General features: G+C 37.8%; 1 protein-coding gene and 2 non-coding genes across 5 annotated transcripts; 2 read left to right on the forward strand and 1 right to left on the reverse strand.

Moving 5' to 3' along the window:
• Positions 1-4752: 4752 nt before the first annotated feature.
• LOC148630294 (guanylate-binding protein 5-like) lies at positions 4753-32654 on the forward strand. 3 transcript variants are annotated; one of them, XM_088624060.1, is made up of 9 exons: positions 4753-4911; positions 7236-7320; positions 14118-14540; positions 15888-16136; positions 16777-16907; positions 18699-18991; positions 20018-20189; positions 24552-24631; positions 30787-32654. In XM_088624060.1, exons 3-9 carry the CDS (start codon positions 14131-14133, stop codon positions 31540-31542), a joined length of 2091 nt encoding a protein of 696 aa, XP_088480186.1. In that variant the 5' UTR covers positions 4753-4911; positions 7236-7320; positions 14118-14130; the 3' UTR covers positions 31543-32654. The 3 variants fall into 3 exon arrangements, with proteins under 3 accessions (XP_088480186.1, XP_088480187.1, XP_088480188.1); XM_088624061.1 differs by lacking the exon at positions 4753-4911 and adding an exon at positions 5207-5342; XM_088624062.1 differs by lacking the exons at positions 4753-4911; positions 7236-7320 and having other exon boundaries at positions 14408-16136.
• A 17315-nt stretch (positions 32655-49969) lies between these two features.
• trnal-aag (transfer RNA leucine (anticodon AAG)) lies at positions 49970-50051 on the forward strand. The gene has a single exon. It is a non-coding gene; the product is annotated as a tRNA-Leu (tRNA).
• A 6025-nt stretch (positions 50052-56076) lies between these two features.
• trnal-caa (transfer RNA leucine (anticodon CAA)) lies at positions 56077-56189 on the reverse strand. The gene is made up of 2 exons: positions 56152-56189; positions 56077-56122 (listed from the first exon to the last, which is right to left on the reverse strand). It is a non-coding gene; the product is annotated as a tRNA-Leu (tRNA).
• Between the last annotated feature and the right edge of the window lie 4759 nt (positions 56190-60948).

Below are 60948 nucleotides of genomic sequence, written 5' to 3' on the forward strand. Positions count from 1 at the left end.
TAGTAGCATGGTGAATCGGAGATTCTCAACCCCTACTTTGTGCGACTGGAAAATAATTCGTGATCGGATCAACGAAATGCTTCGTAGAAGGAGGTGCTCTTTTCCTCTCGTCTAACAGTCTGTCCACAAACACAACATTCCTGTTAGACAAGAGGAATGTAAAAAAACAATTACTTTTGTCAATGGAAACCTGTGTGTGTGTGTCTCTCTCTGCTGGATGTCCCTTTCACTCTCTGCTGAATGAATAAAAGCATTTTTATTAAAAACGCGTTTGCGTTTGTCTGGTATTTACTTTTGTCCCTTTTAACTGTTTTTCCCATCTACGTTTTTGCTTTGAGATGCCACTTTTAAAGGTGATATGTAAAATAATGTTTTTTATTATTGTTATAGAGAAACATGATCAGATTTTCCCTGGTTCAGAAAAAAAAGATCTAAAGTGCTACATCTAACTTTCTTAATTCAATGTATTTAAAGCAGTGAACTACTGTAGATGTAACATAACACTCAGAAATACAATCGAGAATAGTTTTGTGGTGTTTGTTTAGATGAAATGTTCCTAAAACGTATAACGTAACAAAATTAAAGACGATTAAAATCTGTAATCTTTCCACTTGTACTGTATGTCATCGGAAAGTTTCTGCTTTGTGTAAGGATGGTATCAAAAAGTAATCTTAAGTGGTGAGAAAGCTGTGCTCAATGTATTTAAGGGACTTAAAAGTAAAAGGAGATGCTTCATATTGCTTGACTAATTTTAAAAACTAAGTTATAAATGCAGACGCTCCCTCGGTGCCACGCCGGGTGTAAAGATCAAAATATACATTCGTCCCGGGCAGAGGCCGAAGAGCCCGGCTGGGGTGCGCGGGGAAGAGCAGGACAGGAGTGAAAGTGGTCAGGGTGGAGTTTAGGAAGGCGTACAGTCTGGGCAGGTATAGATTACACTTTTCTAAAACGTATTTGAAAAATAAAAATGATTACAATCTAATCCTTCCACGTTTGATCCCAAAATCCCAAGAAAAATAAATCTAAACGGGTAGAAAGCTATGCTGAAAGTTTATTAAGATACTTAGAAGACAAAGATACTGTATCAATTTATGTTGCATTAGTCTGATTATGATTAAAAAAACACATAATAAAAAATGAGTTTGCGATTTATATCAAAACACGATTTAAATCAATATAAATGTTTATATTGTAACGCATACTGTCCAGCCTCCATTTCTCTATAAAAATTTACTCTATTACACACACACACACACAATAGAAGCAGGAAGCAGAAGCAGGGACCGTTATCAGAAGGGAAGAAGGTGACTATTCATCATTATCAAAAATGACTTGGAATCGATCATGTTGTGATATTTTGAAATATAAAAGTCAATTGATTGTCCATAATATTGCTATTCTATTTTTTCGAAGAAATGTTTGTTAAAAGAGAAGTCCAGCACCAGCTGGATTTGAACACACAGCCCGTGAGTTGGTAATCGAGCACGTAGACCAGTGGGCTACAAGGGAATTCACATGAAGAGAGAGGCGAAACAGCCCTACGCAGCCCTGTCGCAGTACACGAATATAATCATATTGTTATTAATTTCTTTAGATACGCGATTCCATATTATATTCCCTTTTAATTAAATTCTAAAAGTATGCTTGTTGACTCCGGTATCACGTTAGTTAAAGACTTCGATGCTTAAAATGTTTAGGGAGAAATGGAATACTGGTGTGTATGTTTTCTTACCGAAGAAGTACCGAGACCAGCCATATACTGTATGTTTAAGTTCCAAAATGAATATCGTTTATGGCCTTCACACGCTTTGCAGTATGCTCCTATTCTTTTTATGCTCAGGCACTAAGATTTCCCTTCAGTGGTAAAATTCCATATAAATATTCAATACTTAAACGGGCACAGTTAAGACATTAAATATACATATACATACTGTATACAGTACAGTTTGCATACGGTGATATGTTTATGCTCCTAAATCAATCTCTTTTATGAGCATGTGAAAGGCATGGTGAATCGATTCTCATAAATTACTGTACTTTGCATGATTGGAAACAAATGCGTGATTGCGAAATGCTGTGGTGTTACTTTTACAAAGACGGTCAATGAAAAAATGAATGTGGACCAGGGCAATACTTTTGAGTTTACACTTACAGCTTGTCCAAGGTCATTCATTATTAATACTATTAGTAATATCTTCGTTAAAGACTTTGATGGCGACAGCTCAAACACGAGAGGTTGAGCTTTATTAGCTCCACCTTGCGGAAATTCCGGATACTATTATTTTGCTTGCCGTATTATAGGAGAATTTACGGTAACTAGCGGTATTTACCGGTAACTCGCGGTAGACTGCATACAGCGCACCGGAAAATAATGCGGTATCGCCCTCGCATTTTGAATGGCTGCATCTGTATGTGTAGCAATCTCTCTCTCTCCTTCTCTTCCTGGTGATCTGAAGGGCAGGACTTTGTCCTCTTAGTGGCTCTTGATAAAATATTTACTGGGTTCAGTTAATGATTAGGATGGTTTTGACCATCATGGCCTCAGAGATGTTCTTGATTTTGCCTGTAACAGATGAGGAAAGGAATTCTAGTTCGCACAAGCAACAGGAACATTATTAAAGTGTAGCTCGGGGTGAGGAGTGTCAGACTGTACTTAGACCTTGATCTAGCAGTGGTTTAGCACTGTGAAATATTTTGCAGGGCCTTTTCCATTCAGAGAAACAGACTGTTTTGTCTCAGCTAGTATCCTCCCTGAGTGCTGCTGTGAACGATGTGTTAAGGGACTTTTGGGAGTCAGGGCTCTGATGGGACTGAGCTGTTTCTATTTTTAATTTTTCTGTGTGTAGGGCAGTATGCTGCACTGGGTTAAAACAACTGCATCATGTCATGTTGTTGATATAGTATGTCTCCAGCTATAGATAAAGACTTGAGACACGCCATTCCCGGTACTGAGCAGTCAGGCTCTGTCCTCACTGGTATTTACAGAACACTGCATGGTCAGTTTCTGGGAATGAGATAATCTTGTCTATATGGCCAGGTTAACACCCCACTGGTTGACTGGATAAGGCCAAAGTAAACAGCTGTTATTGAAATACTGTATATTACTACAGGGCCTGTATCTATCGCCATTTAAAAAAACTTCAGCATCATAGTTTCTGAAGCTGGTTTAAAAAGCAGGTAAGTTTCCACACCACTGGGTGGACTTATATGACAGTTTACTACATTCAATATTACAGTACTACAGTAAAATGTACAGTCTATTCTATACAGGGATCTGTACGAACACCATCCCTGGCCATTAGACTGACCACAGCATCCAGATTCTACAGCTGAGATAACAGCACTAACTATTCCTCCATAGTGGGTTTTTATCACTTCAGTTAGCAGTGACCATGACAATAAGGCTGAGCTTCACCTCTGAAATTATTACAGTAGTACTGAGGTGTTAACTATTTTAATTAGCAGTCCAGGACAGCTTAAACTTTCACTTTATCCTGTCTGTCCGTTATTTCTAACGGCCCAGGTCTCAGCTCAGATAGCTTAGCTTACCCAGCACCTGAGACCCCAGAGTCTCCTTTCCATTACAGATGAGTCAGAGCGGTTCTCAGGCGAGACTCATTACAGCACCAACACCCACCTGAACAATCCAGTCACACTGAAAACCTGCAGGCATTAATATGTGGACCTACACAATTCACAGGAATAGGAGACTCACTTGCTGAAAGAAAACTCCATACTGTTATGCCACGGCCCCGGAGGACTCATCATTCCACCTCACATTCCAACACAGTTCCTGTTCCCTGTCCGCCGGTTCCGACCCGGCCTTCGTGGTTTTAACTTCGTGTTTTGATGGATCTCCTGGTTTTGGACTTTCTCGTGTGTTTTGGATACTCTAAGGATTACTCTTTGGGATTGTTCGCCTCGGCCACACCTCCCCCGTGCACCAGCGCACCTTGGACACGCCCCCTTGTCTTCAGCCCCGTATTCCTGCATGACGTTTCCCCAGTGTTTCCCCACTCCGTCGGACTGTGTCGTCCGCATAGGGTCCGGAAAGAACTGTTTGTTACATAGGAGTCAGGACTCTGACGGGAGTTAGCTGATTGCAATTGTAATTTAAGTATTTTTCTGTGTAAAGAAATGTACGCTACACAGGGTTAAAAAAATTACATCATGTCAGACAGGAGGTATGCTAGAGGTAACAGAAGAGACGAGACTGGCTGTTGGTGATACAGTATGTCTCCAGGTACAGATAAAGATTTGAGACACACCTTTCCCTGTATAGAGCAGTCAGACATTGCCCTCATTGGTGGTTATAGAGCACTGTGTGGTTGGTTTCTGAGAATAAGATAATCTTGTCTGTATGGACAGGATAAAGTCAAAGTAAACTGACATATTTTGTGTACTGCACATTTCTACGGGGCCTATCTCTATAGACATTTCCACAGTATCTCCAAACTTCCTCCTCATCACTGGGCAAGGGCGCTACACTAGTTTAACCCATCAATCCCAATCCAACAATATTTAGACAGGTTTATGAGCTGCACCTCAGACCCTTTAATATAACCAGATTATGTGAGTTGTCTCAATTGCAGGTGTTTTATGGAAACAATTCAATTAACATACAAAGTAGTCTAAAACCTGTTCTGATTAACTGTTTAGTGCTTATATTTCAAAGTTTTATATTAGAAAAATGTAGTAGTCTCTATAGGAAGTTTTCTTTCTTTGGGATTTCCGCGAATAGTTTATCAGTATGAAAAGTTGAAAGTGAAAGGAAGGATAGTTACTTACTCCCTGTTCTAGTCATGATAAAACTCGAAAGTGAAAGGAAATGTGTGTTTATAAAACTCCAGCGCGGTAATCCCCTTCACCACCTTACCGATTCGCACCACAGAGGAGGACCGGAGGATACAGGTGAGATGATCATTTGTTTCGATCAGTCACAATCTCAAACTCAGCACAGCCTTCGGACAAGGAGGTATCGTGTGGCGCAGATTGCTGGCATGTTAGATTTCTGCTTTAAATTAGTCTGAACTAATAATAGTTTTGAAACTAACAGAGAGAGCCCCCACTCTGGACCTGTTTCAAGTACAAGAAATGAGATTAGTTTGGAGTCTAGGCTTTTTTTGTTACTGACAGGAGATGTAAACGTAACTATCGAAAACTCCAGGATAAAGGGCGCCGGACAGGATAGAGCTGTACAGCTTGTAACTGTCGCTTCCTCCTGTTCAGATACAGCTGTAGGAACGGTTTTAAACAGACTCGCATTATACAGAACGCTGAGTTCACCGCATTTAACAATATGCAGCGATCGAATGGATTAACCCAAGTGTCTCCAACCTACGGTATCTTTATCCGGCCCGAGAACAGAGGAAAGCGTCACCACTACATGCTTACGCGCAAGTGTTAAATTAAATAACCTTTACCTCAGGTTCACGTTTGTTGTGCTTGAGTTTTCTTGCATTGTTTTTTTACATCGAAATGTCAGCTAAGTGGAGAAACGTTGACGAAGAGTGCCGTATTTTTAATGAGAAAACTATTTCGTGATTGAAAGCAATATAAAGCGTTGTGCTTAATACGCAGAGAAACCGTCGCTGTTCTCAAGGAGTATAATATCCGAAGGCATTACGATACGAAGCACAGAAATACTCAGATGTGATTGGCAAAATGATTTCAGATAAAGTAGAAGCACTGAAGAAAAACTTAATTTATTAGCGTGAAATATTTAAAAAAGCGATCACAACAATCAGAATCCATTGTAAGGGCGAGTTTCAAAATAGCACGTCATAGCTAAGGCAGGGAAACCATTTACTGATGGGCAGCATATACAAAGAAAAAGTTGCTTTGCTCGAACAAATATACCTGTCATCTAATACAACTGCTCGTCGCACAGAAGACCCGGGAAAAACGATTATTTTGCACTGTATTCATCATCTTTCATCAGCAGGCTTTGTGCGATAAAAAATTACAATTATCTGAAGTAATGGATAGTGACAGTGAATTTTATACGATAGTCCTCCCTTAATCATCGTCAGTTTAAAAACTTCCTATCTGAAATCGAAAGTGAATATCCGGACGTTCCGTACCACTGAGGGGTTCGCTGGATCAGCAAACCCAAGTGCTAGAGATTTAGTGAATTACGCACAGAATTCGATATTTTCATGACTCAAAGGACACGACCTATTCTATAATTTCAGATTTGTTTCAAATTTTATAATTTCAGATTTGTTTTCACTCGTAAAATCCTTCAGACAAAAATTCTTCAGACAATAATTCTTTTTGGACAAACAAGTGGCAGCAAACAATTTTGTTCAGTTCGCAACTTGTGAAAAGTACAGAAATGAATGTGCCGAACCTTTTCCGATCCCGTTCACTTTAAATGTGATTTCACATTTGAAGCAGAAATTTCAGGACCGTTTTCAAGATTTTAACAGTATCTCACAGAACATAAGATTGTTCAAGAACCCTTTTGCAAGTGAAGTTGAAGATCTTCAGCCTGAATTGCCGCTCGAAGTAATTGACTTTGCTGCGAATGACTTGTATAGGGATCTGTTTAAGGAAAATGATTTGTTAATCATAAATCACTGCCTGAAAGGTGTTTTAAGAACATTCCACGAGCAACTTTTCTAAAGTTTTCTGTCTTCTGCCTCCACATTTTGTGTGAACAAACATTTACAAAGATGAAACAGACATTCTGTCACTGAAGCAATTCCAAATATCGCATTAAATTTGCACACATGTATGTGAATATTTCTTCTAGTTTTATTTGTTCATTTGAATATTACAATATAAGGGGTTTCATTTAATTTATTATAAGTGTAAATTGTGTTGTTTATTACGTATTCCTCCATCATAAAATACCTACCCTCCCTGTGTCTGGCCATCTGGCCTTTCTTCTGAAGAAAATGTGGCCCTCGAGGAAATTAAAATCTGATTAGGACTGAAAATCTTTTTTTCCAGTCAATCTTTTTTTCCAGTTAAACAGATTCAAGAAATGTTCTAATTTCATTTTCAAATACTTTGAAACAATACAAAATCCATAGAAGTGTCTCCTCCCACATTTACGTTAGAGAAATGGGTATCTGTTTGCTTTAAATTAGACATTTTATCATTTCTGATTTCTCCTCTTATCGGAGAAGCTACAGATATAAAAATATTTAACCTAACTGACTAACACAAATGCATTTTTTTGTGGTTAAAAGCAACATATAATATAGCTGATTTATTGTGCACACCAGATCATCGTTGTAGAACTGAGCTGTGGTCAGGACCAGAGGGGAACCGCACAGAAATTGAATCGTACTGACCGATTCCAGCACAAAGGTAAGCGAAGGAAATCACTCCTAATACCAATTGCAGAGGACTTGGCAGCTGAAATTAGTCGCTATCTCTGCACTAAAATATATCCTCTGTTGCAACAAACACAAACAGCTGCTGCTGTCTAGAGGTTACTACACTAACCAAGTTAGTACAGTGCTAAGCAGATCGCAAGGGAAAGTTCTGAATGACGGAGAAACGCATTACTGAAATAATATCGTTAATATGAACTTAATTTAAACATTAGTGACTGTTAATATACTGTATTGAAATATAAAACTGAAATTGTATTCCAGTCTTGAAGCAAGTGTCATCATTTTGATCATTTGTGATAGATTTCTGGGAGACATACTGTGACGTAGATTAATATTCTATGGAGTGAAGTGAACTAAAATCTAGGCAAATACACCTTAGTAAATGGGACTCCTATAATGTTTTTGCTTTCTTCTAGTTCTGCTTCTAATAGTCCCAGTAATCCTATGTTTGCCTTCATAGTATTTCATATACATAAATGTAGCTGTCAAAATCTCAACATTGAATAGTTTGTAAGCGCAGATAGAATAGATTAGTAACGATGGCACAAGTGCCCAGAAATGCAAAGGTGTTTATTGTGAGGATGTGTCTTTCGACCTTTTCGGCTCATGATTACAAGACAGGCCACTGTGTCAAGATCATTCAATTTCAACGAACTTTCAGATTTAGCACGCTCTGCTTAAGCTCCGGAGTACTTAATGCGGTACTATCAGGAGATCATCTCCAGCTCTGAGTTCAGATGCAACGAAAACTGCTGGGGACCAAAAAAAGCTGGGGACCAAATGAACTTGTGTTTAGTACGGTGCTGAGGGTTCAGCATCGTTGTTGTTCAAATTAGCAAGAACTGCCGGTGCTCTGAATCAGAGCTTTTCAATTAGTCTGTTCAGTGCGTTAATATGTCAGCCATAATTATTCATTTATCTGTCTTGTGTTAATATATAACTGAATGTTCTTGGCAATTTAATGTTAATTTGAATTTAAGAACGGCATTTATATTGAAATAAACCAGAGAAGGTAACTGCTTATGAGATACTCAATTGCATTTAATCACAAACGAACAAACGATAATAGCAGGTGCGTGTTAAGCTTGAACATGTATTATAGCAGTTTTTATTTCCATTGATAAATTATACTGATTCATACAGAGATCCTTCAGACAAATAAAGCAAACACATTGCTATTTCGGTGTTATAATAGGCATAAGCTACTTTTGTGTCTGCAATAATTTTAACGTAAGTGTTATGCAACTTCAGGGGCTGCATTTGTTGTAATGTTTGTTGTACAACTCATCTACATTAAGAGTTTTAAATTAAAATAAAGGTGCGTAGTGCATTTTCCTTACAGCTGAGTGAAAACAAATGTTACACAAAGCATCATCTAATGTCCAACAGCGTTAGTCATTTTATTTTTTAAATAGAATTAACATCAATATGTGGATTTGATCTACAAAAACAAGTTACATTTACAGCTCTAAAAAGGAAAACTTAGAGCTCTGTAACAGATCTTTTCAGTTAATTGCTGTTCCTCTGATCTTGAAATTTTAAAACCACCTTTTCCTTGCCTTTCATGTGGTCTGTGTACTATTCCATTAACAGCACCGTCACTGCGGCATGTGCGGTCTTGCTCAACCTTGTTACCGACTGGATGGGCCTCCTGTTCGTCTCCAAATCTTTCCGCACATTTCAACACCATTATTGTTGGACCACAGCCACAGATATGAGAAAGGACACTGTTCCAAAGAATTGTCTTAGATTATCACTTTTAATAATATGTTTTTTTTTTCTTTAACTTACCCATACCTTTGCCTATACAGTACAACTTATTCTTTGCATCCCCAATATCCCTGCTTTCCCTGAGAAACACAAGTGAAGAGTCAAATCCCAAAGAAAAATACAACAAATCTATTCAATTAACTCCCAGATGTAACAGAACACATGTAAGAATTACACTCCATTTCAATTTGTATTTCCTTGATTTCAGTTCTCTTCCCTCCCCAGGTTATCTGAAAAATTAACTATCACATACAAAAGGGTTAGTGTTAGGTTAAACATGCATTATCTGTAGTACAGCTACTGATAAAGATAGATATTAAACTTCATTATTAACAGATTACACTTTTATTAATAAATACTTGTATTGATAAATAATTGTTGTGTCTGGAAAGCCCCTCAAGTATTGTAGGTAAATTTTACAATAAATGTCAAGCTAAAGATGCTAAGTTCATCATTTAGTGAAGGTATCATTTCCACTATGTTCAGGAAAGTTCTAATGGGATCCCGTGCTTAGTCCGCTACTGAGTTGCTTAAAACCTGTGAAGAGGTGGTTTAAATTAATCTACTACTACAATAATATCTAGAGGGCAGCAGTTGTTACTTTGGGTTCATTGTAATTCAGGACAGGTTCAGAATGGAGCTGTGGACAAATTTCAGCCATGTTCATTGCATTTGATCTTAAGTTTGCTCACTAGTTTTGCACAGGCTGAACTCCAGTTGGTTCGCTGCTTTGGGGTCGATACAATTGGTCCCTTGAGTTATGCCACCTGGAGAAATTATTTCCAGATTTGTGTTTCTTTTGTAAAACCCAAAGCACTGGAAACACATTTTGCTGAGATTAAGTTAAAAATAAGGATATTAAATTATCAAAACATTAAACAAGTGAGATCCCATGTAAGTAGATAAAGTCTCAAAACCATCCTGTTTTATTGTTAATTACGGTTAAACCAGTAAATCTGAGATACTGAAGTTTGGAAATATGCAGTACATACTACAATGTTGACAGATAAAATTGTATTATTCAAAGTTTAAGGCTGTTTTAAATGCACAGTGGAAACAAATGTAGTGAGACTGAAACAGAGCCCTTCCTGTAGTTGTGACAGTGTGTCCCTTACTATGAAAATTAAAACAAGCAGCTATGCAGTTGTTGGACATGTTAATATATCTTGTTGAATGGAGAGTACAATTTTTATATTGAATTTCTCTGTGCAACTGTCTGGTGCTACAGCTGCCTGTCAGTTCCCAGGTGTGTGAGTCACTGTTCATATGACACCACACTACCCAAATTAATTAACATTCCTACATGGCAGAGTCACAGTGGAGCCTGTGTAACATATTTTCTTGAGAAGAGGAAGGTAAGCAGTCCTTTTCCTCACAGTGAGGATAGTTTTACATGGGTCAGCTCTGCTGTTATTATCAGGAAAAGACAGGTGTGGAAACATGCTCACAAGCGAGTCATGAACACGCATAATGTATACACATTGGATAATATGAGCACATATCTTCTAGACAATTCCTGGAAATAATAAAAACATTAAGAAAGAAAGGCAAAACAAAATGTTAGATTATACATCTATTAGAGCAGAATGCAAATCAGGGAATGTTATATTAGTTTCAATTTAAGCTGTCAACCAGGCCTCAACTGTCTGTACTTACAAAATTAATACAGAATGTTTCAGGGGACATTATTCCATCTGGAAATGGCCTCTGGACATATGACAAACAGGAGTACTAAAAGGTTAAAATCACATAATATAGTAATAGTAAGGCCTCATTTGGTATACTGTGTACACTTTTGGTCACCACACTAAAACAACAACAACAACAATATATATATATATTCCTGTTAGAATTAGGTCTGATAACTACCAGATACAGTTTGGGACTCAGGAGAATGTCCTACACTGACAGACTGAAGGACCAAAGCCTTTATGTCTCGAACAGAGAAGATCAAGGGGATTTGATAAAGTATTCAATATCCTCAAAGGTACTGACAAATTCATCACAATTAAATACAAATTAGAAGACACAAGTGAGGACTACATGGAAGTATATGTAAAGCTGAGAACAGGAAGCTGTGCATCAGATGGTTTTGGAGGGTTGCCTGAATCTTCAGTAAATCATGTACAGCACATGTGACTAAAGGTTAGGCACTGCTGTAAGCACTTTCCAGCACAAGACCAAAACCATGTGTCCGAGGTTACTGAAACACCAATAGAAGGATAAAACAGGTCTTGTGATCTGGTGTTTATCACCACACCAACCCTTAGATGACCATAACCTCTGAAAACACAGCCAGTTTAATGTGATAATTACCACTGTGCTGAATATTCCTAATTCAAGATAAAGGTGAGGTTGATCTGTGTGAATTCAAATCCAGATTCCTTCAGTTTATTAAAACAGATGAGTTTATTAGAAATACAATTAATACAACAAAGGCCTTTGGAAAGGAAAGTGGAAATGGTTGGAAATAGAGAATTTGAAAAGTGCAAGTTGCTAAGTTATAGAGTAGTGTTAACAAAGTCAAATTCTAATTTGAGGCAGAAGGCATCATGTTACATTAAGTCTTTATCAAGATAAACCAAACACAAAGTTAATAAATACATATATATATATTAAGGAACAGTGCAAACTAAAAAAGCTTTGCGTCCGTATTGCTTATGTCTTGGATAGCGGGGAAGTAGGCATCATCTGGTGCGGATTTGTTAAGTAGAAGACTGCTGTGACTCTGCTCAGAAGCTGATCCAGAGTTGCTGTGGAGCTCATGTAGATGGGCTGCTGGCTGGAGTGGGTGGAGCAGTGGATCAGACTTTACTCCTCTTGTCTAGCTGAGCTCTTTGTTACTTCTTCTCCCTTGTCTGCTGACTTCCTTTAGACTTGACATCCACTAGTAGGACCTAAGGTCTTCTAAAACTTCCAGACTTCCAAAGTGTGGCTCTTGGCTTGCTCTATTGATTAGCCTCAGACAAAGACATACCAGAGTCTTTTCTTCCAGGGTTCTGATTGGCCAGTTCAAACCTGTGATTTGCATATCTTGCTTTCAGAAATTTTTATTGCTTCTAACAGGAAAGACAGGATAAAATATCCAATAATTGAGAAAACTCAAAACTTCTTCTGAGTAAAATTTACAAAGTTAATATTAGATTATTAGATTTCTGACCTACTCATGCTTTGCCCATTCATTTGATACCAAACAAGTACAGCCTGTTTATTTCTGAAATGATAATGATGAATTATATTGTATTTTAATTTAATAATTTAGGTTTAAGCTTTCGTAAGGGAATGAAACATGTGGCAACACATCCAGTACTTAATATAGTCTTTTATCAATACAGAATGAAGGATGCAATTTTAATAGGTCAAAATTCTGACTTGCTTTACAAGCAATTGGAGAGGATTGTATCCTCATGTATTCACTAGACTCAAACCTGGACCCTCAATCGATGTTGATGGATCAGAAAAATCTGAAAAATCCTTACAGTAATGCTTGTTGTAACCAGGATTCCGACTGTTCCATCTGTTTAATTATGAATTGCTCTTTAATTTAAGACCATACAAGTGATACAGTAGTTACAGGCATTTGCTCAGATATCCATTGTTTCTCTTAGTTTAATGCAGTTGGTTCTGTTTCTTTTAAATGTGATAAATAAAATATCTATTTATGGATGATTTTAAGGTATGTTTGGTCAGTTCCTTTAAAATGAATCTTAAAAAAAAGTCCTTCTTGCATTTCTTACTAAGTAGTGGCCCTTAAATTATGGCCTTGTGTCAGGTGTTGGGAAATCACCTCTCTTGACTTGAGAATCACTAGCCCTGTTTTGTTCTAGGCTAAATGGTTTTATGTCTGTTTCAGTACAATTCTTATCTCTCCTTGAGAGAGGTTCACAGTCCTTCTAGCCTTTGTAGAAACACAAAGAATAATAAATTCCCCATTATTCAGAGATGCAGGCATGCAGACTTGTTAGCAAAGTGTGGAACAAGCTAGACAGTAATATGGTTAAATTTAACAGCCTGTGTGACATTGTGTGGGTTTTAGCGACACCTTTCACCGGTTTCAGGCTCAATATCCCAGACAGAACTAGAAAGTCAGCTTGTAGTCGCTCCATATTTAGCTTTTCGGAAGGTTTTTAGGGTAAATGTTAAAACTCAGTTTATTTCTCTGAAGTAGAGAAGAGAGGATTATCTGAGCTGAGGGCTCATGGTCCTGGCATGAATGCTTGAGTAGCCACTTGAGCCTTTAATATAATGCTCCTAATTAAAGGTGATGATGATTAGAGAGATATTCACTTGGCTGTTAGGGAAGAGTGATATTGGTTTTCTCGTGTGGGGCCCTCTGGTGGTGATTAGAGATTTGGGTTGTGATTCAGGAGGTGAATTTATTTTGTTTTCTATGTGACACCTGTCTTTATTTTTCAAGAAACAGCTGAATGAGTCCCCAGATCAATTAACTAACTACCAAATGGGAAAATTAGCCAAATGGAATTTTTCATATTTGTATTGCTCTAATCGAGTATAACCATAGGCAAATCAGTTTTCCCACAGGTCACATTTTTATGCCATCCAGTCAGAGCTGACTTCATGGTTTCAAATAATCTTGCATAAATCAGACCTCTGTCTACTCCCTTAAGTTATTTGTGATCACAAAATAATGAATGTTGCCTAGCTGCTGTTGAATCAGGAGTTAGTCACCAACTTATAACACTGTTCCATTATATAATCACTTCCAAGTTATGACTTTGACTTATAATGCAAATTTCAGAATCAATTTGTATTGCTGGTTCAAGGAATTGTGATAATGTGTAAAACTAATCAATATACATTAACTGTTGACAGCTATAGTACGTATACATGTTTTTACAGTCAATTTGTTGTGGCACAGGTATCCTGAATGAATTAATAAGAATCAGAACCTATAGAATTTTTACAAAATTCACATAGTATAAAATAGTGAAAAATGAGTTAATGTATTCTTAAGTTAGTTTTCTCTTATTTTACCAGGAGCAGAATAGGCATGATGGCAACTCCACAGATATTCATTGAGATCCAGAATGATAAAGTTGTACTCAATGAGAGGGCAGCTGAAGTTCTGTCAGGAATGACAGGTGTTGCAGAGGTGATTGGCATTGTGGGTAAGCACAGGACTGGAAAGTCTTACCTGCTGTCTCGGTTCTTTAATGAAGACCAAGGATTCAAAGTTGGACATGGAGTGGAAGGATGTACCAAAGGCATTTGGATGTGGTCCAGACCACACCCTTTCCACACAAATGCCTGTCTCCTGCTTCTGGATACTGAGGGATTGGATGACTGTGAAAATAGGCTCATAACTGATAAGACTATATTTTTACTGACAACACTGCTGTCCAGCAGTATAATCTTCAACATCAAAGGATGTATCGACAGAAGCGCTATTGAAGAAATTCTGTATCCTTGGGAAGAAAACATTTTAAACTATACAACAATATAAATTACTAAAAAAGAAATCTTGAGCTTTACATAATCCTCCAATTTCATGAGCAGATTTAGTTTTCAGTTTAAAGTGAATTCTGGGGTGAGCTGTGGTGATCTTTGTTTATGCTGATTTGTGTCACCCATGATGCCCAGTACTGTTACTGTACCAGCTGTGTGGAGTTGTCTAATTGGAGAATTAGTTAATATCATTGCTGGGTCACTTCACTTCACCCCTTTCAGTACTGAACCACAAGTACATATGTGCAGTCAGAGTGTTAATGAAGTCTGCTGTAAAATATTTTTTATAATCTTATGACAGCTTCTAATCATATTCTAATCATATGAAACTGAAACTGAAACAATCTAATTATCTAGAACTGCAAAAGTCCAATAAAAGCCAAAATAAAAGCCAAAATCAGATTTCTGGAGCATTTCAACAGGACATTACAGGAAAAAAAGGACAATGAAGACTTATATTGGAATTTAAAACAAATATCAAAATTATTGTTTCTGACTAACAAAGAGATTATAAATAAGAAAATATTATTATCCATGTTTAAACCAGGTGGTGCATTGGCACTGTGATTATCATTGCAGCCTTGCAGCACTGGGGCCCTTGGTGTAATTCCTGGGGTGCTCTCTGCATACTCTTTGCATGGGTTTCCTCCAGGTGCTTAACCAAGTGGTTTGGTAGAGTTGGCCCTGGTGTGAGTGTATGCCCTGTGATGGATTGATGTCCTGTCCAGGGTGTATCCTGCCTTTTGCACATTGATTCCTGGGTAGGATCCATCTCTCCTGGGACTCTGAAATGGACAAGTGCTTATTGTAAGTGATGCAGTGTTAAGAATTTTTCAAATAATAATAATAATTGCTTACACTTATATAGCGCTTTTCTGGACACTCCACTCAAAGCGCTTTACAGGTAATGGGGACTCCCCTCCACCACCACCAATGTGCAGCATCCACCTGGATGATGCGACGGCAGCCATAGTGCGCCAGACCGCTCACCACACATCAGCTATCAGTGGGGAGGAGAGCAGAGTAATGTAGCCAGTTCATAGATGGGGATTATTAGGAGGTCATGATTGGTAAAGGCCAATGGAGAAATTTGGCCAGGACACCGGGGTTACACCCCTACTCTTTTTGAGAAACGCCCTGGGATTTTTAATGACCACAGAGAGTCAGGACCTCGGTTTTACGTCTCATCCGAAGGACTGTTCAGTGATTTAAAAATATCAGCAATGTTAAACTCTATTTTTTAATTAAAGGCCATTATCAATGTGACGTCATAGATTTTTTTTTTCCTGAAACCCAGTACAGCTGCCTCTTACAAGTTGTACATCAGATGTCTCTCGTCAGTGAGGAGAAAAATAAGTCACTTAAAGATTACCTTCCGAACTTGTTCTATATACTGATAAGAGATTTCCAGTTTGAAGAATTTGATCATGATAAGTTTAAGGACAAGTTTCTGAATGCCTTGGATAAAGAAACAAAGACAAAATATAAGGAAGTCTTTGACAAAACAGAAATTCATATTCTGCCACAACCAGCTCTTGGGAAAGCGCTCAAGTAAGTATACTTTTTATTTATATATAATAATATAATAAACTATTCAGGAATTGCCAAATACTTAAACATTTTGTTCTTGTTTTTGAAAGTTTGCTGTGCTTTATATAATTTCTCCTTTCCAGTGTGTGTACAGTATTTGAAAGGAAGGGTCAAATATCATCTGTACTCAACAGACTCTGCTTACTTCTGTCTGTAATTTCCTCTCAAACTCAAACCTTCTGTTTTTGTTGTCCCCTCACATCCTTGCTAATGTATTAGGATTTGTTTTGGTGAGGAAAAAACAAGTGAGACACAATCTATTCATAGATCATCTTTTCTTCCTTATTTGCTTTTCACCTCTGCTAAACAGTTTTGTTTTCTGTCACTTAGTCTTACCCCTGTACCCCTATTATTTTGATTTGCCTGACATCATAATATGATATTAATTATCACTCTAATTATTATAATAATTATAACATTCTACTGTTCCTAAAATCCTATTCTATCTTACCTGATGGATCCACATTTTAAGTAGTAAACTATAATTTATAAATTTAAGTAAACTATAATTTCTATTTACATTTCTTTATTATATGTAAGTTTGGTAATAAGAGCATGCTTACTTAAGTGTTTTTAACATATGTACTTGATTCTTCTTCAGAAAACTCCCGGAAATGAAAGATGAAGATTTAGACCATGACTTTCTAACATCACTCAACACCTTTGTGACCACTGTTCGTGATAAACAGTCTGCTCCCAAGGCAGTGAAAAGTCTCATCTGCACACCAGGAGGTAAAGCCTTCACAAGCAGCTCTGTTAAATGACAGTGGATATTCAGTTATGCGACTGTTGTCAATTACATCTCTTGATTTTCTTGTTCAAATTCTAAAAATGGAATGAGCTGACGTAAAAAAGCACTTTTTTTAGCACTTTGGCTTTACACTTTGGACAGTACACCTGGCTGAGGAACTGACAGTGCTGGTCGGAGATTAGTGTTGCCTCCTTACTGAAGGATGAGCCAGAGGAACCTGCTGCAAAGGATGTTGGGGTGGAGGGAGGGGTCTGTTACATTGGCACATTGAAAATGTCTCCATTTTCATCCTTTGTTTTAGCATATTTATGGGACAAATTAACCTATTTTATACTGGGAGGTAATAAAATAAAACACATGGTTTTGGTTCCCCAGAAGTATATAGTGTATTCAAGAGTGATCATTAAATGAGTAAACTAAGATGTCAATGCATAGAGAGACTTGGCTGAACCCATGTTCCCAGGCTATAGGGTGAGGAAACTGTAAGCCCAGTTCAGAGAAGAGTGGCTGAGGGGCTGGTGCAGAGGTGGAGACAGGGGGAGGAATGAATTCATGAGCAAGGAGGAGAAAACGTTTACGTTTACAGTATATACACTGATATAAACTGATGTCAGTGCTGGTATACATTAAATAAATAATAGTAAGGAAAAATTGTCACATTTTGTAGCAATAATGTTTTGTGATTGTATGTATGATTCTTCTTCTTATAATACTTTGAAGAAACTAGAATTTAAAATGCAGTCCTCATCAGAATTCAAAGAACGAATAATTACATTGCAGATTTCTAATTGCAGTTTCATTTTTATTCCTCAGTTTCTGGTGAAAGATGTGATATTTTTCCTGAAAATACATATTTGCTTTGTTACATTTTCATGCAGAATGTGTTTTTTTTAAACAGGGACAACCAATGAATTTTTACATCATTAATGTTTCAAATAATTCTGAATGTTATCACTGCAATTGTTGCAATACTAATGTGTTTCATTACTGTATATTGATAGTAATAATATGAAAAGTGTGTTAATGAAAGAATGTGTATTTTTTAATTAAGGAAATTACTTCAGGAATGCTCACAAATTAGAGCAGCTGAGGGAAAATCCATCTTTGTTTTTAATGTAAACTACATTAAAAACTAATTTTATTAATTTCTGAAAAATCAGTTAACCAAATGTAAAAACTCGTCTCAGCACTTATTTTACTGCTGAGAATATAAGAAATGAGATATAAGCAATCTTCTGGGAAGAAGTCAAAATGTAATCTCACCCCCTTCACCAGGTGGAAGAAGATTTCCCAGAGAGAAAGAAATGCTTCTGTAATATCAAAAAAGTCCATGTGGCCACTGACAGCAGCACCTGGAGGACACAAAGGTTCTCCAGTATTGGACTCATTCAGTGAAGAAAGGAAACTCAGCCCCTTGGTCTTTAATTTCCTTTGACATGTTGCCCCAACTTTATGTCTGGGAATGTCAATCAGATGTGTCTCTTAATGCCTCAAAGTGCAAATATGGATCTCACACAAAGCATGATAAATATTAATGTTTACTGCCCTGTAATATTATTAAATATTTTTAAAATCCAGGAAATATTACAAAGAACTTTTCATTATTTTATTAAGTGTTTGAGGCATTAAAAGCATTACAGGTGCTGTCAGTTCCAGTAATTACTGGTTGTATTTTTATGGTTTTTCAGTATAAATATACACATTTTGTTTGTTCTCATTTGCTTAATCTCAACATATCACCACCTGACATTACTCTTTTCCCCTCTGTGAAGCCTTTGTGGAGCTGGCTCGCTCCTACATCAACATGCTGAACAAACAAGACAATGTCTGTCTGACAGTAGCTGCTCTGGAAATGAATGAGGCCTGGATAAACAAAACATTTCTATTAGCAAAAGATAACATGGAAAATATTGTAACAGAGATGGAAGTTCACCTTCCACACAATGAAGATGCACTGTGCAAAGACTACAATGAAAAATGTGACAAAGTAATTGAGGAGTTCATGAAAAAACTGGAATATACCAGCGGCACGAATCAAAAGGAATTAAAGAAGAAGGAGTTACAGGTAAATCTAAAAAATAGTTTGTCATTAAATACTAAATACTAAATTAAAATATCAGTAGAGAATGAATACTGTACTTGATTTCATTGTTAAATAGTTCTAACTTGTTTACTTTGTTTATAAAAAGCATACACAATTGCTACATATAAATATCAATAAGGCTGAAATGCTAATATTTTCTGAAAACCTGAATATCTCCCATCTTCCTAAATAATTTTTTAATCTAGTGAAAATAATTACACTGTTTATTGAAGAGCAATGAAAGTATAAGTGTCTAGGTTTTACATTAATAGCTACTTCATTGCATACATGAATATTAATTAGTCAGCAGATAGGTGTGTTATATGTTCTTTGGGATAGCAAAATACTGAGCTCAAAGCACAGATGACCGATGTTAACGAGTTCCTTAGAAATCTGTATAAAAAGCCAAAATACATGGGTTTTTTTGATGCAAGAATGGTGAAGGTTTGCCCTGCTTGAGTAAAACAAATTGCCTGGTTAACAGCAAGACTCATTCATGCCATCAGTAGTCCAGGAAAAAAAAACCAGACAACCACAGACGTATTTACTGATCTTTAGGAAGTGATGTAATAGAGAATTAGAGTACCAGAGGTTAAAATCAACTGTGTCACATTAAGGAACAGCAATGCATTGCAACACATTCACTAATATTTCCCAAGTAACATTCGCCTCCTAAATTAATTTTCATCATGCCATGCTGTGTGTTGTATCACATTTCGCAAAAGTTTTTCAAATTGATTTATCATTAACAGAAAAAGAATACATAGATGCACAAGTTTGATAATAAAATAAAGGGAAAAGTGACATTATGGTTTTGTATGCCTTAGTAGATATGGTCTAGTGCAGAAAAAGGAAAGAACAAAGTGTATATCTTCATTGAAGCAGCAAACATATTGTTAATTGAAACTTTAGGAAAAGCACTTTAGGAAACCTGTAATTATTGTTTATATTCCCTTTTCTTTGCTTATTAAAACATGAATTTCCATCAAATTTTACCATTCCACTTAGAAACTGAAAGACCAATGGCTGAATGAACTTTGTAAAAAGAATTGCATGAAAAGATTTACGAATCTAAAGGATAAATACACTAGAGGTCTTCAGAATCACAAAGACAAAGAAATATTTAATGAAACAATGAAGAGCATAAAGAAGATCAGAGAAGAATACTTCAGGTTTCACAGTAAGTTAAATTGTCGGCTCAATTTAATTGAAAACAATACTTTTAAAGTTGTTTTATCAATTGTTACAGTTTACGTCTGTTTTTTTAAGAACATTTCAGTACACAAAGAATGAGCTCCCATGGTGCTCTTAGTTTTTGGCCTGACGTGCTTTGTGCACTTGAGTGTTTAAACTCAGTGTTTAAACTTGTTTCCACAAGGCTGTACCTTTAAACTGTTGCTTGGTATGACTGCGGACCAGCAATTGACTTTAAGTTGTCTTGTGTCTTCCACAAGCGCAGCAGAAATTTAATTCTCTGCTCAAGGATCGTGGTATATTTATATGATACAGTATACAGTATATACAGAAGCAGCCATTCAAGGTTCACAGTACAAACCCGTACAGCACGCAACTAACCACAAGCCACCTCGGCATATGCCACGGTACGTGATTGGCTGTCCAAAAATACCGACAGGGGCACTCGTGGTGCATTGGTCAGTAGTGAAAAGATTTAATCATTTAATCTGTTTACTGTGCACATTTTAATCTGCTTAGTATTGAATATTTATATGGAATTTTACCACTAAAGGGAAATTTTAGTAGCTGAGCATAAAAAGAAGAGGAACATAACGCATCTGAAGGTCATAAACGATATTAATTTAGGAACATAAACATATTACTGTATGTAAACTGTACTGTATATGGCTGGTCTTGGTATTTTAAAGAAAAATACACACCAGTATTCCATTTCTCCCTAAACATTTTAAGCATCAAAGTCTTACAGTACATGTGGTTATTTTGAAATGTTTTTACTTGCTCCTTCTGACCATATTACTGTACATTTATATACTTCGTGAAAAATTGATATTTTTAACCTTTGCTAATACGCTCGTTATCGGATAAACAAAAGCATACTTTTAGAATTGGATAAATAGGGAATATAAAATGGATTTGTGTATCTAAATAAATTAATAACGGTATAGCTATAGTTCTATATTGATATGTGTATTGCTGTTTCAGTGCATGTCTTATGATTTGCCTTGGCGGCATGACAGCTTAAGTGACTGATGTGTAAGCATGAGGTTGGATGTTTCAATCCAGCAATCTCTGTGAGTTTTCTTTTAACAAATAAACATTTCTTTGAAAAACTAAAATAGCAAATATTATGGACACTACAGTATATTGACATTTTTTATATTGCTAAATATCACATGTTCGTACCGTATGTACACAGTGGTACCACAGGTTGTAGGGCGTAAATCCACATGAGCCCGAAAGCCCTACATTAACGTTGTGCATTCGCCTGGCGCTGCGCGGTTTACATCTCTCTCTGCAGGAGTGCTGGCTGTGCCGAATTAAACCGGTTTCACTGTTTTTTTCAAAGTAGGATAGGATGAGTCTTCCAGCAAAAGACACTCCACCTTCCCACACGGACACATGTTTTCTTAGTAAAACAGGTTCACAGTGCGAAGCTGTGTCAGTCTTCTGTGTAAAGAAAATCGGTTTGAACACCATGGGGGCTGTTTTTAATAAGCTGCTGAGTAAAGAATAGGAATTTTCCTGCTGTCAGCAGTATTGTGTATATAGTTTTTTGTACAGGCTGTGAAAAGTTTCACAAAAAGAGGTCTTTAAAATTAGGCTGGTCAAATGATTATTTTAATTCTTAAAAAATAAATCAAAAACAAGATATAATGTTGTGTTCCTACTTAGACATTGCACGACTTTAAAAGCTTAAAAAACAGGTTTCGATAGTTATTAACCACTTTTAAAAAATGGGTGATTTTTCTTCCTCATGATCAGCTTAGAATCTCTTTTTATGCTGTAAGGTTTTTACTACTTAATTAAACGTTTAAAATACACGAATTTCATAAACACAACACACGTTTCGATTAAAAAAAATAATATTCTGTTATCTTCCTGGTATGTAGAACAGATCAGCAGGTTTTTTTTCCCGTATCAGAGGCTCTGAAAACAGTGTGCTGCCCACTGCACTGTGTCAGAGGGAGAGGTAGCATTGGAAAGGAGAAAGCGCAGAGCTCAATAATGCACAATGGCTGTGAAGCACCAATTGCATTCATAACTTAGTGTTTAAAATTAAACAACGTCAATAATTTTCTTTGACTTCTAAGTCCCTTTATTATCATCAAGCACAGGTTTCTTTTTTGATGCCATCGTTAGACAAAGCAGGAACTTATTGTACTTTCTAATGACATTACATGTGGAAAGATTACAGATTACAGATTTTAATCGTCTTTAATTTTGTTATACATTTTAGAAAAGTTTCATCTACGCATACACCACAAAACTATTTTCGATTGTATTTCTGAATGCTATGTATAAAAAAACTTTTGAATGGCTGCATCTGTATTACAGACATTTACAACAAAGACATATCATAAAACATTTACATATATTGTTAAGTTATTACTTTAAATATATACTTTAAATTACTGTAAATATATTACTTTATTTTATATAACACCTTTACAACTGGCATCTCAAAGTAATACAGGATTCTGGCTATCAAATTCTGAACATATTGGAGATTGCTAAGTGTGGAGTTAAATAACCTAGTGAACAGGATGTGCATCTATTAATTGTATTGAAAAAAGCCTTTCTTGATTTCTCTAGTTCCTAGTTTCTCTATGTTCCCTTTAAAATAAACGATTATCCCACAATGCTGTGTACTACATGGCCGGTAGGGAAACTAAAGGGAAATTTTAGTAGCTGAGCATAAAAAGAAGAGAAGCATAAAGCGTGTGATGGTCATAAACTATATTAATTTAGGAACTGCATCAGAGATATTTTTTTAACTGCACTACATTGGGGAGAATCAGTATAGCTTACATTTATATAGAATGTATAGAAATACATTTTTCCTGCATCAAAGTTTAACTCGTTCAGAGTGCCCTACATTACAGCCCCAGTGCTGCAAGGTAGCAATGCTAACCACTTCACCACCGTTAAAAATGGATGGATATCTTAGTTATCTTTCTAATTCACAGGTTTGCATGCATAATTTAATTTTGAGAGCCACTGAGACATCTGGTACTACTGTTGTATTTATGTATTTATAAAAAAACATACAAAAAGCACACTAACAACTGTGCCATCCTATTCCTTAGTTAATACATTTTATTTTTATAAACAGTTAACATTTTTAGCAAAATATTTTGAATTATATTTACCCTATTTTTTCTTTAATTTTGTATTTAACTTATTTTATGATAGAAAGATTTAATGTACATTTGAACAATAAAAATATGGTATTACAAGATGTGGAGAAAAGTGCAACAATTTATTACAGTGCTAAATTTAATATTATTGATTACTAATAGTTTATGCTAACACCTAACTTTCTTAAGTAGATGTATTAAAAACAGGTGGGTAGCTGCGTCAGCATGCATAGGCTGCAAAGGAACAAATAATAGGTTTATTCCATGCTGAAAAAAAGAAGAAAGAGAACAGAACGTTTCGGCCGTGGAGCCTTCTTCAGGTCTTGAGTTTCCTTAACTCAGTATATCTTGTGGAGAAGGGGACACAGAATCTCAGTCTGGTTACCAAAAAAAAAATTGTTCAAATATTTAGTTGTTAGTTTACAGTTTTTCTTTCCTACTGATGGCAGAGCTGAAATCCGATGGAAGTAGATCCCAGACACAGTCTAATGTTTTAAGCAAGCCTTCCTTCAAGCCAATTGAAAAGCAGTTCAAAAGGCTTACACATTAAGCACTAATACCTTCAACACTGTGCTATGGTTTACCTGTTCTAGAGAATTACCTTTATCAGTTCATGTGATATGAATGTCATGAATGTGAACTCAACAATCTCTCCTTTCTGGTGTGAGATAATAGCAATTTATTTAGGTTCTAGGACTCACAGAATACAAAGAGATTTCACTTCTGACAGCTTAGTCTTTCCTGTTGTACATGCAAAGATGTTCTTTCTATCCAAGATCCAAAACTGTATGAGATGTATCCGATTTGTTTGACTTTTAGTGCTGTCCTAAAATTATACAATCATTATTTTCATTTGAACTAACCTTTCATTTTTTTAATAATCCTGTCCTGTTGTATATTGAATCGACAAAACACTGTGATTAATGAATACAAAGTTTTGCTATATTTTACTGGTGCTTGTACTGTATTACAGGGGTTGTCATGCATTAAGATTCCAAAACAAAAATAATTTAAAATTTCTGAAATTCTCACTGAACTTAATGAACATAAAAGGTATCAGTCATTCACTTGAGAACTACACATGTGTTTATAAAGACACATTTTCTAAAGATTGTGTACATCTTTAAACATTGATATTCACAGGCTAAGTTTTTTTTTTAACGTGCTTTATGCTGTTGGAGTAAAGCACTTAAAATGTTTTCATTTAGGGTCTGATGATATAAGCAAGACTGTGTTTTCTGAACTTGGCACCCTTCACCTGGACCCTTTGCTTAAAGACTCCTTGAAGGTAATTGTCATTAAATTAAAAACTTCTTATTGAATTGTTTGGTCCACCGGTTTACTGAAAGACCTGTTACAGAATAGTGGTACTATTGATACAGATGCAGCCATTCAAAATGCGCGGTACAAACCCGCGGTATGGTAATCTACCCACAAGCCACCGCAGGGCACCGCGGTAAGTGATTGGCTGGCCAAAATGACCGACAGGGGCACTCGTGGTGCATTGGTTGGTAGTGAAAAGATTTATTTCATTTAATGTCTTTACTGTTCACATTTTAATCCGCTTAGTTTTGAATATTTATATGTAATTTTACCACTAAAGGGAAATTTCAAATTAGCTGAGCATAAAAAGAAGAGGAGCATAACGCATCTGAAGGTCTAAAGGTTTAATCTAAATTAAATATTAATTTAGGAACATAAACATTACTGTATGTACGTAAACTGTACTGTGTATGGCTGGTCTTGGTAGTTTAAAGAAAAAATACACACCAGTCTTCCATTTCTCCCTAAACATTTTAAGCATGAAAGTTTTATGAAACGGTACCCAAATATGTGATTGCTGTATAGGATGAATTTTAATCTTAAAAAATTATTTAACACGAAAATTAAGCTGTTTACATCTTCCGCCTGAGAACAGTCACCCGTTGCTACCCAACGCAGAAACACAGCCACTAACTAGCAAAGAGAGGACATTAGCTAGCCAATATGATAAAAAAATAAATGATTATTTTGTTTATTTCTTTTGCACATTTATTTGAACATTTCCATCGATTGTACAAGCACTTGTAAACTGTCCAATCCCTAGTTCATCAGGCATTTTCTTTTATACTGCGGGCATTCTCCCGGTCTGGTGCCGGTCTGTGTCTTCTAGGATATAATGCCAGCGAACTCTTGTTTTTATGTCCACTATAACAGACAATCTCCTTTGCTTTTAACCGAGCGTCTAACCCCTCTGATTGGAGAAAAAAGACGTGCTGGTTTGCTATACATACTGTACCAGGAAGATGATTTCTTTCTATTCGAAACGTGTATTTTAAAAGTTTAAGAAGTAAAAACCTTACAGCGTACACAGATTTCTAAACTGATCAGGATCGTTATCTTTGTCTTATCCATAATGTTCACCACTCTGTCCAGCAAATTAATAATAAACTTTATTTTATATAGCATTTTAAACGAATAAGTAATTACATTGCTTATAAACCTAATCACTTTTTCTACATAAACACAGCGTACTTGCTCTCTGAAAATGCTTTTTCTTTTTATTTAGGCTCAGATTTCAACTATAGATCGTATTATTATAAACTTTCTTGGAAAAATGTCTTTTATGTAAACCATGTTTGCTATTAATTCATTTAGGGCTAGAATATGTTCATTGTCTTCCAATCGAGTCGAGTTGACATTAAAAGCTTGCCACGCCCGGACTGTTACACCAACGCATTAGCATGTTAAAGCGATTTCATTGAGAAGCCTAGCTTTCTTAACTAGTAAGTACTGTACTTCCTTGGTTTTGGAGGGGGAGGTGTCTTTCGCTAGAAATCTCGCCCCCTTCTACTTTGAAAATACCTGTGAAACCGGTTTAATTCGTCACAGCCAGCCCTCCCGCAGAGAGAGGGGTTGTACTCGTTAATGTCGTAGCCGGAACACATCATTATATCTCATTTTGTATTTCTATAAAAAAATCGTTTGCCCAGCCTAACACTATTGTTGTTACTGTTTTTATCCTGTAAAGCGCTTTGAGGAGCACAGCTTTCTCACCACTTAGATTACTTGTTGATACCATCCTTACACAAAGCAGAAACTTCTTGTATTTTCCGATGACATACAAGTGGAAAGATTACAGATTTTAATCGGCTTTTTTCTGAACCAGGGAAAATCTGATCATGTTTCTCTATAACAATAAAAAACTTTATTTTACATATCATCTTTAAAAGTGGCATCTCAAAGCAATACAGTAGATGTAAACCACAGATTACAGACTAAATACCCAGACAAACGCAAACGCGTTTTTAATAAAATTATTTTATTCATTCAGCAGAGAGAGCGTAAAACCTGGGCGTAACAGCTGTTCCTATTTCTGATCACTTGCTCTCTGGATAAACGTCTCACCTGTCCTGTTCTTTGTTTTCCTAATTTGCTGATTATGCCTTCTGCGATCCACTCCTGCCCTCACACCTAAAGAAGACTATATTAAATTTCTTTGCGCGGTCCATTGTGCAATTAACCCTTGTATGTGCTGTCCTTAAGGTGATATCACATAAAGGTGATATGTAAAATAATGTTTTTTATTATTGTTATAGAGAAACATGATCAGATTTTCCCCGGTTCAGAAAAAAAGATCTAAAGTATACTAGTTTGTCACTAGTATACTTTTAATACAGTCTTTGCTGTGCTCTTGGGGATCCTTGTGATATTTCGAGCTCTGGTTGAATGATAAGTGTCGCAGTTTAAATAATTTTCGTAGTTAGAAATTATGAAACGCTCTGTTAAAAGCAAGGAAGTTTTTATGTCCGTTGCAGTAAAAGAAAATGCCTGACAAAGTAGGGCTTGGACAGATTCCAAGTGCATTTTTGCAATTTACGTTGCATTGTCCATTGTGCTGCTGTAATACAGTTTAAATAATTTAAAGTCTAAACAGTATCAGCTTTATTTATGGGTTGCAATTTTAAAAAAGCCAAAAAACGCACTCAAAATGCAATTTAGAGCTTTCTGGCAAGAGGAGACACCCAAATTAATAATGTAACATGCCACTGTTTGTGCATGAACAAGGTTATACTGCTATTTCCTTAGATACGCGATTAAAAAAAAACATTTTTTAATCCCCGGCAGAACACATGCCATAAGAATCAGCGCTTTTATATATCGCCTTTAAAGGTGGCTTCTCAAAACGCCTTACAGGATAAAAACAGCAATAACAGCAACAACAACAATATTGTATTTCATTGCACTTTGAAAACCAAGTAATACCTTAACTATATGTGCAAACGTTTTATGATATGTCGCTGTTGTGAATGTCTGTGGAGTGTATCTTATTTGCCTGTCTGTCCTGGCTCTCTCGCTCGCCCTCCTCCCTCTCTCCCTCAATTCAATTCAATTCAAGGTGCTTTATTAGCATGACAGATGGATACAATCAGTGTTGGGTATTTACTTTGCTTTGAGATGCCACTTTTAAAGGTGATAAATAAAATCAAGGCTTTAATTTGCTTTAACTCCGCAAGTCTGAGTTCTCGTGTCTGTCCTATCCGAACTTGAAAGTATTACAATATGTATCTTTATAGCAGGTGGTGTACAGCTTTTTAGTATAGATTACACTTTTCTAAAATGTATTTAAAAAATAAAAACGATTACAATCGAATCTTTCCACGTTTGATCCCAAGATCCCAAGAAAAATAAATCTAAACGGGGAGAAAGCTATGCTGAAAGTTTATTAAGATACTTAGAAGACAAAGATATCAATTTATGTTGCATTTCTCTGATTGTGAATCAAAAAACACATATATTTAAACCCGCGTTTGCGATTTAAATCAAAACGCGATTTAAATCAATATAAATGTTTATATTGTAATGCCTAGGTGACTATTCATTGTTATTAAAATGACTTAAATTCGATCATGTTGTGATATTTAGAAATATACATTTGTTTGGTGCGAGTGAGGTTTTATTTAATCTCTGACGCAGGGAAACGTTTCATTTTTTCAAAGAAATGTTTGTTAAAGGAAATTCATGGCTCCCATGGGATTCAATCACAGACTGTGTGACATGGGAGTCAGGAACCTAATCCATTGCACCACCAGCAAGGTCACATGCAGAGTGCTGAAAAAGCACTACAGAAACATTATCAACAGACAATGTACAGCGTGCATTATTCTTGTGTTGCGGTACATGAATATAATTATATCGTTATTAATTTCTTTAGATACGCAATTCCATATAATATTCCCTTTTAATCAAATTCTAAAAGTATGCTTGTTGACTCCGGTATCACGTTAGTTAAAGACTTCGATGCTTAAAATGTTTAGGGAGAAATGGAATATTGGTTTGTATTTTTTCTTTAAAGTACCAAGACCAGCCATATACTGTATGTTTATGTTCCAAAATTAATATCGTTTATGGCCTTCACACGCGTTGCAGTATGCTCCTTTTCTTTTTATGCTCAGCTACTAAGATTTCCCTTCAGTGGTAAAATTCCATATAAATATTAAATACTAAAACGGACACCATAAAGACGTTTACTGTAAATCTTTCTACGACAGACCAACGGACCACGAGTGTCCCTGTTGGTCAACCAATCACGTACCGTGGTACCGCGCGTCATCGTGCGTCACAATGCGCGACGCCGTAGCCAATTACCTCTGGTACGTGTCTGTACCGCGCACTTTGAATGGCTGCATCTGTATGTTTTCTTTAAAGTACCGAGACCAGCCATATACTGTATGTTTAAGTTCCAAAATTAATATCATTTATGGCCTTCACACGCATTACAGTATGCTCCTATTCTTTTTATGCTCAGGCACTAAGATTTCCCTTCAATGGTAAAATTCCATATAAATATTCAATACTTAAACGGGCACAGTAAAGACATTAAATATACATATACATACTATATACAGTACAGTTTGCATATGGTAATATGTTTATGTTCCTAAATCAATCTCTTTTATGAGCATGTGAAAGGCATGGTGAATCGATTCTCAAAAATTACTGTACTTTGCATGATTGGAAACAAATGCGTGATTGCGAAATGCTGTGGTGTTACTTTTACAATACTTTGAATTTACACTTACAGCTTGTCCAAGGTCATTCATTATTAATACTATTAGTGATATCTTCGTTAAAGACTTTGATGGCGACAACTCAAACATGAGAGGTTGAGCTTTATTAGCTCAGGAAATTCCGGATACTATTATTTTGCTTGCGGTATTATAGGAGAATTTACGGTAACTCGCGGTAAACTGCGTAAAGCGCACCACAAAATAATGCGGTATTGCCCGCGCATTTTAAATGGCTGCATCTGTATATAAATCACAACGTCTTTCACTAGTACAAACTTATGTGCAAAAATTGCTTCGGAAAATAAGATGCACAACATAAAGCATTGGAGAAATGCAAGAACACATTAAGAAACAGTCTCATGACTTGAATGATCTCCTAATTTTGCAGTGCAGTGTTTTGTCACTGTCACTTATTAAGTAGACCACAGATTTTGCTTTTAATTATCTTGCAGTCTGTGGGAGAAATTGTTTTGAAATTGGAATTTACATGAGCTAGAGTTTACAGTTTTTCAGGGTTGAACCTAATTTACTCTCCAACTTTTTTGGAAAAAAGCTAAATATTTTAGAGGCCACAGCACACCATATTTATATATTAGTGTAATAAAAAAATGTATATGCTTTTGTATAATATGGTTTAGTCATAATAGATATAATAGGTCATGATTTTAAACATTTAACTCACAAAGTAAAACAAATATCTGAATTTCACATTAATTAATCTGTGGAAGAATGTCAATACTTTTCTGAGGATGAATTAACAGACATAAACTGTTACACTAAGGAGAAATCAGCTGAATGGATCTACTATCACTATCTTACCATCATCACGGATTCACTGAATAATACTTTAGGTTCTTTGTCATTTTTTCCAAAACTGTAATTTATGATGTTTTAAATGAACACAACAGATCTGGTAATTGCATCTTAACGTAAAACATTTGAAAACACATAAAACTAAATCAGTATAAATATTTTATTTTTTTATTATGATAGCAGTTGATACGCTATCAAAAAACTAAATAAACTGCATTTACCTTTTTAATCACAAATTGGAAAAAAAAATTAAACCTGAAGGCACATGAAATCTGGTAGATATGTTCTGGATGTGGGTAAATAACGCAATGAGAAACCTAAATATAGTCTGATCAAGAACCATTGATCACAGGACCATTTTCAGGGTCCTGTTTTGTGTGTCGAAGTACATGAGATATCAAAATGGTACGAATAAGATACAATGTTTTATTATGTAGTAATATTCTGTAAATGTATACTAATTGTATAATATATAATATCTAAAATAATTCTGATTCTTCTAGAGGTTGTATACAACTGTGTTCCTTTATGTTTAGTACAATGCATTGTTTTTTTTTCTAATTTCTGTGTCTTTCAACAGAAATTCACATATTACACAGTCCTTCTGTACCACAAAAAGAAGATAGAAATTGACAACTTTGTGGGATCTATGAAAACCCTGGCAGAGGGCATTGAAAAAACCCACAAGGGCACTGCAGTAGGCAGCATTGTGGGAGCTGGTGTTGGAATTGCAGGATCAGCTGCTACTATTGGTGGGATACTACTTGCTCCTTTTACTGCTGGTGCCTCTTTAGCACTTACAGTTGGAGGGGTTGTTGCAGGAGTAAGCGGTGGTGCCACTGTCCTAACCTCAGATATCACTAAGTACTTTGTTACCAAGAACAAGACAGATGATGCTAAAAAAATTCAGGAAGAAATACAGAAACACATGAGGGAGCTCCAAAACATAATTGAATATGTTGGCCAAATGATGAAAGTATTTAGAGAAGATCATGCTTCTTACATTGAAAATATGGCAAATAATATGCTGTGCCAGTGCTTCCAGGCTGTGAACTTACTTGGGCCTTTAGATGACATTATAGCTGCGGGGGCCAGCGTTGCAGGCCGCGTTGTCAGAGTGGCTGGTGGAATTCTTGCCGCAGCCACCATGATTTTTGATATAATAATCATTAAAAATAAAGCAAAGGAATTCAAAGATGGTTCTGAAATTGCTAAACAAATAAATCATTTGATAACAGATGTTGAAAAGGATCTCAATCGAATTGATGAGCACATACAAAAGTTTCAAAAACTAACTAGTACAATTTGCTGTGATAATTTTGAAGATCTTGCTTGACCTATCAAAAACAATGATTAAAAGAAATTACAAAAGGAGTAAGAGATCAACCGCACAAATTAAGAAAAAAAAACACAAATCGAAAAGTACAGGAAATAATGCAGTAGAACTTCAAAATACTGTAGTATCCACAGCATTCGTCCACCCAAATTCCATGTAGAAGTAAAACAATCTTAAAGCATATTTGGTTCACAGTAAGATTCAGTTTCTAAAAGACACTTTGTCATGAAAGATGTCAATATCCACCAATGCAAATACGTTAATCGATGCACAGCACTCATCATGTTCTATTCACTGAACCTTTATGAATACTGTAAATAAATGAGTTAGTTATTGCATTGAATGTATCAAATGCTACTAAATTGGAAAACAACACAATGCATTCAATTCAATGACTGTAAAATAAATGCAAATCATTCAAATTAATACTACAGCATTTCCAGAAATTTCAAAAGTGATAATCAGACAAGCGAAGACATCAAAAGAAGAGACACGGTGTACGATACAAATGCTACAAAAGAAAGAAATGAGACTCTGGAAACTGTGTGAATGGATAATCTATTGTGAATCATGATGACACCATGCACTGAACCTTTAAACAACACTGCACTGTAGTCAGAAGGCTGCCTACACATCTGAAAGAGGACTTGCTATTACACAAAAAATTGAAGTCATTTAAGTCTGATAAAATCTTAATACAAATTGAAATTAATATTTAATATTCTCCTCTGTAATGACATTCAGAAATACTTCAGTCATGTATTTTGGATACATACTACCTGAACACAAGTTTAAAATTGTGTATTGAATATTGTTCCATTTCTGTTTAACCTAATTCAGATGTCTGTGAATAGAACATGCTTTATTTTGTAGCTTAGACAGATCGCTGTGACTGAATGTATACTGTTTTCCTCTGTAACGTGTTTAATGTGTTTTTTAATAAGATATAAATGTGGGAGGTGGGAATGTAAACCAAGATACCCAGCCATGTTGTTAAAGTGGATTCATTGGCTATTTTCAGGAAACAGCTGGATGGAATCCTCAGATTATCTGTTTTTGATTATTGTTTGATGTTGTTAAATAAAGAACTATCTTTGAAATTAATAACAAAAGTATATGTGCTTTTTGCTGAATAGTTAATTCACTCGTACAACATTAAATACAGTGCTCAAGCTGATTTTGACATTTCATCAAATACAACTAGAATGGGGTTTTGTTTATTATTTTAATTATAATTTTGCCATTGAGACATATTTTAAAAAAGGCATCTTCCTCTCTTACTGTCTCTTCTTGTAAAAAAAAAACACTTTCTCCTATATAATAACTTCCATTTTGTCTCAATCTTATTCTAGTGTATTTCAAATCACCTTTTATAGATTTATAGAAATGTACTCATTTTTCATCAACAGAGGATACCCCAGCAGTGTGATTGACAGGGCCCTTGCCCGAGAAAAAAACACCCCCCGGACCATCAACCCGATCAGGAACTCCCGCCATAACAACCGCATTCCTTTGGTGCTTCCTTACCACCCTAACACACTTCCTATCCCCAGGACCATTAACCAGAACTTTTCCATCCTACAGGATGATCCCTCCATTGTGGCCCTCTTTTCTGATCGACCTATCATCTCATATCGCCGACCACCTAATCTGCGTAACCTCCTTGTTCACAGCTCCCTTGACCGCCCTCAGCAACCATCCACACCAGGCACTTTCCCTTGCAACAGAGCTCGCTGTATCACCTGCAAGTACACAGCCACCACCACACTCATTCAAGGCCCCTCAGGACAATTCCGGATCACCCAGACAGCATCTTGTACCTCCAGCAACCTTATTTACTGTATCTCTTGCAGTAAATGCCCAGCCATCTACATTGGGGAAACAGGAAGGAGACTCGGAGACCGCTTCAGAGAACACGTCAGGGCTGTGAAGATTAAAGATCTCTCCAAGCCCATTGTTATATCACCTCTGATGTCCACGACCACTCTAATCTCTCCGTCTGTGTTCTCAAAGACGGTTTTCCGAACTCATACATCAGAAAGACCACCGAAACTAAAATTATTCTGCAGCTAGGATCACACATTCTCCCTTCCCTTAACGACAGATTACTGTTCTTTTAAATTTTCTCCATTCATTGGAAGTTTCATTTCACACCTCTCTGCACCCATTCTGACTTCACACCTCTTGATTGGCCTCTCTTTCTGTCCCCTGCTCCTGCCTCTCACTCCTCCTCCCTCTCAACCTTTGTTCTCCCGCTACTTTACCTTTGCCTACTGCCCTGTCTCTCTCACACCTGAAGAAGGCTCCACGGCCGAAACGTTGTGTTCTCTTTCTTCTTTTTTCCAGCATGGAATAAACCTATTACTTGTTCCTTTGCAGCCTACGCATGCTGACGCAGCTACCCACCTGAACTATTATAACATATTCAATGTTAAATTATATTAATAATGGAATAAAAATGTGAATAAGGAAACGTGAATACTGTCAACTGTTCAACCAGTTTAATTCAAAACATTTTATTCAGTGGGGCAATTTAACAGACGCCTCAAGTCTTAACACGAAATCATATAGATTGTAATTAAAATCGAGAATAACAAAGCGGTACCTGGTTGCATTTTTAGAAACCTTAGTTTGAATAAACCGGATCCCAGGTGCAAGTGACTTCATAACGTGAGAAGGCATTATGCTATATTTTTTATGCATCAGTTGAAGCCTTCTGAAGTCTCTAAAAAACATAAAAATGTAACATAATATCGTGTGGCATGATGGGCAACTGATTCTTTTAATTTTAAAGAAAATCAAAAATAAGAAAAAACGTGTCTGCCTAAAACAGACACTGCATGATTTTAAAATCTAAATAGCTAAAAACACTTAATCCAAAAATGGGTGATTTTCCTTGTGATCAGATTAGAATCTTTGTGTAAGATGCAATTTTTTAAATTTTTGAATTAAACATTTTAAACACATTTCATACAGATACAGTACAATCACATTCTCATTTCTTCCCATGGTATGAAGCAACTTAGCAGGTAAGGAACAAGTAATAGGTTTATTCCATGCTGAAAAAAAGAAGAAAGAGAACACAACGTTTCGGCCGTGGAGCCTTCTTCAGGTGTGAGAGAGACAGGGCAGTAGGCAAAGGTAAAGTAGCGGGAGAACAAAGGTTGGGAGAGAGGAGGAGTGAGAGGCGGGAGCAGGGGACAGAAAGAGAGGCCAATCAAGAGGTGTGAAGTCAGAATGGGTGCAGAGAGGTGTGAAATGAAACTTCCAATGAATGGAGAAAATTTAAAAGAACAGTAATCTGTCGTTAAGGGAAGGGAGAATGTGTGATCCTAACTGCAGAATAATTTTAGTTTCGGTGGTCTTTCTGATGTATGAGTTCGGAAAACCGTCTTTGAGAACACAGACGGAGAGATTAGTGTGGTCGTGGCCGTCAGAGGTGAAATGAGAAACAATGGGCTTGGAGAGATCTTTAATCTTCACAGCCCTGACGTGTTCTCTGAAGCGGTTCAGAGATCATTTCACACCTCTCTGCACCCATTCTGACTTCACACCTCTTGATTGGCCTCTCTTTCTGTCCCCTGCTCCCGCCTCTCACTCCTCCTCTCTCCCAACCTTTGTTCTCCCGCTACTTTACCTTTGCCTACTGCCCTGTCTCTCTCACACCTGAAGAAGGCTCCACGGCCGAAACGTTGTGTTCTCTTTCTTCTTTTTTTCAGCATGGAATAAACCTATTACTTGTTCCTTTGCAGCCTACGCATGCTGACGCAGCTACCCACCTAACTTAGCAGGTAGCTGAGAAAATAGTGCACCCACTGAGCTCAGTCAGAGCAGAGGTGGTGCTGTAAGAAGACTGTTCTGCAGCTTGCAGTGTTTATGGCACTGAGTGTGTCTGCCTTTAAAACATAGAAAAGGAATGTCAATCATTTAGTTTAACTTGAAATCTTTTAATTGTCATTAAACAGCTTTCTTACCAGTTAGTTTTATATTTGAAACCATCGTTAAACAAAACATTGTTGTACTTTCTAATGACATTACACATGGAAAGATGATACAGTTTAATCATTTTTATTTTTTTAAATACATTTTAGAAGAGTTTAATCTATACGAATATCACAGACTATTTTGGATTGTATTTCTGAATGTTAAGTCACAGTTCAATATTTTATATACATCTAAAAGTCAGGCATCAGGTGCATAACTATTAGTAATCAATAATTAGTATTAAAATTCTCACTGTGACAAATTGTTACACTTCCGCATCTTGTAAAAACATTAATTTGCAAAACTGTGTTCAAATATACATTAAATCCGACTATAAAAATAAGTAAACTATATTAACTTATAAAATAAAAAAGAAGGTAAAATATAATATAAAATTAAACCAGGGTTAATTTTTTTCTGTCTCTTGCTACTCTCTCTCACCCACTATGATTCAGACACAGAATGGTTAAAAATGGGAACAGGTCAGGCAGGCAGAGGGAAGGGGGAGGGGGGAGAAGGGAGGCGTCTTCCCACCTTTATGACTAAACTGCCAAAGAGAAAAGGCTTGAGAGACATACAGAGCCGAAAAAGTTTGGTGCCGTGTTCTTTGCTTTGGAAGAATTTTCACCTTGAATATTTGCCCACCAGCTGACACACCAGCTGACACACAGAACCAAACTGAATACAAAATGTACTTGCAAGAATAACGATTACAAACATTAAAAAAACATTGCTTTACACTGTTATACTGTACAGTGTAATAAAACAGTTTATGGTCACTACACTGTGAGTAATGCTGTTCACTAAACCTCTTTCCCACAATTTCACAGGGCAAGGTCACATAGCTCATTCAAAACTGGATATAATTTTGTCTTGCAAAAATTGTGATATTTGTCAACATATTTACTAAAACTCTCCATCACAGCAATCTCACTGTGTTAGTCTCACTGTACACCCCAGTGCTCACTCAATGTTCACACTCCCAGTAAAATAAAAAAAACGTTTTCCACATTATCACCTCGCACCAGGGGGGAAGGAAAAGTGCCCGCTGTCATTTTTTTTCACTGACAGACGAAGTTGATTAAAAATCATTCAAAAGGGAGTGGTGTGTTAACACAAACTCTGCTTAACAGAGCCGCTTGTAAGAGAAAGGTGACTTTCTTCTAAACTAAATAAAGCTACAGTACAGACAGATTTTAAATTCTTCAAGCAAAATTAGCTGTTCGTCAAAATCTGCTATTTTGCAAGCAGTACACGACTTCTCAAAAGGTACCTTTTGTCTCTCGTGCAAACTCAACACAGATATATTTTTTATAATTCTAAAATTTGAATGGTATGCCTCAGGGACTCATTTTAGTATTGTAGCAAATACGGTTTGCGCAGGAAAAACAAAATACCTTCCCCCCCTCCCAGATGGATCTCGCCTCCTGCTGTTCCAAAGCTGTATGGTTTCAAAGTATGTGTGAAATATCTCGTCTTACTCCAGTTATTAATCCGATCTATTTTTACTAATCCGGCTATGGAAAAAATATGGCCAAAAGGATCGCTGCAAAGGTTAAATTCCAAGCTGAAAAGACAAGACTCAACATGTCGTCTCTAACTCTTCAGTTTACAGTTCATCGATGGTCGTTCAGTATTAATATTGTAACAAACGACAGGCATACAAATGGTACAAGCCGGTTGTAGCCACTAGTACTGAAGGATGTTTTCTGTAGCTCAGCTGAAAAAACCTTCTGTTAAGCAACACAGGAGACCTGGGTTTGAGCCCATGTGTTGAAGGGTGAACTGGGGCAGGAGCACTGAAGGCACAAGCCCAAGAATCTGAATTTGTTATAATGTTATTAATAATATATTCTGTATTGCATTTAAATTGGAATGTTTTTAGAAATATATATAACCTTTGTCCCTCCTTTAACTTAAAGAATTGCATGAAGAAATCCTAAATCACAAAACCATAACTTTTAATAATTAATCCAGATACACACACTCACACCAACATCATGCTATAATAGTGGACTATTTTTATATATTCGGCTATGTAAGAAACAAAGTAATTCTCTGATCGCGCTTTGAACCGTCTGGGTGCAGCTCACTACATTACCAACTACAAGGACAATATAATTTTTTTTTTAAAAGAAACGAATGTCAAACTATTTCCTAAATGTCCACTTGTAATACTTTAGCTGCTTAGTTATACTATTCCATATTAATATAACAATCAAGTAATCAAGTGATGTTAAATCACTACAACATTTATCTTTTTACAATAACAAAAACTGGTGTTCTTACTACGTATTCTTAGAAAAGGATAAAACGTTATAGCTTTTTATGAAGTACAGAATATAAGATTAATAATGTTAGAACAAACACATTAAAACCAGAACCCATGTAAGTTACCAAGTTAAAGACTTTGATGCTGATACGTCCCAGTGTGTTTTTGTTATGTTCCACACTGCTGACCTTTGATTGTTCTCCCTCCCGCATTGGCCCACCATTACACCACTGTTTCAGTATGATGTCATCATCAATCAGCTTCTCAGCCAATCAGAGTGCATCTTATTCAGTATAAAACATGGTGGCTTTCAGAAGGAAGAGGCCTTTCGTTTGACTTCAATTCCGCTTGGCTTTGGTTATCGCTTCACTTTTGATTTTGCTTTGGCTTTGTTGGTTTCTGTTTGTTTCTTTGTACTTTTGTTTGTTTGTGTGTATATCCTTGTTTTGCCATTACCTTGCCCTAAGGTGTTATATGTTCACCTTTTGTGTTCCTTTGTACCCTGTTCCTGTTGATTACTCTCGTTTTCCCTTATTTGTATTCCTAGTTCACTCATGTTTTTGTGTGAGCTTTTGTGTATAAGGTTAGTTTAGGTTGTTGAGTACATTCTACAAACTTAGTTGATTTTGTATTAGTAACACTAGTTTAGTGCGGGTGAGTTCTGTTTGTCTTGTATGGTTTTGGGCAGACAGTGGAGGTTAACTAGGGTGTTGAAGACGCCGAAGACCGTGTGTTTTGGGTTTTCTTTTGTAGTCAGGTTAGCTTTCCCTCACTTTCCTAGCCAGCTCCATTTTGTTTGTTATTTTCTCTTCTTTGGCACCACTCTAGTTCCTGACCCCTATGTGTTATTGTCTTATTTCATACCAGTCACTTATTCAACTTAAAATCATCACTTTTTTACCGACCCTTAATATCACGCTTCCTAGTCCCTCACCAGAACCGACCTGCTTCCAAAAATTATCCTAAATGTTACACCCCTTTACCCCTAGACATTTGAGGTTGTAACAGATGCATAAAATATTCATGCATAATTAAAATATTTCTGATGAAGGTGGAGGGTTGTGTACTTTTGTCCTACTTAGCAATCTTGCTTTAATAAAATATTCAGACTTTTAAATGTATAATGATTAACATGCTGTAATACACAGTTTAAAATTATTAAAACTCTAAAGAGTATACAACTCATTAATTGGAAAAAGATTTTCCCTAAGCACTAACTGGGATTCGAAAGAGGGTGTTTTCTTGCAACAGACCAAATGCTATACATGAGAAGTTAATAGTGCCTCAGCCTCTTACCTCAGCCCCAACCTGCAGGTGTCCTACTAAATATTTTGTCACTCCTATCTCCTGCCATCCAATATAGCTCAGTGGCCGCTCCAACTGTTCAATCCCTACCTTCTACTTCATCTATCCCATCATTCCCTCCCGCACCACCTGCTGGTCATGCTCCTGCTTCCATCTCTCTTGCCTCATTCCCCCTTAACAGAGATTTTTTTTTTCTCCGAACAGCTTTTCCTCTTTCAGCTCCTCCTAACACACTGGTGTTTCGTCCTCCTTCCATTCCTCTCTTACTCCAGCAGCAAATTTTAAAAGAAATTTGGGAACCAGATGCATACTTGAAACCTTGTACAATACCTCGTTATTCAGAACTCTCATTCTTCTCAATCATCCTTTCCATCACTATCTCCAGCTGGCACTGGGCCATCCTGTCCTGTCAGGGATTGCTCCTCACACTCTCGGCTCTTACTGGACTGCCTGGAAAAGTTTCCAATCCTTCCACCTCTAAACAAACAAAGTTTCTATCTTTCGATATTCTCACACTTTTATCTGCCATTATAGAAACTTGCTCAAAATGCAGGTATCCACTACTAAGGCATACCTCCATCCAGTTCTTCCACAAACTCCTTTTTGGCATGACTTGTCCATCTCTTATTCACCCTCAAATCACTCTCTTTCTAAAATGCTTCCAACGATCCGAGAAACCCCTTCCAAATCAATGCACACCATTTACCTAAGACATCCTGGCATCCTGCATTTATGTTCTCAGATCTGATTATCGCACACCCTGGGTTGACAGCACACTCGAATCTTTACTTATGCTAGCATTCTTCGGCTTCCTGAGATGCTCTGAATTTACTGCTACTTCTGCATCCTTTGATCCTTCTTCCAAGCCTTGTTTATCCAAGATCAATAACTTATCTCCCAATACGTTAACCTTCTATCTCAAGAAAAGCAAAACTGATCAGTTAGGGTCTAGCACCCTTACATATTATTTCAAAATCCATTCTTACATCAGCCCATATGAGTCTCTATCCCATTATGTGCAACTTCACACCAGAGCTTTGCCTACTGATCCTCTGTTTGTGAATGAGAAGGGACCCGTGGCTGGTTTCTCCATCACAATGTACACCTGCTGGATTTCCTGATTAATTCTCTGGCTTTAGGGCCTCTTCCTCAGCTGCTTGACAAGGCATCCCAGAGTATCTTATCAAACAACTCGGCCGCTGGTCCTCAGAAGGTTATCATGCATATATTAAAACCAATCCTGATATCCTCAAACAAGCATTTTCTCTCCTCAGATGAACTTAGGTCAATGTCCATTGTTTTTTTCTGCACTGCTGGTTGGGGTCCTACTTGGTTCATTTATGGGAGGTTGGCCCTCAGCTAAGAGTCTTCACATCTCAATAAACAATTCTACTTTCTCTCAATCTTTGGCTGCTGTCATTCCTTGTGAATTGTTTTAGGGATCTCACCCAGCCATTTGTTTAGTCCAGATGCCTCCTGTGAGCTGTCTTTTTTATTGTCTCACCCAGGTCTTCTCTCCAAGACAAGAGGTGTCGGGTCTGTGCTGACTGGAGGTTGGTATTGACTGGCCAGTGTCTCTATGAGTCTCTATGAGTGTGGGCACACTAAGGGTTCCAAGCCACCTTAACATTGCTACTGTAGATGCTGTAATCAGCTACAAAAGCTAAATTTTACTGCATTTAGTGGTCACCATCTCTTATATGCTGGCCGGACAAGAGACCTCCTACTGACACAGACACAGACAGAGCAGTCCAAGACACTCCAGGTTGGATTGAACTGTCATCTTTGGAAGATGTGGTAACAGGAAACAAAACAGATCATAGAACACATTGAGGGACTGTTTGTACTGCTTAGCTGTTGACACTGACTGACTCTCCCATATATCGAGAAGAGAGCACTGGCTTCTGTCTAGAAAGCAGATCAATTCATTTTAACTAGTCAGTCAGATCTAATGAGCTTTACTGCCCTTAACAAAATTGGACACTTTTCATCTCACTTCCTCCAGCTCCCCCCTGGAGCAATAACCCATATTAGTGTTCATGACCTTCAGGCCCCTCTGGTTCCCAGTAGAACCAGGAGATGGGGGGATTGTGTTTCTGTACATTGTCTGCTGTTGTAAAACAAGTTATCACTTGGGTTTAAAGACCCTCCCTCAAATCTGGTGTGGCTCCTATATTTACCCCTTATTCTCAGGACTGACCCTGTAGCTCAGCTGGGTTCTTAAAAGCTCAATCAACAGTCTTCTAGATCAGCTAAACTGCAGGAGGCTGGATTTCACACTGGGGTATAACAGACCCTGGTGTGAGAGTGAAACGAGGGAGGGGAAGGGATGTGCTCCTGCAGAGCTCTAGCCCTCCTGACCTGCCGTCTTTCCTCTCCCAGTTACTCTTACCACAGTTTATAAACTCCAGCAGTGCTCTACTTGCTCTTGTTCAAATTCCATTTTAGTATTTAAACAAAATGGTTGGTTAGGTGTATTCTTGATACACCACAAGGGGGAGCTCTTCCTTCAACTCACTTAGCCACTGACGGAGACTCGTAAACTCATAAACCTTTACAGAGATTACGTGACGGAAGTCAGTAATGAGCTCAGTCAGACCCACTTTAATACTTTCACGCCAACACCCCTTAACCGCAATTCACATTAACCACATTTGACATGCTTCCATTAATCATTATTCTACTTCCTATACCCTTATATAATAACCTTACCCAAGTGAGGAACCTGGTTGAAAGCCCTATTTTTTGTAGTACTCTAAACATATACTCATAAGAGATACGATCGTAAGCTTTCTCAAAATCCAAGTTGAGGACAGCTAATCTAATATTCCTCTCTCTCACATAACCTATGGTATCTCTAATCAGTATCAGGCTGTCCGTGATCCTCCTCCCTGCCACACCACAAGCTTGATCTGGATGAATGACTTCCCCCCCAGGACAGATTTTAGTCAAAGCGTTAAACACTTGGAGAGCAGTTTAAGATCACAATTCAATAAAGTTATCGGTCGCCAATTTGCCAGGTCTGTGCGATCATTCTTTTTGAATAGTTAAATCACAACTCCCTCTTAAAGCTGTCCTGTATTTCTTCTAAAACCTCAAATTCTTTAAAAATCGTTAAAAGATCTAATGCTAAAATGTCCCAAAAGGCCCTGTAAAACTCAATGGGTAGACCATCCAACCCTGGAGTCTTGCCCATTTTGAAGGTCTTCAAACTTTCCATTAACTCCTCTACAGAAAGGCCTTTTGATAAAACAGTATAATCTTTTACACTCTTTGGAATCACTTTCACAAATTTTTCTAACAAATCCTTAGACACTTGTTTCTTGCCAAACAACTCCCCATAGAAATCCTCAGCTACAGAAGCTACGTCTTCCGTAGAAGTTTGCTAAACCCCCTCTCGTCCCTTCAATGCTGACATTAGTCCCCTCCCTGCAACCCTTTTCTTGAAAAAGAATCTTGTACATTTTTCACCTTCTTCAAGCTCTTTTACTTTGCTTTGAAACATGTTTTAAATATTTTCTCTAGAGATTTAAAAGCTAATTCTTTAGTTATTTAATTTCCTCACTGAAGTCCCACCACTCTTGCAATAACTTAACATACCTCTGTAATCTATTTTGTAATCCCTTTTCAACCCTTCGTATCCTAGCCTGTTTTCTCCTCCCCATCTCTATGAAGAATGTTTTTGTACGCTCCTTCACCTCCTCCCACCACTGTGCTCTTGTGCCAAACAGGTCGTACAAAGACTGCCATTCCTTATACAGTGCCTTGCGAAAGTATTCGGCCTCCTTGAACTTTTCAACCTTTTGCCACATTTCAGGCTTCAAACATAAAGATATAAATTTTTTATTTTATGTGAAGAATCACCAACAAGTGGGACACAATTGTGAAGTGGAACGAAATCTATTGGATTTTTGAAACTTTTTTAACTAATAAAAAAATGAAAAGTGGGGCGTGCAAAATTATTCGGCCCCCTTGCGTTAATACTTTGTAGAGCCACCTTTTGCTGCGATTACAGCTGCAAGTCGCTTGGGGTATGTCTCTATCAGTTTTGCACATCGAGAGACTGAAATTCTTGCCCATTCTTCCTTGCAAAACAGCTCGAGCTCAGTGAGGTTGGATGGAGAGCGTTTGTGAACAGCAGTTTTCAGCTCTTTCCACAGATTCTCGATTGGATTCAGGTCTGGACTTTGACTTGGCCATTCAAACACCTGGATACGTTTATTTGTGAACCATTCCTTTGTAGATTTTGCTGTATGTTTGGGATCATTGTCTTGTTGGAAGATAAATCTCCGTCCCAGTTTCAGGTCTTTTGCAGACTCCAACAGGTTTTCATCCAGAATGGTCCTGTATTTGGCTGCATCCATCTTCCCCTCAATTTTAACCATCTTCCCTGTCCCTGCTGAAGAAAAGCAGGCCCAAACCATGATGCTGCCACCACCATGTTTGACAGTGGGGATGGTGTGTTGAGGGTGATGAGCTGTGTTGCTTTTACGCCAAACATATCGTTTTGCATTGTGGCCAAAAAGTTCGATTTTGGTTTCATCTGACCAGAGCACCTTCTTCCACATGTTTGGGGTGTCTCCCAGGTGGCTTGTGGCAAACTTTAGACGAGACTTTTTATGGATATCTTTGAGAAATGGCTTTCTTCTTGCCACTCTTCCATAAAGGCCAGATTTGTGCAGTGTAAGACTGATTGTTGTCCTATGGACAGACTCTCCCACCTCAGCTGTAGTTCTCTGCAGTTCATCCAGAGTGATCATGGGCCTCTTGGCTGCATCTCTGATCAGTCTTCTCCTTGTCTGAGCTGAAAGTTTAAAGGGACGACCAGGTCTTGGTAGATTTGCAGTGGTCTGATACTCCTTCCATTTCAAGATGATCGCTTGCACAGTGCTCCTTGGGATGTTTGAAGCTTGGGAAATCTTTTTGTATCCAAATCCGGCTTTAAACTTCTCCACAACAGTATTACGGACCTGCCTGGTGTGTTCCTTGGTCTTCATGATGCTCTCTGCGCTTTCAACAGAACCTTGAGACTATCACAGAGCAGGTGCATTTATACAGAGACTTGATTACACACAGGTGGATTCTATTTATCACCATCAGTCATTTAGGACAACATTGGATCATTCAGAGATCCTCGCTGAACTTCTGGAGTGAGTTTGCTGCACTGAAAGTAAAGGGGCCGAATAATTTTGCACGCCCCACTTTCAATTTTTTATTTGTTAAAAAAGTTTCAAAAATCCAATAGATTTCGTTCCACTTCACAATTGTGTCCCACTTGTTGGTGATTCTTCACATAAAATAAAAAATTTATATCTTTATGTTTGAAGCCTGAAATGTGGCAAAAGGTTGAAAAGTTCAAGGGGGCCGAATACTTTCGCAAGGCACTGTATCTTTCCCTGAACCTGCTCGTCACTTCCTCATCCTCCAGAAGTGAAAAATTCAGCTTCCACACACCCTTCCCCACAGTAATGGCCTTTGGAATAGAAAGTGTACATGAGAGTAGACAATGGTCAGAGAAAAAAAAAAACAGGGGTTGTGCAAGTAAAATCACGTATCAAAACAAAATCTATGTGTGAGGCTTGGGTCCCATTAGACTTGTGCCATGTGAAACCTGCCCTCCCCTGACTATGAAGTTTGAAGGCATCTTTCAGTTTAAAATCTTTACATACCGTTTGCAATAATATTGATGATTTATCAAATTGGACCCGTCTCTCACACCTCATTCTGCCTTCTCTTTCTAAAAGGCAATTAAAATCTCTAGCTAAAACCAGTGGTTCCCATCCCAATAAATATTCTCTCAATTCATGAATTAGGACATATCTATCTGTCAAGTGGGCAACTCGGACAATAAAAACCTAAAACCTAATAAAATCCATGTAAGTCTCCCTTTCGTTCCCAATGCACATAACTGAATATAAACCAGTCAAGTTCAGGTACTTTTCTGATGTATCTGAATAGTTCTGGCGCAGCTGTTATAACAAAGATACTTACTAACTTTTTTTTCATACGAGCTCTTGCCGTTTTTAAATCGAATATTTTTTTTAATTCGCTAAAGCGCACAAAACACCAGCATCACTCATCATAAGCATCTGACCAATCACATTCCTGAATTTTAAACCCATTTAGTATTTATTTTTAACTTGTTTTATTTTTTAAAAAAAAATTACACACCAGTTTGAAGTATTCTTGCCATTTTTAGCATATTGTAAGGGGATTTTTTAAAAACATTTTATGTTTTTAAATCATATGAAACACAATCAACCCATTGTAATTTCCCATTGATAATTCTTGAGCTTTATAACTGTGTATTATTTCTTTTTAACTTTTAACTTTTTACCTTGTTTTAATATTTTTTTAAATTATTTTTGCATTTTACAGTGCTTTTTTAATATATTGTGAGCATTTTAGTGTCATTTTAAAATAGGACTATCAATGCTCCTGACTTTTAAACCTGTATTTATTCTGATATAATTCTCTCCACCTGCAGATGAGGGAGGTATTTGATTTTAACTTTGTTGATTTGGGGGGAAAATGTACATTAATTTCCTTGTACATTTCCTTCCTTGTTATCACAAGTGGGAAACCTGGCATTTTTGGATGAATTGCAATCTTTACTGCAAGGCCTTCAGACTGATACAGAAATGATGGAAGATTTAAATGAAACATTTGATAAATCAGACATGAACAGCATAACATCTAAAATGGCAGAACCCTCTTAAGTACAGAAAAAGTTCTGGCATATTCATAATAAATAACATTTATTTAATTTGAAGCATAAAATTTGCTTTAAAAAGAAAACCACAATTTGTACGATATCATATTTCAATATCAACGTTCAGATGAAGGATTTGAAGAAGCAACAGCGATAGGAAAGTACATTGATTTTGGGACAATGTTTGCATCTGAATAATCCTTGGTCCTGGAAAGAAGGGAAAAAAAGGTTTTGATTCTCAGTCTTCAGGATCCCCAAAAAAATGTGCAAATTTGTTTCCGATGTATTTTGGATAAAGATATAACTCTCATAGAAGATACATTTTATCAGTTGAATGCAGTCGATACTTTCGACTTTTTATATGATGACAGGACCTACATTTAGGGCTCAGTACTGATAACTCTGCTGCTATTGATGGAGTAGAAATATCTGGCAGTTTGTTTTTTTTCTGAGGCAAGAAGTCCTAGAACACCTCCTATAAAAATGTTAAGATTCAGAGTAAGAAATATTTTTCCACCTCACCTAATGCTATTGCATTAACGAGGCTGGAGTTGGCTTCTTATTCACCAGCTGCTGCTTCGCATTTCTCATTCCATTTTAAATGCTGCTGCTGTGATGTTATGTCATCTTTCGCCTGTAGATGGCTCTCTACAGTCATTTTTAAAAATACTTATCCAGATGTATTACTGTACATATCCTCAGTAAAATGGAATATGTAAGTAGAGACTGTCCAAATTGCATTTTTGTATGAAACACATTTCAGAAACACAACTCACAATAAAACAAACTGGCATGTTATACCACGAGTAAATAAGACAAAGGCAAAACGTAAATTCACTGGAACTTTCTGCATATTTTCCACGACCTTGCCTTCTGATCATAAAAAATCTCAAACTCTTGCATTTTGCAAGAAATTTTAATATAGCAGTTTTAAATGGGACATTTAGAACATGGCATATGAGAATATATGGTTAACTGAGGATGAGCAGAGGGTGATCGCACTTTCTGCTTATTGCTGTGAACCTACCTCCTGGTTATAAAAATGTCTAAAAATTCTGACACAGATGTGTGAGAGACAATGGAACTTCAGGACATTTTACTGTACCGTTTTTTAAATACGACCCTCTGAACATGGCATGAGAGAATACATTGTCAAATGGTAAATGCAATGTTTGCTATATTGCTAGGGCTCTCCCTCCTGATTTTAGAATCGTCTCATATTTCTGACATCAAGGTGTGAGACACAATATAACAGACTGTCAAAATCCTGAACTTCAGGACATTTTACGGTACCATTTTAAAAATATGACCCTCCGAGCATGGCATGTGAGAAAATGGCATGTGAGACTGCATTGGGAAAAGGTGAATGCAATTTCTGCTGAATTGCTATGGCCCTCCCTCCTGATTACAAGCTCGTCTCACAGGTCTGACACTGAGGTGTGAGACACAATGTATCAGGCACTCATAATCGTGAAGTACAAGAGATTTTACTGTAACGTTTTTTTTAATAATGACCCTCTGGCATGTGAGGACTTGTAGTCAACAATATAGCACACATTCTGCCAATTTACTTTGTCCCTCCTTCCTCGTTAGCAAAACATCTTAGTATACCGAGACTAAGGTAAATGTCTCTAAATCCAGAAGTTAAGTTGTCAAAGTATATCGGAGTCAACCGATACTGATCAGGTTCTGCTGATGCTGAGCCCGCAGCCTTCACCATAAGGTCCAATTCCCCAAGCCTGCTAACCTTATATGTCCATCCCTTCTCATCAAAATTCGTATTTTCACAGGGTACCCTTCAGAAATCGCAGTATAGAATGAAAAAACTCCAATAGATATCTGCCACTGTTGGCGATTTTCCTTTAAGATAGATAGAAAATACTTTATTAATCCCGTAGGGAAATTGACAAATGATTCTCCAGAAATTTTATGGAGTGTATCACTTTCACTGAGACGGAGAAGTGTTAAGCTGTACGTGAGTCTTTGTGGTTCGGTTGTTAACCAAAAGGGTGGTGGTTTGAGACCTCCCAGGGACGCTGAGCCTTTAAATGAACACACCCTCTTCACTTCATTTCTCCATGGCCGGTCTTGTACGGCAATCAAATACAGAGCCCGTAGGGGGCAGTAAGCTCGCATATATAGCTCACTGTGTATAAAATGAAGAAGCAGAGGTTAGTTTCTCATCTGCATGTTGCAGAGCCTTACGCAACTCGTACCAACAGCTGGGGTTTGATCCCTGCACGGGCTATTAGTTGAAAGACCATTGTAAATGAGGTGTAACAGATTTATCCAGCTGGCTTTTATGTTTCATACTAAATTGCTATCTTGAAACCAAAATAATTAGAAATATGGAACACAACTGTTGTTCCCCATGAAGGAAAGCTGTTTTACACTGACGTCACTCCTTTTTATTTAATCCAGATTTTAAAAACAACTCCGACCTATCAAAGGAAAATGTTACACAAAAGTTGGAAAGCACACTCTGAATCCATCTGTATATTTGATCTCCGCAATCCGTTCAAGGCTGCCTATGTTAATCGTAAGTGTATAGATGAAACATTTAATATATTGTTCAGTTTAAATCAAAATGCTTTACTACTACAAGAGAGAAGTATAGTATGGAGGATGCGACAAATGTGTGATTTCTTGGAAGAAAACTACTTTTCTTTGCGTTCGAAATTAATTCGAAACAATTGACACACAAACCCTTTGTCTTTTTTAAAGAGATTATATCTTTAAACAGACAAATGTATAAAATGTGTTTTTTTTACCTAGAGATTTTGGACAGGGGCGATGTATTACTAGTAGAGGCTGCTGACTAACACTGTACTGTCTGGAGATCAGCTCCATTTGCAATAAAAAAACGTGCGTAACAAAGCTGGAGAGCAGCTGAACTTGTGCTCAGTAGTCAGTATGGTGCTGAGGGTTCAATACTGTCGTTGTTGTATTAGCACGAGCTGCACAGGCTCTGAATCAGACCATTTCAATTAGTCTGATCAGTGCAGGACAAGTTAATGTAGAATTATTGCTTTGTCTGTCTCTTGTTTGTATATAAATGGATGTCTCTGATAACTTAATGTTAGTTTTTATTTTAGTTTTACGATGTAGGTCATGCGTTGATATATGACATGTCTCATTCCTGATTCAGCTCATGTTTCATAGGAGAGAAGAGATTCCTCCTGTTTCTTGTAAACCATATCAGAACAGAAGCCCATGTCACCCAGCTCTGATTCAAGATCGAGTTGCATCTTCAACATTTTGTTTTTCTTTCTGATCATAATTTTCTTTAGTTATGATCAATATTGAACTTTTTCTAAGTAAAACAAAACTAATCAAACATGCAGGCAGATTTTTGAAAAGTATTAGGAGTTGATACGGCGGTCCTTCGGAATAGTCGTCAGAAAATGTGAGAAAAGGAAAGTTACGTAAACTCTCACACACAGCATTAAAGACTGGAATCTGATCATAAAAAAACTAGCTGTCTCCCCGTCGGTAATCAAACCCCGGTTTCCCGCGTGACAGGCTGGGACACAAACAACTTTACTAACTAGGAGCGCTTGCTAGCTCTTAGGAGGCATTTACTCTTAAATATGTTACTGTTTTGGGTTTCAACTTTAATTTTCCCGATACCAGTTTTTTACAAAAGTAAAGGCACATGGCACATGTGTGGCACATCACGTCCGAGTTTAGTGACAAATACCTCAGAGATTGTGAGCTGGGTAGTTTCAGATCACTTTTTTTTAAAGGTTCAAGCAAACCCGAATACCTTTGTGTAATCGTTTTTCATAAAGTGTAATTGTATTATAGCATGTGCCCTTAATGATTTTCTTGATACGTTATATGTGCTCTTGTTTGTATTGTATGTAGTTTTGTTGTTCAAATAAAACGTAAAAGACACAACTTTCCGGATGCGGCTGCTGTAAAAATAAAATGACATCAAGGGTGCTGTACGCAGAGGTCTGAAACCTGCTCCACAGAAGATCTTTATCCAGAGGTGTTAAAGAAGTCGAGATCTCGCCATGAGAGGGGAAGCATCTCAGAAAAAGCAGGTGCAGTCGGTTCCACGGTCATAACGCCACTAATTCGGGCGACAAGAGCAAAACCCACCCGGCTTCCTGCGGGCAAGTAATGAAACAAAGAGACAGTGCACAGCGGGTAGCGTGGCCGAGCGGTCTAAGGCGCTGGATTAAGGCTCCAGTCTCTTCGGGGGCGTGGGTTCAAATCCCACCGCTGCCAGGTGCTTCTGTCGAGACCCCCTTTCAGCTGGCTTCAGACGAAGGGAACTGCTTTTTGGCAGTCTCTCGAGAAACTAAGCAAAGTGTTTAAAGATACTTTCTCAGCTTGACATCAAGGCACAAAACAAAAACCTTCTTGTGTCCTCTCAACCCAAAAGCGCTTTGCCACTTTTTGCGTTATGCAGGGAACGATGTCTGCCCAGATCACTTTTGTGTCAATGCAAATCGTAGTGTGCCCTCCGTTTTAATGTTGGCTGTGCTGGCGTGCTGCTTCTGTCTGTGAAACTTGAATGTTCTGCTTCTTCACACCAAATCGTCGGCGGGGGTTGAGCTTGTTAAATCTTTGCGCATAGCGCTCCTTTGGAAGTACTTTGTCCAAGTTCAAAAGCAATCGTGGGATTTACTTCATGCGTGCAAAAAGCATGCCTCGCACGACAGATTTAAATGGGGAATGGAGCCTGCTTTTTGCTATTTTTCCTGTGGTTGCAGTTACAAAGTTGATCGTGCTTTCACATTCTGTTAACAGTATTCACTGGCTGAGCTTTATCAGTTGGTTCGTAAAGGAATCTCTGCTTCGGTTCCAGAAAAGTCATCTGTAGTGTGTTTTTTTCCGTGCCCATGGCAGTCTTTTAAAGCTGGTAGTAATGGCGGCGAAGTTAATTTTTTATCCTCTTTAAAAGAATAAGGACGGGCTGGGGCGAGCTCCATTTACCACTCTTTCAGCTAACCGCCGAACTCGCGAACTGATTACACTGCAGAGCCACAGGCGCCTCGCTTTTCTCCATTCTCTGGGTTAGGGTGAAAAAAAAACTTTGCTGGTATTAGCTGGCCTGCTGGGAGTACCTCTTCTTCACTGATAAGCAAGATTTGTGTTTCATCTTTCGCAAGCTGTATAGATTTCTTTCAAAACAAGTTGTTCCAGAAAGGAAACGAACACTTGCATTCACCTGAATTAAAAGGCATGGGATTTGCCCATAAGGATAAATTCTGTACAGTAAGACAGGAAGAAAGGCACCGCTGGGAATCGGACCCAGGATCTCCTGTTTACTAGACAGGCACTTTAGCCAACTAACCCACGGCGCCGGCAAAGTGCTGTCCTTTGACAGCCACTTGGACACGTCTCAACTGCTCTGAGACATCTGCATTCGGTGTGCACCGAGCCTGCTCGCCTTGCAAGTTGCCTCAGTTACATGCGATAGTTCCACCACTAAGAGAAAGGATGAGAAATGGCTTTTATCTGTCACTTTTCATGTCAGAGGATCTCAATCTGCTTTCCGTGTACAAGAGGATGTCCAACTCATGTAGCTAAAGACGTAGACGACAGTGCTCCACTGAAATCTTGATCTCACAACCCTCGGCATGACTCCGCTGTGTTCTGCTTTAGACAAAGGGGGGAAAAGACTTCTTTCATCACACGTTTTGCACTGTTTACGGTGCTTGCAGTGCTCTTTCTTAAATGAAAACCAGGAATCGGCACCATATGAGGTGAGACTAGATAATATTGGAACAAGTAGCCTCGCCATTCCATGCGTGACGTGAGCAAAGTGTAATTCCTGTCTTTATAGTGTGCTTGTTAGAGACATAGCTGGCACCCAGAGCGCTTTAAATCCGGGAGTCAGCAGCCCAAGACAAGAGAGTTTCCTTCGTCTATGTTTTTTGTGTGAAGGGGGAAACCATGCGTGTGCTGCAAACGATCTTAGTATCGAAGTGCCGTCCCACACAACCGATCCGAACAATCTGCTTTACAGAGGAGCACTGCCGGAGCTTATCGTTGGCAAACTGAAGACCAGGCTGACCTCTTCTGTGACTCTTGAACACTGAGTCTCAAGGTTGTGAATTCAAGCTCCACGCTGGGGGGAAATTCCATAGGTAATGATCACATTTTCTTGCATGCTAATCAAAAGAAATATTAAGAAACTTTTCCCGATACCAGTTTTTTACAAAAGTAAAGGCACACGGCACATGTGTGCCACATCATGTCCGAGTTTAGTGACAACTACCTCAGAGATTGTAAGCTGGGTAGTTTCAGATCAGATCACTTTTTTTATCAAAGGTTCAAGCAAACCCGAATACTTTTGCAAGAGACATTTCAGAATCCCAGTCAAATCCAGTACGATTGCTGGATCCTTTGAATTCGACTGAACTATAGCACAGATCTGCAGTCCACCATTAGAATACTGTGGGTGTGCTGTATAAGCCATACCGCCCAAAATAGTTCTAAAACAGGAGAAGCATCCTCGTTTAGGAATGTGGTATAAAGTGAAATGGTCTGGGAAGAGTCCTACGTTTGAACAGTTCAAAATAGACGTAAAGGGGTATTTACGGACTCTTTCGAAATGTAAGAACGAGCTGTGCGGACCTTATCTTTATTTACCTTGTGTAATCGTTTTTCATAAAGTGTAATTGTATTATAGCATGTGCCCCTGACGATTTTCTTGATACGTTATATGTACTCTTGTTTGTTTTGTATGTAGTTTTGTTGTTCAAATAAAACGTAAAAGACACAACTTTCCGGATGCGGCTGCTGTAAAAATAAAATGACATCAAGGGTGCTGTACGCAGAGGTCTGAAACCTGCTCAACAGAAGATCTTTATCCAGAGGTGTTAAAGAAGTCGAGATCTCGCCATGAGAGGGGAAGCATCTCAGAAAAAGCAGGTGCAGTCGGTTCCACGGTCATAACGCCACTAATTCGGGCGACAAGAGCAAAACCCACCCGGCTTCCTCCGGGCAAGTAATGAGACAAAGAAACAGTGCACAGCGGGTAGCGTGGCCGAGTGGTCTAAGGTGCTGGATTAAGGCTCCAGTCTCTTTTGGGGTGTGGGCTTGAATCCCACTGCTGCTAGCAGTTTTTGTGTTACAACCACCAAATGGAGCAATGTGTTAAAAGCTACTTTATCAGCTTAACATCAAAGCAGAGAGAAAAAAGTGTTTCTTCTTCTCAACACAAATTATCGTTTCCACCTTCAGCAGGGAAGTTTGTCTACCAAGATCACTTTTGAGTCAGTGCAAATCACAGTGCGCCCTCAATTTTAATGTCGGTTGTGCTCCTTTTTTCTGTGAAACGTTAATGTTCTGCATTTTCAAGTCGAGTCATCCTCAGGGGTAGAGCTGATTATGTCTTTCCGCATAGCGCTCCATCAGAAATAACTTGTCTAAGTTCAAAAGAGATTGTGGGTTTCACTTCAAGTAATCACAAAGCATACCTCACATGTCAGATCTAAATGGGGAATTTGTTGGTTACGAAGCTGAACGTTTTTCCATGTTCTGCTATAGTATCCACTGGCTTGCCTTTATAAGCAGTCTTGGAAAGATAAGCTGTGCTTCATCTCAGGAAAAATCATCAGTACTGTCATTTTATTCTGTGTGTATGGCCGTTATTTAAAGTATATAAAAATCACGAGTTCATAGACTTATCCCAATATCAACGGCACCTTGTAAACCTGTCATAAGAATTCCTTCAATCCAATAGTTTCACTCCAGGGAAAAGGCAGGGAAACATAGAGAATTCTTATTTAAAGACAACATCCGTATTGGATTGCATGTAAGCAGGCACCACTCAGAATTCCTAATATGATTTTGAATTCAGTTTTGCAGTGCTTTAGTGCATTACTACTTTCAGAGAGTCCTTTATTGACCTTGCTGAAGCAGAGAAGCGACATAATCACAATTGTGACCAGTTTTTCTGCTGTTTCTGGTTAATACTGATTATTATTTTGTATTTTGATTAGTATTTTTCGTAGCGTTCTTCCTCAGCTTTTTAGTTATTTGGTGAGCAAGAACCACTGAGAACGAGTCTGAATCAATCAAGAACACATATGGTACTGCTGTCCTGTGTGATACTGCTTCATCCTAATTGAGCTTTTCAGTGTTGAAGAAGACGTTTCCAATTTCGATTGCTGGTTTCAGAGGATGTGCTACAAGATCACAGATTCATTTGAAAAGATTTGGAGATGCATTGGCTGGGATTCAAACCTGGCTCAATTGCATGAAGGCAACTATACTGAGCAACGAGAGGAAAGGAGAAGGGGCCAGAGGTAGTGTGGCTGAATGGTCTAATATGCTGGATTTTAGGCTCCACTCTTTCAGGGGTGTGGGTTTAAATCCCACTACTGCCCAATGTTTCAAGACCTTACTTCCTGTGATTTGTAATATGGTCAGTAAAAGCACTTTATGTAAGTATCTCTTATGTCAGCGCTACAAGTCACTTACTGCTCCACAGGACCGGGGTTCAATCCCTGGCATCTTCAGGTGTTTTATATTACTGTACTCACATCGAAATCTTCTGTTGAGTGAGAACTCTTTGCTCGTGTTCATAGAGAGCCAGGTTTACCTTTTGACTCTCACCCGGGATTTCCTGAGAGATCATTCAGCGAGCGAGTCCTCCCTCTGGACTCCGCACTGAGCTGAAAGCTGCACGAATTCCTCACTGTGTGTCCTGTACTGTTACAGGTGGTCCAGCGTAAATGTGCAGCACAGTGATATGAACAACTTGAACTTTTTCTGTATGTGAAGGAAAATGCAAAAGAGCATGTAAAGTATTGATCATATAAAATATCCATGGTACAACTCGAGAAAAAACTGTAGCACAAAACAGCGACTTTTGATGATTACAAGAGATTCAAGAAACACAACCGTCCGCAGATGGGTTCGGATCCTGAACGCTTAAGTCAAAAGAACAAAAGCGAAGTAAACTCTCTTCATTGTCTTATAGTTTATGTAATAAAACAATTTTTTACTTTCTTTATAATTTCTTACTGTTGATAGACGATTTATTGAATTTTAACAGAATCACAATTACAAATATTTGGGGTTAAACTGTTATTCACATACTCTAACAAAGAGAAACGTTAGTGTCTTCCGGTGTGTGAGCCAATTTCTCAAAACATTAAAAAATAAGTTATAGAAATTGAATTGTTCTACTTTTTAGGCTTGCATAGTCTTATTCATATTTCAGTTAAGCCTTTTCTTCTGTAGTAATTTCATTTGATATTAAAATTAGTCCTGATTTACAAGAATTTTGTAATAAGTTTCAGTTTAGGAAAATCGTGCCCAGAAGCTACCAAAACTGGTAATGTTCACATAATGTGTAATGCAAAAGCAGCAGTTGGGGTGGGAAACAAAAGGCATTTCTTGGTATCAATCCTTAAACTTCATAGATGGCGTTCTAGGACTTCTCGCTTCAGATAAAGCTGTCAATACATCATAGATTTCTACTCAATCAATATCAGCAGTGTTATCACTACCGAACACTAAATATAGATCCTGGCAATAATTCATGAGTTGTTTGTTAGAAAATTGTTTATGGTTTTTTTTAAACATATTTTCAATACCAGACAAAAAGTCGAAAGTTTCAATTTCATGCAACTGACGAAATCTCTCTTCGATGGAAGTTATAAGTACAGCACATCCAAAATATCAAATTTACATGTTTCTTGTGGATCCAGAAGATCATTTTGAGACTCAAAACATGCCTGTCTTTTCTTTTTTCGAGGACGAAGGAGTAGCAGCAGGAGTAGCAGTTATGGCAAGAACGTGTTTAGAGTTCAGGACTTCTCATTTCTAATGCAGAGCCATCGACTCGGAAAGCACCGCCCGCGATAAAAGAAATTGCAGAATTGGTCTGTTCATGTTGCCTACACGCTTTGAATTGCTGGCATTTTCTGCAAGCGTTCCTTTTTGAGGGTTCATGAAATTCCTCACAATTGAGCCAACACTAAAATATTTCATTCGGGGTCGCCTAATTCATAGTGCAAACCGAATCTACAGGGGAATGCTGTGGCACATGAAGCCGTTTGTTATTCTGTTGTGAGGTGTGAGGGGCGGAATGCAAATCCAGTTGGTGAATAGAAAATGAAACAGGAGTCACTTCTTGAGCTACGAATTCCAAAAAGTATGAAAACCTGTGCATTTTAACAGTGCAGAATACTCACAAATTGCACTGAGTTGCTTGCTTTCTTCTGCTGCTTTTATATTTCAGTCATTCACTGTAGCACTGGAACAATTCAAGAGAGGTAAAAGCAGAAGCTGTCAGGAGTGGCATTTGAACCCACGCCTCCATTTGGAGACCAGAACACCCAAGCCAGCTGGAAAGACACATGTCCTTGAGTCTGGCGCCTTAGACCACTCGGCCACCCTGACAAGCGAAAGCAAGTGGTGTGCTGAATGCACCAGTAGTTGACTAAACTGAGTTTCTTCCCTGAAATTATTTGCTTGCGAAGAGCCAAGTTGCCTTGAATGGATCTTGGAAATCAAATATACGGATGGATTGTTATTCGGTTGTGAGTTTTGAGGGGCGTATTATAAATTGAGTTGGTGAAAAGGCGCTTTTTGTTAGTCTGTCGGGAGGCTGCACAAGGTGTTTAGAGGGAGAACTTCTAAAAGGCAGGCTCTCTATGTTTAACATCAAGAAAGATTTTTTTTTCTCAATGGAAATGCTCTTTGGCGCTTTCAGCTTTACGTAGGGAACAACGTCTGCCGAGACCACTTTTGAGCCAGTGCAAATGGTAATGTGCCACCAAGTACATTTAATATTGGCTGTGGTAGCGAGCTGCTTTTGTTTGTGAAGCTTTTACTTCTTTAAGCTGAATCATCGGCAGGAGTAGCTTATTAAATCTTTGCTCATTGCGCTCCATCAGAAATACCTTGTCCATGTTCAAAAGAGATCAGGGGATTTACTTCATGCTTTCACTTGGCATACCTTACACGAAAGATTTAAATGGGGAATTGATTGTGCTTCTTGATGTTGTTCCTGTGGTTGCCTTGGTTACAATGGTGAACGTTCTTCCACGTTCTGCTAGAGTATCCACTGGCTGGGCTTTATCAATTGGCTCGGATAGGTCATCAGTGCTCCGTCTCCAGAAAAATAATCAGCACTGTCTTTTTTCTGTGCGCATGACCGTATTTTAAAACATATAAAATCACGAGTTCATTGATTTCTCCAAATAACAACAATACATTTTAACCTTTCAATCCAATAGTTTTACTCCAAGTAAAAAGCAGCGCAATATATAGAGAGATGACATTCAAAGATTTCAACGTTCTTATTGGATTGCCTGTATGCAGATATCGTTCAGAATTGCTAATATGATTTTAATTCAGTTTTTCTCTACTACTTTCAGAGTCTTTTATTGACCTTGCTGAAGCAGAGAAGTGACATAATCACAAATGCAACCAGTTGTGCAGCTGTTTCTGGTTAATAATGATTAATGCAAAAAAAAACAGCTCCTTGCATTAAGAGTCCTCCCTCTGGATTCCTCTGAAAGCTGCGCGAATTACTCACTGCGTGTCCTGTACTGTGTAGCACAGTGACAAGAACGCCTTGAGTTTTTTTCCGTATGTGAAGGAAAATGCAAAAGAGCATGAAAAGTATCGATGGTATAAAATATCCATGGTACAACTCGAGAAAGAACTGAAGGACAAAATAATGACATTTGATGATTACAAGAGAAACACAACCGTCCAAACATGGGCTTGGATCCTGAACACTTGTGTTAAAAGACAAAGCAAAGGATATAACCTGTAAATGTCTACATGTCTTACAGTTTATGAAATAACACAATTTCTTACTTTCTTGATAATTTCTTACTATTGATAGATACTTTTTTGAATTTTAACAGAATCACAATTACAGACATTTGGGGTTAAACTGTTATTCACATATTCACATATAATTATGAGACTCAAAATATGCGTCTTTTCTTTTTTCGAGGACAAATGGATTATTGAGGTGTAAAGATGGGTTCAAAACCAAAATCATCTGCTATTGCTGCTGTTTCTTCAAATCCTTTAATTGATCATTGATAACGAGGAATAATATTATACAAATTGTGGTTTTCTGTGAATTGCCAATTTTATTGTAATTACATCTTCGTTTACAGATGACTTGCATGTATCACACGGTATTACAGATGCAGCAATTAAAAATGGGTGGGGTATTTCGCGGCATACCCAGGTGGGCGTGTCGCGGTGTCACGCAGTATCACGCGGTTAATCGCGTCATTTGACGTCATCCCGGAAACTATCCGGCGCCACCTTGTAAAACCGCCAGGGGGAGCTTAACCTCTCATGTACAGCATTTGAGCTTTTAATTTTGAACTGTGTATTACAGCATGTTAATCATCAGTCATTAAAATGTTGGTATATTTTATGAAAGCAAGATTGCTCAGTTGGACAAAAGTACACAACCTACCTTTATCAGAAATATTTATGCATCAAAGCCTTTACCGAAGATATTACTAATAGTATTAATAATGGATGACTTTGGACAAGCTGTATACTCAAAGTATAATTTCTTTAGCACATTTGTACAAGCACTCGGAATCTGTCCAAGCCATACTTTGTCAGGCATTTTGTTTTACTTCAACGGGCATAAAAACTTCCTTGCTTTTAACAGGGCGTTTCATAATTTCTAACTACGAAAATGATTTAAAATGCGACACTTATCATTCAACTAGAGCTCAAAATATCACAAGGATCCTCAAGAGCACAGCAAAGACTGTATTAAAAGATACTTGTATGTAGCAACGCTTTCTTTTCCGTATACCAGATTTTATGGAACCACTTCAGAGGGGTGTCAGCCAGTCAGATTCCAGGAATCGGTACTTTAAAGGAAAAATACACGCCGGTATTCCATTTCTCCCTAACGATTTTAAGCATCGAAGTATATAACTAGCATGTGAAATAAATGTGAAAAAGTGGTAGTTTTAAGCTTTTCTGCTAATATAATATGGAATCGCGTATCTAAAGAATTTAATAACGATATGATTATATTCGTGTACTGCGACAGGGCTGTGTAGGGCTGTTTCGCCTCTCTCTTCATGCAACTTCCCTTGTAGCCTACTGGTCTATGTGCCCAACTATCAACTCACGGGTTGTGTGTTCAAATCAAGCTTGTGCAAACATTTCTTCGAAAAAATAGAATAGCGATATTATGGACAATCAATTGACTTTTATATTTCAAAATATCACAACATGATCGATTCTAAGTCATTTTTGATAACAATGAATAGTCACCTTCTTCCCTTCTGACAATGGTCCCTGTTTCTGCTTCCTGCTTCTAGTGTGTGTGTGTGCAATAGAGTAAATTTTTATAGAGAAATGCAGGCTGGACAGTATGCGTTACAATATAAACATTTATATTGATTTAAATTGTGTTCTGATTTAAATCGCAAACGCGAGTTTAATTATATGTGTTTTTTAATCATAATCAGGCTAATGCAACATAAATTGATACAGTATCTTTGTCTTCTAAGTATCTTAATAAACTTTCAGCATACCTTTCTACCCGTTTAGATTTATATTTCTTGGGATTTTGGGATCAAACGTGGAAGGATTAGATTGTAATCGTTTTTATTTTTCAAATATGAGATTGTATTTCTGAATGTTATGTTACACCTACAGTAGTTCACTGCTTTAAATACATCGAATTAAGAAAGTTATGTGTAGCACTTTAGATATTTTTTTCTGAACCAGGGAAAATCTGATCATGTTTCTCTATAACAATAATAAAAAACATTATTTTACATATCACCTTTAAAAGTGGCATCTCAAAGCAGAAAAGTAGATGGGAAAAACAGTTAAAAGGGACCAAAGTAAATACCAGACAAACACAAACGTGTTTTTAATAAAATGCTTTTATTCATTCAGCAGAGAGTGAGAGGGACATCCAGCAGGGAGAGACACACACACAGGTTTCCATTGACAAAATTGTTTTTTTCAATTCCTCTTGTCTAACAGGAATGTTTTGTTGTGGACAGACTGTTAGACTAGAGGAAAAGAGCGCCTCCTTCTACGAAGCATTTCCTTGATCCGATCACTAATTCTTTTCCAGTCGCACGCAGTAAGGGTTGAGAATCTCCGATTCACCATGCTACTAATGGTTTCCCAGAGATTGCAAGGCAAGGCACTTTTGCCTCTGGACCCATCGAAATTTACAGACGTGGTCCACCCCCAGTAAATTTCAAAAGTCACAAGATTTCGAAACACGAGGGCGGCGTAGCGGTCGGCTCTTGCTTTCCCGTCTATGCCGATGCACTGCAAGTACAACCCCCCCTCCATCTCCTGAGTGATGGGTAGCAGTTGGACATCTGGGAGAATTATTCGTCCCACTGGCGTCTGTGAATTCCGCTGTGCTTCCTGGGGGGAGATAGACGGCGGGGACAGCATCAACCAATTCCCATGCGGTGGTGAACGGAGAGGCCGGGATGGAGTGTCCTGAGGCGGTGTGTGCTCTGCGGGGGGCAGAGCTTCCGCCAGGCATTGCAACCTGCGCGGCGGGGAGAGGCACTTTTCGGGAGACAGCTGCTCAACTGTTTGACTGCTGGAAAATACTGTCTCCTTCCTCTGCATTTTCAGGAGTGTCTCTAGCCTCCCAATCCTCCCCAGTAATGCGTCGTACTGCTCCCGCTGCTGCCGAAAAGTCTCCACACAGGTGTTGCTTCTACAGGTTGGCACCCTGGCCAGTGGCCGAGAGCAGAGACCCACGGCCTGTGGCAAAATAACATAATTCATGTAAGAAATAAAGTCACACAGTAGTATTCATCAGTCGCAGAACAGAAGTCAAAATAAACTTTTCTTTTTTTCCGTCTTACCGCTTTCTTTTTTACTGTCCTGGTGGTAGATTTCGAAGATCGTTTCGCCCGTGCGGTGTTTTCTTGAAGAACAAGCTACGAAGAAATAATTATAATTGAATTTAAAATTCAAAACGGCAATAATACCTTGTAATATGCGCTGTAATCGCGTATTTCAGATGAAGTCTGCTGTATTTGCTTACCCTTCGCTCTTTGGAAGCTGGGGCAGCAGAAGCACCCCGTCTCTTCCCGTAAAAGGTCTTGGTCTCCATATTGTACTATGGTCGCTGTAGTGCAGGTTCGCAGTTTTTTTTTTGTGATGGGAGCTC

Source organism: Lepisosteus platostomus, unplaced genomic scaffold, assembly GCF_059453375.1.
Source record: "Lepisosteus platostomus isolate fLepPlt1 unplaced genomic scaffold, fLepPlt1.hap1 Scaffold_99_H1, whole genome shotgun sequence".
In the NCBI taxonomy this organism is placed as follows: Eukaryota; Metazoa; Chordata; class Actinopteri; order Semionotiformes; family Lepisosteidae; genus Lepisosteus; species Lepisosteus platostomus.

Excerpts from the sequence above, each read along its gene's own strand:
- LOC148630294 (XM_088624060.1), top strand. The coding sequence starts at position 14,131 with ATGATGGCAACTCCACAGATATTCATTGAGATCCAGAATGATAAAGTT. Across the intron at positions 20,190-24,551 it reads AGAATACTTCAGGTTTCACA|GGTCTGATGATATAAGCAAG; the intron begins GTAAGTTAAATT and ends GTTTTCATTTAG. Across the intron at positions 24,632-30,786 it reads TGCTTAAAGACTCCTTGAAG|AAATTCACATATTACACAGT; the intron begins GTAATTGTCATT and ends GTCTTTCAACAG.